Genomic DNA, 66,299 nt, shown 5'->3' with positions numbered 1-66,299 from the left:
GCGGTTAATAGTATCAAAAATCGAATTCATGCTTTATATGTGTTTTTTCAATCAACTGAAACGAAACTTTGACGTAGAAGTAGAATTGCTGTCACAAAATCACATACCAAATTTGATACATTTATGTTCGTGTTTTTGAGTTATCGCTTTTACATGTTTCTCAAAATAAAGATCATCCTCTCTTTAAATTTGGTTCAAACTTTATTAGGTGTCTACACCAAAGCTATTGAACCTATGTACGAATTTCATCTATCTAGCTCTCTTCGTTTTGTAATTATCGTGTTAATGCATATTCAAACAGCCAGATGGACACACTTCATATGAAAGGAGTTTGCTCAAAATTAGATAGAAATCTACAAAGTCGGTGTAAAGACCGTATACCAGATTTCAATCTTCAAGCTCAAGGCGATCTTTGTCACAGACAGACAGACATTTTCCAAAAATGTGCTTATTGAACTTGGGTGGGGGTGGGGGGAAAAATCTTGGAAATTCGTCAAAATCTCGAGTTCGAATTTACTACAGTACTCTATATAACGTATATGAGAAAATAAAAACATGGACATCTATCAAAATGCGTACAAATACATTATTTAAGTCAGCCACAAATTGGCCAAAAACTTCATTTCATCTTATTGGACTGGTGCATTTGGCAAGTTAGGCGTATATTTTTGGCTGCTTCCCTATTTCACAGAAAAATATCTCGAGATTTTTTTAAATTGTTTAAATCAATAAATTATTTATTTATTTCTAATTTTTAGGAGATTCTTGTTCCTCTCCATTGGAAGAGAAAAAAGGCCAATGTGTGTGCTTCTGCTGCCGAAATGCATCTGTTAGAAGTAAAAAACCGGCTAGGGTCATTTATTACGAAATACCAAGACCAAAGTTCGGTGGGGAATCAGTAACTGAGAGAGACTACAAAGTCCATCCTCTTCCGAAACGGTAAATGATTGTTTGAAATCAATATTTGGGTACAATTCGGTTTAAACGCTGACCAAAAAGGGCCAAGAAAAAATTTGGGCAAATTATAAAAATATGCTCAAGGGTATTGTTATTTATTATGAAAAATTTCAAACGTGTGAATCACATGCTATATAGTTTGACGATTGAGATTGCCAAATTGGCGAAATTTTTTCTTGGTGCTTTTTGGTCGCCGATATTTACCAATATTTGTCTTAAGTATAATGGGGACGATGCATCTAATAACTACCTTAATGAGAAATACGACATCCATTGTTCACAATGGAATTTTTGATATTTTTTCTTCAGCTCGAAAGTAAGCCAAATGCAAGACATGTATCATGTTGTTATTTGTGATGAAATGCGATATATTTCGCCAGTTTGGCATTTTGAGGTTAGTTAGTATTCTCGCGCATATTTTATTAATTGATGAATCAATATAAAATTGATACATCGTGTTAATATTTTTGTTTCGCAAAAATTCGCATTATCTAACGGAGGTATATTGAACATAAGTGGTTTAAATTATAAATATGGTAATCATTCTTTACTAAAATTAAGAAATACGAAAATGAAAAACTAATTTAAATATTATTAAAAATTCATTAAACGAAAAAAATAAATGCTCAAGAACACACAGAATTTATGAAAAAAATTAACTATGCAATTTTATCAAAATAAAACGCTAAAGGATTAGATTCAGAATTATAAAAGTTTACGAGTACTATCAATCGCATTACAGTTAGAAGCAGCTATCATTCATATTTATAAAATAATTAATCTGATAAATATAAAAATATTTTTAAGACATTTTCTTCAATGAATTAATTCTAAATCTTATATCCAAAATAATAAATAAATGAAATAAAAACTATTTCAACAGGACGTTTGAAGCTTTGCTATATTCAGGAATATGCTAGCTAAAAAAAACAATAAACAAATTCAAGGTTTCATTGGTAGAATTTTTAAATGGTTAATGATTTTCTTGAATACTAGCCTCCTTTGGCGATCAGCTTGTTCATCCAGATTATTAAATTGCTAAGAGACTAATATGGAATAGTTAAATCATAGCGATTACCCACCTGGCTAAGACTATTTTGGCACTTCATAAATTTTCTGTTTAGAGCTTATGTCTTGATTTCTTTTCTTCTTTTTTATCTTGTTTCCTCTAACTGAAAAGAATTCCAGTCTCTCTCCAAAACATTTCTAATAATATTTTGGAACTTCAATAATTTGCTAAACATTGAATTAAATGCATCTGTAAAAAGATTCAGTGAAGCAGTCTGTAACGTTCATACAGTGATTTATTTATTTTTGAATGTTGCCATTCAGTTATAAGTAGTAACAATGTTTCAGTGCCATGCATGTTAGCCTTTTATATATAGAGAGAGGATAATGGAACTCTGGAAACATCTAGGAATGTAGAATTCTTGGAATCGGGTAGTCAGCTTAAATTTGACCCTTTGACTTAAAGGAATTCAAGTATTACCAAACATTTTAAGAAAGATCAGATCGCGCTTTGATAATCCAATTCTTTTTCCTAATTTTGAAAAAAAGTATCAAAGGATCTGAATGAAACTACCTTTCATGAAAATACCTTGCTATCACTTTTACTAAACAATGATTTTTTTGGCAAGAGGTAACAAATTTTTTTTTTGGTCCTTTTCCATTAATGATTTCGGTTTCATCAATACAGAGACATAATGAAGTTATTTTGTTCAAGGAATCCAAAAACTGTTTTTAGAAAGTCTTAATTAGTCTGAAAATTCTTCGTTTTGAACAGTTTTCATTAGAGTACTGGAATATTTTTTGCACAATTAGTCTATGGGATCGTTAGAAATACTTTAATTTTATTTCACTGAGATCGAGTATAGAGAAGAAGCACGCACCAAACATTTGTTCTCAAGAATTTCACAAATGATGAAAACGTAGACAGTTTAACTCCTGCTACCCCTGGAGAGATGCAATTTCTGCTTTCGAGATAATTTTCTGTTTTAAATTTGCGAACAAATCTTTTCAATATTTTCTAATAACGCATCTTATTAGAATTAATTGTCTTAACATTTAGGAGCTGAATTAGGTCAGAATTGTAGTTTAAGAAATCCCGAAATACATAATATTTTCCTCAATTTGTACATTTAACAATAATATATTATCATAATTATTTTATTTCATTAGAAGATAAATAACTTTATTGCCAGTGATTAACAATATTTTTTTTTATTTGTATAAACAGTGAAATCCCATCCTGGCATCCTCGGAGATCACAGCCATGGAAGCGCCTGATGGTTCCTTGTGAAACTGAAACAACATATAAGATGGACTTCCAGCCACCCCCTCATAGAAGGCTTTTACCGCGGAGAGCTCAGATGGCCAGAGAATAAACATTTCCACAGAAAAATAAAGCCTTACACAAGTTCTGTAGAAACAGCAATAACATAAATAAAATATATTTCTCACATAGAAATTACATATCATTTCAATGAATTAAATGGACTATGATTGCTTTACAATTACCAAAAAAATTTTATGATTATTGCAATACAAGAAAAGTTACACAATACACGACTTTAATCCATGATCCACTATAGATGACAAGTATTATAGTTCTGAATATGATAATAGCTTTGATAAAGTTATCCTACTCATAATAATCAAATGAGATACATTTTTCATAATTAAAGAATAAATTTGATATTTTGAGAAATTTCTGGATAAAAATTCTTGGTTTTGGAAAAAAAAATGTTATAATCTGACTATTATTCAGGACAAAAATGTTGATGGATATACTAATATAAATTTCTCATCCTGGGAAATTTCTTAACAATTTATTTCTTGGCATTTACAAAATTTTCTGATTTAGCCGTTGTTCAAGACTAAAGCATTCGAAACATGAAATTCCATTTTATTACCTGGTACTCATTTAAGTATGTACAAATACAGTTAACATTATCTGGTAAAAGATTTCGAAACTGTTTATTCTGTATTTTCCCAAGAAATTGAAAGGATAATTAGTTTTACCAGAAAACGCAACTAATAAAAGAAAGTTAATAATCAATTACACTCTGATTTATTATTATGATTTCGGTTTTGCGAATAATGAAAAAGCGGTTGCTCAGAATATTTTTGTAGAACTATTAATTTAGCGATTTTAAGGTCACTATTTCGAAGTGAATCTCGGAGTGTATTTTGCTATAAAAAACTTGGTGAATTCCAAGTATCCGCAGAACATATTATTCACATGAATTAATTTTGGTAATGAAAATAAAATTTGACAATATTATATCACATAATTGCAATTTTTACTTTAGAATTTAGAAAAAAAAATAATCTTTTACCATTACCAAACAAATACTTCTGTACTATATTAGTGCGCAATTTTTTTACGATTGTCATTCCACCAAGTGAAAACATCCAATATATCTATATATGCGCTAATTGTCGTGTTAAATGATTGGTTAAAAATAAATTCCTAAAAAATTATAAAAATCATAGAAAAAACTATAGCAAGACGAGTAACAGAAAACTAATACTGTGCTCTAAATATTAAATTTAGGTCTTTTCTAAAAACATAATAGAAAATTTTAGAGCTTAATTTTTTTTAATTCCACATTGCATTATTAATAATAAGCTAAGGTTGCCTGTTATTGATAACGCAATACCTTCCACCTCGTTTTCAAGTTATTTCCGTCGAATCGGTGTCTCTGATGACAGTGCAATGAATATTGACAAAGTAAATTTTTCATTCAATACGAGCGTTACATTCTACCATTGAAAAAAGTAAATTTGTAATTAGTTTTTTCGCATATTTTGTAAAATACAAGGGAATAATATAAAAAATTATTTATTCCTTACGTTATCCTTCTTTGTGCTATTTATGTAATAATGATGATTCATATTCACTCTTTTATAATATTTATTTAAAATTGTACAGGTATTGTTGCTTGAAACATAACGCTCAGTTCGTACCAGTTATATTTAAAGTATTTCTTCTGCATCTAAACATGCATAATATTTTTATTAAAAAAAAGTACATTATTCTCTTCAATATGAAATTTCTTCTTCTCTCATTTTTAGGCAAATCTTCAAGACAAAATTACACCATAGCATTTCGATACAATATTGATATACGTACATTAAATAGAATATTCGCAGGAACAAACCAAGGGGAGCGGTGGCCCCAAAATTTTCTCTCACACACTCAAATAAAAGTGTTATCCCAAAGAAAGCCTGCATACCATTGCCATACAATAGCTACGAAATATTAACCTTTGGCATGAATTACTATTTTCACCGAATCTATCGTGTTCTCTTTGGTGAGTTATTTGGGTCATTAATCGCTGGATGCGGTTAACAGTATTCAAAAATCGATTTTGTACTTTAGATGCAATTTTCCAAATCGACTGAAACAAAAATTTGTTGCCGGTGTCTTGGCATAGGGGAAACACGTCTTCCGCGTGACCTGAGTTCGAGTCTCGGTTTTGGGCATAGTTGTTCTTCCGTTGTTTTTTTCTGTGAGATGTGTGAATGTGCCCTCCTGTAGAAAGGGATTGTGCAAGCGAATGAGTGATACGTGAGTGGCAAACTACTAAAAAATCAAGAGACGCTCCCCCACCGGCTTAAAATCGCTGTCTTCGTAACAGCGGGCTTGTCTATGGTAAGAGCCATAAGGAACAACCACAACGTACCGTACCATATTTGATGTAATTATATCTTTGAGATATCAAGTTTACATGTTTCTAATAGTACAGGGTAATAGATGATCAATCCTTTGTTGGATTTGCTCAGAATTTGATAGGTGTCTCGAACTGTCGATATTAATTTTGTGTATCTAATTTTATCTATCTAGCTCTCTTCGTATTGTAGTTGTCGTATTAAATTATATTCAGACAGACTTCCTCTCGGCGGATTTTGCTCAAAATTTGATAAAATCCAGATATTTAGTTTAAGGACCGTTACCAAATTTCATCTGCCTAGCTCAAAGCGTTTTTGAGTTATCTTCGTCACAGACAGACAGAGAGATGGACGGATACTTTTCAAAAATATGAACTCAGAGAGGTTTAAAACGTGGAGGTTCGCCAAAATATCAAGTTCGAATTTTCGTTGATTACTATATTTTCTTTATACTAATTATACGAAAAAGTAAAAACATGAAAAATCAGCTTACATAATATATATTATTAATATAGTATGCATTTAACAGGAAATATATTATTGAGAATGTTAATAAATTATTAAAATAAAAACTGAAATTTGTGGTCCTTTTAAAAAGTAGCGAGTAGATTATTCATTACCTAAAGGAACCTGATACTCTTTCCTCTAGCCTGTGCCTAGTATCAGGTAAAATTATTTTTGATGGCATCACAACTGACGTCTACCAACATTTACAACATGGAAGAGAAAAGCTTAAAAGAACAATTCGTGTTCGAAGAACAATTTTTGGATTCGTGTCATAATCATATAAAAAAACTACAATCATATATAAAAATCTAATAAAATAAATAAAATTAAAATAAAATAAATAAATAAAATAAAAAATTCTAATAAATAAAAATCTAAATCATATATAAAAACTGCAGCAATAATCATATAAAAAAACTACAGAAAACATTTTGAAAAACTACAAAATTGTTTTATTAATCGTAAAATAAAGTCAGTATTTTGGCTAACAATTATAAACAATTTAAATGTTTTTAATATAAAAATTTATTAAATAATTTATCATTGTTATGAATAATGGATGTAAAACCTATGTATATTTTTAAATTTTATATTTAAAAAATTAATTTCTACTTTATGCTATTAATTTAATGCACATCATTTTATTAAGATATTACTATATTTCCAATAATATCAATTGATAGAAATTAATCAAGTAAATATATCATATTCCATCTAAAAGTGCCCATAGTTGCCTTTATATATTATCAGAGTTCGTAATTCACAACCACACAGACCTGTTTTGAAGGGCAGGGCTAAACTTTCCCGATCCTGAAACTAAAGGCGGGCCTCTCCAACTCCCTCACAGTTTGAACTCTTTTCATTGGTCGAAAGCTACCAGTCCCGCCCTACAAACTTTTTTTTATTAGATTTCGAGTCATATCAACAAGCAAAATCATGAGCTGCGCATTTTATCGGAAGTAAATCGAGGATAGCACTTATGCTTTTCTATGGAACATTTTGAGATGACTTCGTGGTAAGTTTCTTTTTTTTTAATTTACTTATGTAATTATTTAATATAATTTTTACCTTATATAATCCAGAAAATGTGTCGTATTTTTTTAGCAAAGATCATTGAAGAATTCACCGATTAATAAGCTTTTAATCGCATGCTTTTCTTTCTTGACAGAAAATGTTTTTTAATGAATGCGGAAGATTCAAACATTAATGGTTTTGGCTCCCTCTCCCCCTATCCTCTTTCTTAAAGTTTACCGAGGAACATATTTAAACTTCTTTTATTTATTGTAAAATGTCTGAAAATATATTAAATGATTCGGGTAAGACTTTTTTATTCGAAATGCCATATTTTAATGTACAATGATGCAAAAGTTCCATAAAAATAAACATTCTTACTTTTTATCGGTATTTAGCATCAAAACACAGTATTTAACTTTTAAAGATATGCAGTTTAAAGTAAAAAAATAAAATGTAAAATTGTGTCAACGATCAAATTAAAGAAATGGGGTTTTCAATCCAAATGGACCACTCATTTCTTTTAACATAATTGAAGCAAAAGTATTTTCTTTATCTTACCAAACTGCAACAATGAATTGTTTTCACTCCACTGGTCACTTTTTGATTTGAACATCAGTGCATTATTCACACAATACAGCCATTTGAATAGGATTTTTCTTAAAACTGCATAAACAGAAAAAATGACCACAATGAATTAACTATCGAATTATTCAAATTAAATTATATGTATAATTCTGATTTTTTTTTTTTATTTGGCTTTCAAAATTGCATGCAATTCTATGTTCAAATAATAAAATCTATGGAATGTCATTGTTAAACAATTTGTGTTTATCTTTAGGTTACAAGTGCTTTCGAGAAAGTTCTTTCCTCCAAATATTAATCTCAAAATCAGGGCCAAAAGACAGATACCGATTTCCTTATTTCTAAATTATAATCAACCATACAATAAACCTGATCTTTAAGTAAGAAAAGTTTCGTAAATTTTTCTAATTGTTGTTTAAAAAATAATAGCTCCCTCGATTTAATCAGTTCTAATCGGCAATTATTTATGATGTTTGAACTGCTTTTGGAAAAAAGCAACAAAGTGTTCGCTTAACCTTATCTTTAAATAATTTAATCAAACTATTTTTTGTAAAGTAGCCCATTCTCAGGATATTATAACATACTTAGTCTTTTAGTCTTATAGATATAGTCTTAAGTCATATAGTCTTTTTTTTAACATATTGATTTTATGTTGAAATATTTCAATGACAATATCTAAATATAAACCTTCTTTCACTAACTAGAAACAAATAACTTTTTTTCTAAAAAAAATTACTTTACATCTCAATAGAATATAACTTACGAAAAGCCAAATTTAGTCTAAATGTGGCAACTCTCAGATCGTATCCGCAATTCAGTATTTTTAATGAAAAAATTTAATATATCTTTCAAATAAGTAATTAAAAACAAAGAATAGAAAATAATTTTTGATTAAATGCTCTTCAAAAGCCTACATTTCGACATATAGCACATTTTTATATTGTTACTGCGTATAATGGCATAGTCAAATATATTTCTTAAACATTAAACGTTGTTAGCCAAAATTATTTTTAAACGATTGTTATTCTGAGATAAAAACGCATTTCATGTAAATATACTTTGTAATTAGAGAATTAAGATTATACTTTGTAATTAAGAATTAGTTAATTTTAGAATAAATTGTCTTACTTAGTCATCTTGAATTTTCCCCTTGATTCGGGTGATTTGCTTTTCAAAACTCCGCATATTAACTTTAAAAAAATATATATTGATTTTTGCGATCATACATAAACATTTGCCAAGCTTTTTAGTACTGTTCATACCTTACATCATTGTTGCATTTCTTCATGACTGTGATATTTTTAGACACTTGAATTTCGTAGACATATCATGCTTCAATTTTATTATAAATTGACATAAATATTTTAATATTATGAGTGCGACGCAACTTAGACAAAGACAAACAAACTCAAACTTATTTATATTGCTAGATGGCATTAAATGCTTTTTTTTCTTTTTGTCAATAAAGATAAGTGACATTCTGCTTACAGTTTTAATAATTTTTCTATAGAATCTTGTTCTTTTAATGAAATTCATGACAGAGGTTTATTTTTGGAAGAACTGGTGGTAGGGAAGGTAAAAAAGTTTTCGAACATTATAAGACATTAAAAAAACTTAATAATTTCAAACTTCAATAATTTAACTAAAATTGTCTGAATCGCTGTTTTAAATTTAATTTCTTAAAAAAAATAATAATTAATTTTAATTCATTTGTCCTGTTCAATGCAGCAATGGTGCTTTCGCCAGAAACTAAAATCAAGAAAGACATAAAGTTTAAGAAGCCCTGCATTACAGATATAGAATTTTTATTAAATATGAACATACGTTAAAATCAACTTAAAAATTAATAAATATTTAGACAAAAGAATAAATCATAACTAATTTTTTAAAATCTTATTTTGTGTTAATCAAAGCAAAATCTTATTTTACATAGCATCTTTAACTCCAACCAATTTTTTTTTCACTTTCATCTCTTTATAAACGAAAGAAATTATGTTAGCAATTTGAAATATAAAAAAATATATATGTGTAATAATTTACCTATCACTCCAAATGAATTTTATTCAAAAATTCAATGCTAATCAGAACTACGACAAGAAAAAACCTTTTTCGCAGCATCAATTTTTTTTTTTTAAATCATTCACTTATTTTTTTATGTAACTTTATAATAAAGTACATAAAAAAACAAGTAATTGAAAAACTACTTTTTTTCTTGTTGAAAATTTTTTCAAGTACTTTTCATTATAAGTAGTTGAAAAAACTTTTCAGTGTTGATATTTTAATCATTTTCTTTATTTTTTAAAATAAAACATTTGTAATTATTAAAAACATTCATAACAAATATGTTATGTAATTAATAACTTTTTTTTTGTATATCGAGTTAAGTGTTTCAATTTGTTAAAAGAGAATAGTTTATTATTATTATTATTGAAATGGATAAATTTTTAGCAGAAAAGGCAGTCATCCTCTAATGCCAAAGAATCACAGTTAATAAATGTCGAAAAGCTTTAGTGGACGAGAAAAAAACTTGCAGATGATGCTCATGAAAAACAGATTTTTTAATAAAATCTTTAAGAAGAAAAATAGTTTAATATTCAAAAGTATACTGATTTCTCAAGTTCAGCAATAGATTATTTTGATGCTGTAATTTACTTTTGTACATTGTCGGATTTGAATTTTTTTCTGTTTTGTATCTGGGAAATTATTGCGTCTTAAAACGGCTGAACGAGAATTATTAATTTCATAATTGTATCTAAGTAAAATTAGTGAAAAATATTTTTTGCACATTTATTTTAAGCAACATTATCCACTTCTATGCTTAGTGCGTCTTTCACCAATTAGGCCTTTCACTAATTTCCTGTAATAAAGTTATCGACTAATCGAATATATATTTCATTAATTTCATGAAATATTTTTTGCTGATGTTTGTGGAAATAAAGAAAGTAAAACTTCCACTGCATTTAATTTTTCGTCATTAATTGATAAAATTATTGAAACCTCAAAAATCCCCCAGAGTTAAATACTAAAAGTAAATAAATAATTGAAGTCAGTGTGCGCAAATTGCAGACAATTCTGTATACCTAAACCAGTTTTGGAAGAAAATTGATAAGTCACCGCCATCCATCCCTACCTCGATCATCCCACACCCATTTAATAATTTCAAAAATAAAATGCATTAATTAATATAAAATCATAAATATAACATCTTTTATTAAGCGATAACCATTCAAACCAGCAAACTGAAATTGCTCTCATAAACAATATTTTGTTTGAGTAATATTAAATCATCATCTGCTATTGTCCAATATAAATAACTCAAAAGAACAATTGATAAATAATTAAGGCAATTAATTGAAATAGATTCTTATGATGTTTTAATTTTAATGTCATAATATCTAGTTTAATTAACATTTATAAATAAATTTTAATCGAATTAAATTTTAATTAAAATAAATATTATTTATAAAATAGTTATAATCATATTAGAGATTAATTACTTCACAGGAGCTGTCAGAAAAATAATTTGTAATTATTAATTCTAATTCTGTAAAAAGTAAACTTCGAGAGAAAAAAAATTTACAATCTTTTTAGCCAATTTTTATTCATTTTCGAATGCAAATTATTTACAAGAGTCTTTCTTTTTATTAATTTTTACAAAATGATTAAATTACTATTAAATGTTTGCTTTTATCAGTACTTAAAAATTTGAAATGAAATATTTGTTTTTTATGAACAGGAACAAAATAATAAAATGTTTGCTTTTATCAGTATTAAGAAATTTATAGTTAAATATTTCACCATTGGTACGTCAAAGATTGAAAACATTTAAGCGGTCCTCATCTTGAAATGAAATTAAAAAATAAAAATTATTATAAACAAGTTATTTTTTGTAAAGTCAAGGGATACTTGTGTCAAAATTGAAGAAAATCTAACATAGATTGGCTCTGATTGAATAACAAACGAAATGGCAAGCGATCAAGCAGAAACAGGACTTGCTTCGATAGTTCAGCTATTCGATAAAGCTGAAGTTATAATGTAATAGAACATTAAAACACGCTAAGCAGTTTCGGAAAGATAGCAATTTTCTTCTTCTCTCATAATATTTTCCAAAAACAGAAGGCAATCCGTTTCCATCACGAATTAAAGAGTGTGTTCCTTAAATGTCCATTTGGCAGTCAATACATTATTCTTCAGCCTGTCTGTAAATGAAGCAGATCTGCGTTTGAAACAAACTGATTTATAAGCTATGAATAATTACGGAAGAATGTATGTAAACATTCCTCAGTAAACTAAATTATTTCTGAGGAATGTTCAGAGGGATTTATTTCTGATGTATTAATCAAATTATTAAATTATTTCTGATGAATATCAGAAAGATCAGTACAATTTCTTTGCATAAAATATTACTTTTTAAAATATAACGTATATAGAGCAAAAGTATTGCAATTACCAAAAAATTCTCTCATAATTTTGATGAATATCCATATTTAAATCATATGCTTTAAAGCACAACGCGTCTGATAAGAAGTTTTTGTATTGATACCAATTGTCAAAAAATTAAGCATCTAGACATCTAAAAATTTATACGATAATGATACTCTCAAAGTAAAGATCTGCATGTAATTTGCACGAAATTTGTCAAAGGAATGTGCATCAAAGATGTACCCAGCCTTTTGTCCTTGTGTTCATTAACTCAAAGATTCAAAAGTGCAGCAAACTAAATAAAAAAAAATCAGCATATGAGTTTTTATTAAAATTGCCGATCTGCTGCAAATTCTGGTTTTATTCATCGAAGGACTTATCCGAAATTGTTGATTTGAAAATCAGCAAATTCACATGTAAGAGAATTCTATAAGTCAAAAGCGTAACAAATTAAATAAAAATTTCTGTGCATGGTCTTTACAATAAAATTGCAAACACATATCAAATTTTGATTATATGAATGAAAGAGTTGACTGCCTGTCTATCTATTTATCTTGTTATGTGTGCAAGATGAATTAAAATTGCAATATTAGGTAAGAAATTAAAGTTTTGACTTCAAAATTACAGGTTCATATCAAACTTTTGTGTCACTGAAAGATGTTCAAAATACAAACCTTACACTATTCATGCTTCATAAAAAATTCATTCGTATGATGTGAAAAAAGGAAATAGTCGAGTTAAAAACACCCCGCTAATTAATTTGAAATTTAATTTTTACTTCGGCGCATAAGTTTTAAAGAATAAGATACGTAAAAATAAAATTATTGATACGAAATTTCTAAAAAAATAAATATATCGCATGCAGTTTTAACAGATGTTTTATTTTGAAAAGATAAAATTAAAGGTACTAAACCATTATGCTTGCTGATTGTGCTTAAGATGGCGCGACTAAACACTTACATCTGCTGATTTTGCATACTTTAAAAAAAATTTCAGTAATTTAATATTAATTATCAATCTTCTTAAATGTTCTAGGGGAATCGGTCACACGTTATTTTATTGGAAATGAAATCACATTTTAGTAAAAAATTTATTAGAATAGTTCGGATATCTAAAATATAAAACCTAAAGTATTATAGACTATAATTCTACATTATCTAAACAAATTACAGCAAATACAAATATCTCAGCATATTTTACAAGTAAACGATGTTAATACAAGTTTTTTACATCGTTACTTTTAAATGAATGAGGTTATGTAGAAAATATAAAAATTTTACTTGAAGAATTATACATAGAAAGGAAAGTATTTAGAAAAATAATGAAAAATTTCTGTTAAATAAGTACCCTAATACAACATGCATTTTAAAAGTAAATTCTATTAATTTTACATGTCGATCAAATTTTACATGTGTTGGATTCGTTCTGTGGAACAATGAATCTCCGAATGTATTTTGGTAGAATCGAGAAAAAATGAAATTTTGTTTCTCTTAATATCAACATAATTTAGTAATACAGGATGGAAACATTTCTCATTATGGCTAATAGTTAAATAAAGTTTTCGCATTCATCAACATTAAGGATTTCAATTTCAATTTTTTTCATTCAATCAGAGCTCCATTAGACAATGTTGTACACTGCTGCAAGGATTTGCATTTGGATACAGTATATATTTGCTTTGGGTTAAAACATCAAGCAATTTGAAAAATGTATAACAGTTTAAAGCTCCGTACAGCATTGATACTATATAACATTGAATAGGAATCCAAAAATCAAAATAATCAAGAAGCATGCAAAAAAATTCAGGATCAATCGATGATTAAGACAATTGATTAAGAAAAAGATATTCAGATAAAAGATTGATTAGGAAAAGACAAGATTCATAAAGGAAAAGATTAAAAAAAATATCTGAATGTTTATTGCTGAAAAAAGGATTGTCAGATCTCAATAAACATAAAATTAGATAATAAACATAAAATTAGAATTCAATATCCAAATAGATCAAAAAATTTAAATGAGATAATCAATGCAGAAAATTTAATCTTCATTTTAGTCATGTCAAAAGTGTTATGGCAAATAACTCGTATCTAAGATAAATTTATGAATATAAAATATGAAATAAGAAAGAGAAATATCAGGTTTTTCTCATTATTTCAAATAGTTCTTCCAGTTGTTGTATCCAACAAAATTTAAATATTTTAAATATAACTAGAATTTTATTAACATTGTATTGTACCAACTAACTCAAAAATTTCATTTCTGTTATCTCTCCGTATGATAAAGAATGGACATATATAGTACTTTCCGCTTATTTATATTATCTTCCAATGTTTTATAGAAACTTTCAATTTTGAGGGGGTCAAAAATTTCCAAACCAAATTTTATTAGATTATTTCTTTGCGATTTAGAATTTTCGTGCTTACAGACCGATAGTTTTGTCGGATTTAGAAAGATATAAAAATACGGAGAATTCAAATCAAGTTCAAAGACTCAAATTCAAAATCACATTTTTTGACGATCACACTATTGCAATACTTTTATTTTTTATGCATCGCATAGGAGAAAATAGAAAGGAATTTAAAAAAATACTTTAGTTCGCCACCTAATAATTTATGAAACTGTCTGATATTGCATCTAATTTTTAAAATAAAATTACCCTTATCCCGTGTTACCCATATTCCGATATCGTGAATATGATTCGTTCTCTGACATATCGAAGAAACTTTAAACTTTTATGCGCTTTTAAAGAACTCAGGAATACTTGGAAATCATGCTAACAAAATAAAATAAACAAAGCTGCAATCGCCATAAATCAGTAGATATACATTTTTGTTATTCTGAAAGGAGAATAAATCAAACTGGTTTAACAGTTTCCTTCTGTAAATTCATTTTTTAGATGAAAAAAAAAAAAGAATGAATATCAATAATTCTCGCTAAAACTCGCTAAAAAAAGAATGAAAAGGAAGAAAGAGAAAAATAAAAGGGGTGAATGATAAAGTTATCCTTGAATTTTAACCAACGAACTCAAACATCTCATGAAGAACTGCAAAAATGAGTACAAATTATATCTTTGATTATGCTGTTTATAAAGCTGAATTCTTATACGTTAGACAAGGAAGAAGAAGAAAGAAACAAATATTGAGCAACTAATGAATGGCAAAAATAGGATTTTGAAATAATTCTTTTTGGATATTTTTTTAAAAAAATAGGGGTTTTGTTTAAAAACTTTTTAAAAAATACAACTTTCTTTAAAAAATAAGGAATATGGAGGTGATTAAAACTCTTCATCTAAAAAATTCCGTGCAATAATCCCGAAAAACTTTGCATGCTTGAACAGCTCCTTTCAAAAGCATTGTAAGCTCTTTCTCTGTTTTTATTAGATGTATTTGAAAATAGTTAGCGTCTTCATCTACTTGAAAATAATAATTCCAAATTGATATCGATTTAAAATCATTGCCTTTTTTTCTAATTTAAAAAAAATATTATTATAGATAATAGCATTTGTTGCATATCTATCTTACTTACCTTTATTGGTTTCTGAAAAGAGAGGGTGGATAAAGAGTTTGATTCCGACTTCGAATTTAAGCAAAGCCGAATTAAATCCTGGTGAGGCATTTTGATAATAAAAGTTCCGGAATAGCCTTCTTCTTACCTTCCGAAACCAGGAAAATATTAATTTTACTCTAATCTCAGTAAAAACAATAAGCAACAAACATTAAGCGTTCCAAACCCCCATGAGTACGAAAAGTTCATTTTTTTGGAATTATGTCTTTCTGTCTGTGAAAACCATAACTTAAAAACACTTTGATCAAGGAAGAGGAAATTTTATGTATGAACCTTATACCAAATTTGTAGAATTTTGGATGAAATCTTTTCATATGAAGTTTGTTTCTCCAGCTGTCCGAATATGATGGAGACAATAATTGCAAACATAAAAGCCTAAATAGATTTAGCATCTGAAAATGCAAATTTTGGGCCACATTTTTGAAAAGTTTGACAGTCTGTCGGTCGGAACTTTCACATGTATGCCAATGCGATAACTCAGAAACACGATGATTTAAATAAAGGATATTGATATATGATTTTGTGTTTATAATTGTTAATCTACGCCAAATTTTGGTTTCAGTGGATCAGAATAAAGAAGTCTAAAATATGCATCCGGTGATTAATATCCAGCAAAAAAATCGCCGTTCTAATTGGCTCATTCGTAACTGTTGTTCACCAATGCCGATTAATAATATACAAATTCTTTTATTAGAGATTACACAAAACTGTTTCGGGGGACCACTATTCGCGGTTTTATTTTCACTAATAGAAGAAAATTGTTGATGTTCTTATAAAGAAATACATGGAGTTAATAGTATCAGCAATAACTGTAACTCGCATATCGAAGCTGATTTATTATGCTGATTTTTCACTGAAATGTGACCAACGTTTCAATCGTCCAATATAAGAAGATGATTGTCAAATGATTTCCCTAACATATTTTAATTCATATGATTAGAGAAAGACTTCAAATTTTTTCTTCCAACCATCATCGTACATTTTTAAAAGCATAAATTAAAAAAAAAAAAAAAAAAAAAAACCCTTCGAGATTTGAGTTCCACTTTAATTGAAATAATTTCAATATACATCAAGTCAGATCCACAGTTTAAACCCTAAATATATTTACAAGTAATCCATTTTAAGAATTAATGATAAATGGCAAATGAAAAACAGATGGTTTATCATGACATCAATTAAAAAAAAATCTGGAGAAATCATGATGAACCAGAATAAAACAAATCAAGAAATGAAGCTCTTCAAAGCGAAAATTATGCTGTTAGCTTAGAATTACAAAGATATTGTACATTTTTAGTTGCTTTCAATTTTGCTCACTTTCTAAAAATTTGTGAAAGGAAATAAACTAATTAATGAAAAATATCTTTAATTGGCAAATCATTTAGGAATCATGTTTCTTCATAATAAAGAAAGATCATGCTCATCTTTAGCGACATTAATCAATAAGATGTAGCATGTATCTAACATCAAATGCAAACTTTCCTTCATCAACAAGTTATTATATATTTTCCAAAAATTCTTTGAATAGTAAAAGTCACAATGAAAACAATTCAATAAAATTGCTCTTAATTCAATTTTTTTTTTTTTTTTTTTTTTTGATGAAAGACAAAAATTCTATGATAGCTGGATAATAAAGTTTCAAAAAAATAATAGCAACTGTGATCAAACAAAACAGAAAGCCTATCATTGGTGAAAGTAAAAGTTTTGATGTGCAAGGTGAAAAAACATCATTACTTTTGCAACAACCCAATAAATAAAAATTACATTTATAAATTACAAATTAGAATGATGTAAGCAATGATGTTCGATGCATATTAAAATTTCTTGTGACGGTAATTGGAAAGTCTAAATTTCTAATCGTTTCTCTATTTCAATTATTTCCTTTATTAGGTGGACTTCATTACTATCATTGTTCTAAAACATACAAGATACATGAACATTTATTCAAATAATTTTAATGAAAACAGAACTTAAAAAGTTAAAATATCGGTTTTCATTAATTCAAAAAATAGGAATTGTCATTTCAGAAGTGAATAAAGCTGAGAAGTCATCAATAAATTAGATTCTTGTTTAGAATATGAACTTTATATCTTCAAAGAGCCTTATTTTTGTATAACGTTAATCGGTATCTGAAAAAACAATAATCAATTTATTAAAATACTCTTGTACGTATAAAAATAATTTAATTATAGATTAAAAAAATAGTTGAAATACAATGCACAGAAAAATCTGAATAACACCAAAAAGCGAACTGAGTTTTAAATTTTGAGAGACGGGGTATAAAATGAAATGTATTAAAGAACGAAACTAATACTTTTTCCACTTAATTGTAACTACTAAATTTGTATTTGCTTTTATATTGCCTTAAAATGCCTTTCCATTATTATTAAATCTGAATAGATTTCATGAATAACATTTTTTTTAGCTTATTGTAATGATTCCATAAAGTTTGGAAACAATATTCTTCGCTATCAAATATTTCTGCGTATCTACTTTCAATTAGTTATCAAAACTAAATTGACTAAAATTTCTATTATATTTATGATATAAAAACTTCAACTGTTGTTCAAAATAACTGATAATTATTATTTTAATTAAATCCATTCAACAAAATGATTTCAAATTGAATAAATCAAATAAATCGTTACTTCTGACAAAAATAAAAGCTTAAGATATATAAAAAAGATTTTCCCCAAGATATGTAAAAAAGTGAAATGATGATAAACTAATCAAAAGGCTTTTGTAACGAAAATTAAGCCAATTTCTAAAAATTCAGCAAATATTTGAATAAAAGTCATTAGAAAGATGTTGTTTGGTATTTTGATATAAAATTCAGTCTCGTGTGATTATTCTTCCGGGATTTAATTACAAAAATTGCAAAAAAACATAAAATTTTCATTTAATTTTTAATTAGGTGAAAATTAAATCTTGCAGTTCAACAAGTTGAAAGCATTTTTTTCCCTTGGTTGTAGAGCACATGTGCTAAAATTCAACAAAATCGAACAAAAGTTACTAAGAATGTAAATAAGGAACGCATACACACACAAAGACAATTAGATTTAAAGATATAAATTCAGGCTGACTTTTGGAAAAAAATAAAACTTCTTCTTTACTATGTGCTATGTTTAATAAAACTGATCACAATATATATTTTTTGCGTCACAGAAAAGTAAGAATTGAAAATTGATTATCAGTTTCAATCATTCACTTAATTAAAATGTGGAACTACTACTAAACTGCTTACACAAATTTACTTATTTTACTTAATTCTTTATGCAAAAAATAAACTAATGGATGTTTAATTCATAACACATTTTAAATATAAAGGCATGAATCAAATTTTTAATGATTTTATATGAAGAAATTTTAATCGAAAAATGTTATTGATTTTACATTTGCACAAAAATGTAAACTTTCGTTTAATTATTTTAAACATATAAAAATTGATTCTTACAAGTTAACAGAAAAGTTATATACTATATCAATTTCTTTCTTTCTCGCAGGCAACCAGAATTCAAAGTGAAATTTTCACAGCAACCTCCAGCATGTCATAGAAAAAGTACCTTCTTCAGTTTCAAATTGGAGATCAAATGCAAAGGTCTCAACTATATGTCTGCCGAAGCTAAATTTCTTGGATTTGTAAAAGATTTTGGGGTAAGTTCTATGCTCCATTCTCCTCAAAAGCTCACCTTCTTTAGACTGAATAAGGGTGTGCCAAACCCGGATTTTTACCCCTTTTAATTAACCCTCTCCTTTATTAGCTTCACAGAATTTAGCCTATTTTAAAATAGAAACAAAGAAAAAAAATCAAAGTAAAAAAATCAAATTAAATCTATTAGCGATATAAGAGCTAATTAATTCTTGAATAAATCTCTAAATATCTTAAGTAAAATAGCCTCACAAGTTCTTCTATTAGACTGGTTTTTCTCTTTACAAATGCAGTAAAAGAACCCAAAAGAATTGATGAATTCGCCACATTCAGTGGTTAATCATCTATCAAGATTGTAGCGATGTTATATCCTCCTGAAATTATTTTTTAAGGTTGCATTTTTGCTTTAATCTATTCACATATTACAGTACTTTGTGTTTTCTTTATCTCTATGAAAGTCTAATAATCAAAGATCGAAAAAACGAAAGCCAATAAAAATGTAAAGAAAAAATAAGAAATAAATAAAAAAAATGAGCGGATCTTCTTTTTAAAAGATTTCTTAATAAAAGATTTAAAGACTAAAACCAATGTTGCCACGCTTTGATTTTAAATATACATATAAGAGTTGCAATTCTGCTATGGAAGAGTGTGCAACTGATCTCTTCCTCTACCATCCCCCCTCCACTTCCATCCAAGGCTCGCTTTCGTTCTCTCAGTGTTCCCTCCCCCCTTCTGCTTTCTTACACTCGTTAGCTGTTTACGAATTTCGGTTTGTCTTCCTGCTGCCCTGATGGAGACATATTTGATTTATTGAATATTCAGTTTCTTTTATTAAAATTGACTCTTCGAAAAAATCAAATTTATTAAATATTGCATGCAAGAAAACGATAAAAGTTGCAAGTCTAAAAAAATGCATTTTCACAATTTATACTGAGCAAAAAACTGAATATAAAAAAGTAAGACTCTCTTTATGCCAGTTTTGGGCATTTCAGTGTTCAAAAGTATCCAATCAGGAAAGGCCAATAGCAGCCAAAATTCGCATTATTAAATTTAGAATTTTCAAAACATGTCAATGAAAGGAAATCATATATTTTCAGTATTCCATGAACAAAACTTAATGTACATTTCTGTGAAGAAGGCTTGTTGTAAATTATCAATTAATATTACTATATAATCATTATTATTAACACTATTATTAAATTAATATCAAATTAGATCAGTGGAAAGTAAATAGGCTTCAGTAATATTAAATCCCTTCTTAACCACAAAAAAGTGGAGAGCGAGTATCAAATATTACGTTAAAAAAATATTTATTGTATTTAATTCATATGGAAAACATAGGCATGTTGGCATTGCTCCAGACTTGAAACATGAATTAAATTTTCTTTTGTAACGAAAAAACTTTTAAATTTGGAAAATTCTCTTTTGCATATTTAAAGTTGTAAGACTATCTCATGCATTATTTGCTTATTTCTTAAAAAGATTCTCAAAAGATCAATTGAAACTAAATCGACATTTTATATACGCATTTATTTTTTTACTTTAAATATATAAAAAAAATCATTAACAGTAAATATATCTATAATCTGATATATATTGATTCCGAAATAGTCTTTTATATAATATAATAACACAAGTCTCTCGAATAATCAAAGAAATAATTTTCTAGCTTGAAGAATTTCAAATAGTGTAGCAAAATATTTTAATAGAATTAATTGATTTCATTCTCCATATTTTAAACTTAATTTTTTAATTTCTCCTTTTCTTCTAGGAACTAGAAAATCAAAACGGGCTTCAATATTCATTCGTATATGCTTGGGGTAAGTAAAATGATTTTTCATAGGTTTATTTTCAGATTAAATTCGATAAAAATTTCAAAACAATTCCACATATTTTAAAACTTATTCCTATTTATGTATTTATATTATTCAGATTACATAATATTCAATAAAACATAATTTTTTTTCATTCTACAAATATCATTACAGTAGCATTTATTTTAGAAAATATATCATCACTTATTAAATTATTTGCACAATATATTATATGCGATATAAAATAAACAACTATAATTAGCATTACAGATGTAATGGCGAAATGGAAAATTTTCAGATCCTGACTATTATCTCTAACGAACCGCTCTAATACTTTTTCCCTCTAAACACACCATGAAATTGTTAATTCTTTTTCATTTTATGCCTGTTTTCATGTCATTATTATTATATTATTAACTATGATGGCGTTTTCAGGTTACCCCAATCCTCTGCTGTGCCTTACATTTCTATTTTCTTAAATTTAGCTGCATCGCGATCTATAAACACTTCTCCTTTAGCACGTCATTATTAATTAAAAAGCCTCGTTGTCAAGACAGTATAAAAACTTCAACAACATTCGCAAGCAAGTGGGAAATTGAGCCGCTTCCCGGCTTAGAGGTGCGGAAAGATTTAATGCCTCTAAATCTGTCAGCGAGGTTGCAAATCGTTCGGAACATCTTCATCCTCAACGACACTCCAAAAGGACCACCGCAAGTGTACGATTGGGGTGTAGGGATTGGAGAACAGTCCCTTTCCGAGCAGACCTTCTTCGAAGCATTTTTTCGGCGAATGAGTGATGCTGCCTTGCTGATTTATTGCTCTGTAAAGCTTGTAGAAAATGTCCCGAGAACTAATTTCCTATCACAATAAAAGGAAAATAAACAGTTAGAATAGAGTTATGGGGCAATTTTTTTCGGTATTTGTTGAGTTGAGCATAGTATTTGAAGTAGAGTGATGTAAGAAGAGGAGATATTCATTTTGTGGGGAAATACTAAAGATGACTATCTGTACTAAATTTCATTGGAGAAAATTATTATTAAAACTTGTGTAATTATTTGTTTAATCAAATCAGGGAAATTAATTAACAGTCAGGTGTGTATAACAGCTTTAGGAAGAAAAAATATGTATATAATGATTTTTAATACCATTTGATTATGTTTTATGCAAAGTTCAGTTGAAAAAGGGAAAAAAAATGTATCCACTATTTCTTTTCTTTTTTTTTAATTAACATTATAAATTTTGAAACAAATTAAAGTAGCATGAAGTAGGCTATTTAATATTTAAAATCTATAGTCAGCCATCAGTATAGTAATCTATAGTCAATTTTAAATCTTCATGTTTCTGTAAGAATTAAACACAGTATTGCTTCTTAATGTTACGTATCTTAGCAATGCAAGATATATGATGACTTCAGCTCATTTTGCTCGTAAATCCATGAATGAACGTTACCTAAAAAAATTCTTATTGTTTGAAAATAGACAATTAAACCGAACAAAATTCAGTCGAAGCTTAAAGCAAATCAATTTATTAGTTGTATACTTACAATTTAAAAACAGCACTTTTCAAAACAAAACACAAATTTGTTTATCGAAATTTATATATTCTTTTAGAACGTTATTGTTCGATATATTGGAGCAAGAGCCATTTTTGGCCAAATTGCACCGGTCTATGAATCTCGTATCTGACTATGAAATATTCGTTAACTAAAATATAAAAATATACGAATAAAAATATTTGAAGAAGTAACAATGGATACATAAAAATTCAAATATTTAAAAAGGACAAAAAGGATTTCAGAATGAAGATAAAGAACCGGAGAGAAGGAGGCAAGATTTTTTTTTTTTTTTCATAAGATATTATGCAAAAGTAAAATGTATTAGATACATGTAAAAAAGTGAAGGATCTTCAAAAAATTTTTAAAAATATATTTGAGTGGTTTGTCTTACTCAGAAAATATGATAAGACGATGAATGAGGGGGGGGGAACGAACTTAATGCAGTATTCTGCAAAATGTGGAAATCGTTCTATGCACTGTGCAATAATCTCGAATTGAATAGCTAGATTATGTCTTTTGACATTACACATCAAGTAAATTTTTTCAACGTTTTCCTAAATTATCTATGCATAAACTCAATTTTTTTACACAGATGGTGGATATTCTTATGTTGTAAAGAAATACCTGTATGTTTGGCTCGTGGATGCAGAAACTAATGAAGTAAGTTGTGAAAAAGAACACATTTTCTTTATCATAAATCTTTATTAATATTATTTTATAATTTTTATAAAATATTTGTGAATGAACTTTAAACTTTGCTTTAGGAACTGAAAAGAATTATATAATTATAATGCAGGCAAAAAAAAGAGAGAATAAAAGATTTTAAGAGTAAAAAATTAGCATACATTGATCATTAAATTGATATTTACCAGATGAGACATTTAATAATTATTTTCAGCAATTTAAAATTATTTTTATACTTATTTTTAAATAGGTGAGAAATATTATTATTTAATTCATGAATATTACCTTCTAAGCTTCGAGATATTTTTAACCTTTTGGAAGGAAAGATACTTGTGAGGAAGTTTATGAAAGGCTTAACGTTTGAAATAATTTGGTGAAATTATATTATTCGATATCAGTTATTCATATATTTAAATTACTGTAATTAAAATAAATAACTAATTAAAGCTGAACCTAGCATTTCAATTACTTACTTTCCTATCAGTCTAAGAAAGAAAAATTACTTCAAAAACTCAAAAGTACTTCTTGAAAACGAATAGCATTTCAAAAGCTTTTTTAAAAAGTATTAATTCCATCTGTTTTAAATTGTAACCAAATTATTTATTTTTTTAGCAAGTGTATCGGTTTTATTTGTTAGAAGAACCGAAATGTCACATATCATTTCTCCTATGCAATTCCGCCTTGTGGGTTTATTGCCAATATCTGAACATTTTTCAGTTTTGCTTCTTCCAGTTTGAATAAAACTTTTTTTAGAAATTGTAATTACTTTTTAATTTTATTTCAGTTGATAAAATATGAAGGAAAAAAGAATTTTGATGCACTGAATAGAGTATTACTGATTCATTCTCATTATTGTGAGTAAGTATCGATTTCGTTAGAAATTACTTCAAAATTGATTGTAAACGAAATTGAATAATAATATCTAAAAGGGAATGCTCTTCTATATTTTGCTTGAAAAGTATTTTGAACATTCCTTAATAAATGAAAAGTCTTTAAAACTAAAGTCTTTTTTTTTCCTGATAATGTAATGTTTTATAAACAGTTAATTTCAAATATCTAATACTGAATCCTTTTATTTTAATATTCTTCAATCTTAATTAGGCTACTTTTCAGTTTCATAAATATTTAATATTTCAAATACAAATATTGCAAATTAATTTTTGCTAATTCCATTTCATTGTTAATATAATTTTTCTCATCTTTTTCCCAGTAATGTGGACAATTTAACAATTTTCAAGCTTCCTCCTTTCTTCATTCACAATGAAAAATATGAAATGTAAAATTCGTAGTATCACATTCATTTCAATTTTTTTTCATTCTAAGATATATTTTTCTCATCTAGACGTTGTGTTAGTAATGCTCAGTCTTGTGGAAATAACACAGAAAAGCCAAAAGATCCTACACCGAATCCTAAAAAGTAAGATTTTATTTTGAAATTTATTCTGCTGTATGAAGCGACAAAGCACTTAATTAGCATTTTATCATCTGTTGAGGTGTTCTAAATAGTAATTTCAATGCATGGTGTGTTTTAAATCTTTATATTAATAAAATCTAAATAGTTTAGTAAGAAACCATTAATGTGCTTTTCTTTGTGGCTAAATTCATGCAAAATTTCGGGTTTTTTTTTTTTTTTTTTTTTTTTTTTTTGAGATAGCAAACAAAAAAACACTACCTATGATATTTTTTTAAGAACTTCCTAAAGTTGAGAAGCTGGCTTAATAAGTCCCGAAATCAAAAAGCTGTGAGTTCGAAACAGAATTCCTCCTAATACCCTCTCCTCCCTGCTAATGTTTATGTGTCTAGTGCATGTTAAATCTTCCATAATATGTCGAAAACTTTTATGTAGTTTTGTTAAAGAAGTTTCGAAACTGGATATCGCCTCTTTTTTTGGCCAAGACACAAAATATTAAAGTCATTCCCTAAACACTTTCCAAACGTGATATGAATCAAGTCAAACTATGCCTTTCTAAAACAAATAATTTATCTCTTTAAAATATGTTTAATGAAGACTGAAAGGTAAACAATAAATTAATCCCATACTTCATACTAATTTTGATTTGAAATAGCTTTCAGATGCAGTTACGAGATGTGATATATCCTGAAAATAGATAGAAGCAGCATATTTCGATCTGTTTAATTCGACAGTGCGTTTTTGATAAATTAATTAAAAACATATCACGTTCTTCAGAATTAACAAATAAATGTTAGCTTTCGTACATTTTTTTTTTTTAATCTTTCATGTTATGATGCGAATGATAAGATTAACCGCTAGTACATTAAACGGCGTCCATAGTATCATCATTTCTAAATTCTTTACAATTTCTTAACCGTTATCTTTTCATCAAGAATGCTTTTAAGTTGCCTTTTACTCAAACAAACCACTCTTCACTCCTCTTGACTTCTTTCTCTCAATCCAGAGTCAATTGAGTCGTCAGTGAATTTGCGTGGGGGTTGTTCTAAAGCGTTCTCTACAACAGGTGGGCGATTCGCACTCCACACAAAAGACCAACTCATGAGTTGAGCAACCATATCAATTGATTTACCCCACTTCATTCTTCTACCTTTATCCACGATTTTCCTTCCAAATCTTAGCAATAAAAATGAGCACAGATGGACAACCCCCCCCCCATGTCAATCCCCTCTCTCCTCCCCATTGCTGTTCGTTTTCAGACGACACGCGACATGAAAGTGAAGAGGGATAGGAGGGAGGAAAATATCCCGCTTTGCTTTTTTACAACTGCGTCAGTGAAGTGTCATCTGGCATTTCTGAGTAATCAGGACTTAATGCCACATCTCTCTCGTTCTCTTTTTTTTTAAACATTTAATACGATTTCTCTAATAAGTGTAAAATTTTAAATTTATATTAATTTTTAAATTCTCATAAATTAATGAAATTCTATTGCTTTAATTCTTTTGTGAGAAATCAATTATAACAAAGAATTTTAATTTAAATATTCGTAATGCCATTTTCAATTTTACTTTTAATATGACTTTTTAATACGTAAAAAATAAATAAATGAAGGATTTCCCTGAACCATATAAATGTAAAAAAGCTGTTAGATTTTATTTTCCAAATTGACACTTTCATCTGTTAAAAAATGATTTATCAATTCATTCTTTCTTTAATGAGTCTATAAAACTATCTGATTCTTTTTCTGCAGCTGAAAATCACAATCAGTCATCACGTCACAATCAGTGTGAATATCTAAGGGTTTACTAATGCTACTAAGCCGCGTTGGGCTGGTAGTAAGGTCTCGGTTTCGGAACTAGGGGGTGCCAAGTTCCAGGCCACTTCTACCGAAGATCCGTTATGTAAGTGGTTTTAGTGCACGTTAAATACGTCGGGGTCAAACATCCTCCCGATGCTGTGGTGCGAAAGTTAGGAGAGGGGGTTCCAGCTCAAGTGCTGTCCTCGTCGTACGACCGTGATTCAGAATTATGAGGTCCGTTCTAAAATAGTCTTAGTGTTGCGTTAAAACGGGACGTTAATATAACTGAACCTACTTCTGCTAATAAGTCGTTTAACGATGCAACGAAGGATTCTAATCCTGTTTCTTCTTTCCTCATATTTATAAAAAAACAAGCAAAGGTGCTAATATAGCACTTCCTGCCCCAAATCTTTATGGAGGTTTACTGGATATTCCAGATATGAATTTAGCATTAATAATTAATATCATCCGTTAATGTATTCAAACTTGAATCTTTAGTCACATAGTAGTGTGAAATGCTTGTTAAATGCACCTATACTTTTTCATCCATTTCTGTCATGTACTCAAGGGATAAACGCGCCGATATTATACTTTTTGTGGAAATAATTTCAAAGCTTTTGAAAATTCGACGTCTAAATAAAAAGAAATCACCCATAGCGTGATTGATCACCTCGAAACTTTTTCGCATACTCTCTAATAAATGTATTTATGTGTTATTAACCTTATGCATTGGAGAAAAATAATTACGATAGAGCCTATTCGAGTGCAGTTTTCTTTAATGATTAATTGATAAGATGCGGCTAATGTACAAGTATCAGAAAATTCAATGTGTGAAAGTTTTTTTTCCGACCCATTAAAAAAAAACACAAAATTACAATTGTAAGAAAAATTCATACTAAATTTCGTATATTTAAGTCGTTGCATTTTTTGAACTTTTGCGTTTACATACTTGTAAAAGTATAAACCGATAGACAGTTCATCTTTTGTTTGCTTTGGCTCACAATTTGACAAGTGTATCTAATATAGATGTTAAACGCGTGTACGAAATTTTTTCCATCTAGAGTTCCTCGATTTGTAGTTATCGAGCTAATTTGTATTCGGACAGCCGGACAGACAGACTTCATCTGAACGTATTTCGTGCAAAATTTGATTTAAAAATAAACACAAAACTGAAGTATTGACCATATACAATTTCATATACAAAAGTATTAGAATCAAGTTAATAGGAAAAACAAAAAAACAAATAAAAATTAAACCAAAAAAATTATAAAAAATAAAAAATTCTTTCTTTTTCTTTATATTTTTTATAATTTTTTTGGTTTAATTTTTATTTGTTTTTTGTTTTTCCTATTAACTTGATTCTAATACTTTTGTATCAATTCATCTGTGTTTTAGAAGTAACTGCAATTGCGCTCTCTAAATACTATGAAGTTCTTTTTTGGTTTTAGTTTAAATAGGTTCTAAATTTTAGTTGCGATTTCGAAACTGTTTTGTTTCGTTTTCATTTTAGTTTCGTTTTCAAACTTTTTCTTACTTAAGATTGGTTACTATATATATATATATATATATATATATATATATATATATATATATATATATATATATATATATATATATATATATATATATATATATATATATATATATATATATATATATATATATATATATATATTACATATGAAATGATCTAATGCAATAATATTAGATCATTTCTACACTTCTTTTCACTGAACCCCACTAAAACATATATGGATTTGTGTTTGACAGTTATTTCTAACTTTTTCTGTAACAGTCACTTGATATAATTTTAAGGGTAAACACTGTCTGATATAGAGAGAATAAATTCAAAGGTAATTGTTTTTGAATTTTCGTTTATTAGTTTTCGTTTAAACGAGAAAATGTAAGACTTATGAGAATGTCGTTTATCATTTCTCTTATAATGCAAAAGTCTAATGTATATTTGTAACTATTTTTTTCTTGTGATTAAATTTAATTATTTAACAAAATTTGAAGCTTTAAGTTTATAGTATTTGCAGCATTTTTTAAACATTATCTCTTCAAAATGTATTGATACTGTGGAGTTAAAACTTCTTTTAAAGAAAGCAAAAATCATTTTATTCCCATGAAAAATTAATCAAAAAGAACGTTATGCTACTAAAATGAGAAATAGCGAAAAGTTCCACATCTCGCTGACAACACACCTGTCTGTGCACTCCTTCAAGAAGAAAGATGCCCCGCAGTTGAAATATTTAGAGGCAGATTTCAAAGCGAGATCTTCTTGACAGATTTGTGGCTTTGCCGCTATGTTCCTTTTAGTTTAACCTTCTTTGCCCTCCCCTTCTGTTAACTCCCCCAGATTCAAAACTGTGTGACTTCTTTGTAGAGTTGGTGATGTCGCAAGACCGATGATCCGTTAACTACCCCCCCCCCCTCTTCCTCTCTACCCATTTCAATGATATGAATTTCTGTGGCAACTCTAAACTAATAAATTATATTACTACGCTATTTTAAGCACTAATTTACAGGCTTGATGAAACAAGAATGCTGAATGTATAGTTCAAAAATTAAATTTTCCTATCGCTTCATTCGGTTTTATTCTCCGTTGACTATTTTATGAAATGCTTGACAATTTTTCATCTATTAGTTGTTGTTACTTATGGCCCTTGTACAAGCCCGCTGACGAAGTCATCGATTTAAACCGAGTTTGTGCAGTAGCTTCTGAGGGTAAAGGCCCCTGAACACCCGAGGACAGAAGTCTGACTTTTAGCTTATATGATGATGACACTCACTTGCACAACCCTTTTTTACAGGGGGGGGGGGTTCTTTCACACACCTCATAGGCAGAACACAGGGTAAAGCACAATCATGTCTGAACCAGGACGCCCAGATCACGGTAAAGACGCGCAAACCCTAGACCAGGACACCGGCATTTCTCAGTTGTGTGTAAATGAAGTGTTTATGAGTAATTTTCATTTCTAAATTTTGTTCGTACTTTTTAAAATATCACTTTCAAATAATACAGTTTCTATCTAATGATGCACGAAATTTTTAAGGTCCTTTTGTAATTTGACGTATCACACTTTTGATGTTTTTAACAGTTTACTAACTAGGCAGTATTCAAATGGAACGAATTATTCTGCTTTTTTTTATCAAGCTGCAAGTTATATTTCTTTCAATGCAGTTTCGATACAAGCCCCTATAACACGATACTCGAACAGCATTTTTTTTTTTCTAAAAATACGAATTAACTAACATGGATGAAGCACGTATTTTTCTATTGCATTCTATTAAGAGAGTAAAAAGTTTTAATTTTACATAGTATACTTTCATATAACATAGAACGAACTAACAGTGTATAAAAGAAGATCCTCAGCTAACTGTCAGAGCTGCACCCTTAGTGTTAATGTGAGTACCATCAGGAAAAGCGGTCATCTAAACGTCCGAATAGAGAGATATTTTTTAAGTGGAATTAAATAATGATTAAAAATCACTTGTATAAAAGCCGTTTTCTTGACAAGCAGTTTTCCTCAGAAGCCTCAATGACGATAGTTACAAGTATACATTAGACGAATTTTATATGACGAAGTTTAAACTGATTTTTATATTCGAAACAATTTGATTTTACGACAAAAATTAAGCAATTAGGTTTGATTTTTTTAAATTATTCCAACAAGTAAATGATTAATAACAAGTATTTTATGCTTTTATTTTTTTTAAAAAAATGCATTGATATTTTTCCTGTATTCTTTCAGAACCGAATGGAAATTTAGCATGCGGTTCAATCAAAATTGCCAAACAACTTCTGGGAATCCAACAGACAAAAAGAAAAGGCAATTTAGGGTAAATATAAATTATAAAAAAAGATTCAAATTAATTATTTAGTAATTTTTTACCACTTTTTTTTAATCAAGGGAGCTATTTTCTTTCTGTTAGATGTATAAAAAAGTTAAAAATTAATTATTTAATAATTTGTTGCCATTCTTTTTAATTAAAAGAGTTATTTTCTTTCACTTAGATGCATCTCTATTAATTCGTGAATTTTTTTTATTTTTCTATTAGCAACAAATATATTTTGAAAACTCAGCATTTAATGTGTTTAAAGAATATATTTTTACAATTTTTCAGCTGCTTGTTACAATGTCCGATTCAGACAAAGATAAAGGCGTTGAAATGGCTCGTTCAAACAGAATAATTGTGCACAACAATTCCAAGAAAGCAAAAGGTAAATATTGTGCTCTATTAAAATGAAGTAAAAGGCTGAATTACATTTTTAAAAACTCTTTGAAAGCATAGCATTTGAAATTAACTTCTATCTTAAAAACTTTAATACAACATACTAAAAATAAATATGTTGTGAGTGATTATTTCATGTTCCTTTTCCTTTAAAAAATAATAACCTAGTAAAATATTCTCATCTATTATTTTTAAACTTGTAAAAATTTAACTTAATAATAACGCTAGGAATAGAGCTCTAAAGTATCAACGTTCCTTTAATCTAATTAGTTTTACCATATAAATTAATTTGAAACTTGACATAATTTGAATTTTTTTAAAGTTCTTCTTCTGTCTTCTTTCTCTAATGCTAATCAATATTTTAGCTTTTTAATTATTTTAAAACAATATTTAACAATATAAATATGTTAAAACATATTTTGTGATTAACTATCGATTTTGGCTTGATTTTATTTTGTAAAACTATGGCAAATATTTTAAAAGTAGTTATTCTGAGATGCTTTGAGTAGTTATTTTGAGATTTCAGCATTTTTATTTCTTAAAGCAAAGGGGAAAAATAACAAATAGCTACAAAAACAGTTATTTTATTAATACAAAGCTTTGGCATTTAAATTCCTATCAAAAATATACTACAATTGGCGCAGATGGGAAAAAAAACATTAAATCTAATAATGTAGATCTCTATTTCAAACGGCATTCTTAAAATTATGATCTTCTTTAACTATTTGCTCATGAAGATTATTACATTATTTCCTCCCTTCTAATTTTTCAGCATTTTTGTATAATATAATTAAGAAAGCCTTCTTAATATTTCATTAAAAAATGCCACATAGTAGAATCAATAAATATTGTTCTTATTCATGAATAAAAAATATTTTTGTTTTATTTATTGTGAGGTGGAATCGGAAATGGCAAAATCACTGTGCTGTTTTAAAGCATATATTTTGCCGAATATATGCCAACAAATTTTAATGGAAAGTAAGCTCTCTTTCGAAACAACCCTCTTCATAATACATTATATGATGGTAAAAATATTATGTTCTCAAAACACAAAACGGCTTGCTCTACAATTTCTTACACCACTTTAATTAGTCACTACATATGAATGAAATAACAATTTTATGTTAATTGTTTTATTAAGAAATATTGCTGTTATTTTCTGAGATAATACTCTTTGTAGATTTTTTATTAACATAATAATGCTATTTAACAAAGAATTAAATGTGAATTAATTATAAATGTTTAACAGATATGTGTAAAATATATGGCATTCCTTATTAAAAGTAATCCAATAAAAAAAGATTAGCATTTCTAAATTAAATTTACCATTTTTCAGTAACTGGATAGCCATTATACTTCTCCTTAGAATATTGATAATATTCCTTATAATAATAGAATATAATATAGAATATAATAATAGGATATAATATAATAATATTCCTTAAACTCATCAATATTTATTGTCAATGACATAACTTTTGCTTTTCAGATATGTTAGCCCTTGATAATTTGTTACCACAGTACGGTTATCCTGGAAGTAGTTTAGTTATCTGCGGAAAGTATTTTGACAAGGACACTACATTGTTTATTGGAGGAAAACCTGTACCCACAACAGTAAGTAGAGATAAACATTTTAGTTATTTTTCTGGCTCCTTCCTTATTAAAGTAAATAATACTTTGAAAGTTTTTGTTAAATTAAAATAACTTTGTGTTAAAAATAAACTTATGATAATCTTAAAGACTAATTAGTCTGTGGTGGAAGTTTATAAAGCACATAGCTCACTATGTGCTAAAACTTCTAACTTTCAATTAAACTAAAAATTTTAATTAAAATAACTTTTTTAACCTTACTAGACAGTCGTTACGAATGTAAGAGAAATTAAAAAAGAAAAATGTTTAAATTCATTTCTACCGTTTCTAAATACTTTTACCTAACCGCTATATTAAACCTTATTTTTTACCGCTATATTAACCGCTATATTAAACCTTATTAAATCATATTTTTTGTTGTTAAAAATTGGTATTTGTGTGGCAAAAATACAATACAATTTTAATGGAAATGGATTTCCAATCAAAAATTGGCATAAGCCTTCTAAAGTAATAATATAAGATTTGATCAAAAATGTGAAATTTTTTTAACTATAAGCTGATTTCAAGTAGTTTTTTTTTCAATTATTAAATTATGCTTTATTTAAAAAATGCGAACTCTGGAAGTTATAATTTTAAAAACAGTGTTCAATAACTTTATTTTCCATATTGCCTTTGAATTAAAAAAAAACTATTTGGGCTACTATTTGCAATGACGTAATAGTTATTTCAGATTTCAGTTCAGAAATGTGGAATAATTAAAACTCATTCTGCATTTATATATTAAAAAAATAAAATCATGTGCATCAAATAACAAAGCTATCTTATGTTAGATGTAAGTAAGTAAGCATTTCGTTCTCTTCCATGTGTATACATATGATTTCTAAAATTCGTCACAAATTGCAAGTTGTGCTTCCATTTTATGTTTATTTCATAAAATTAATTTTCTTTTGTGAATTTTAAATTTGCATGTGTTTGCTGGTACATAAAGTATTAATAAAATTCATCTATTTGATTTTTAAATTACCTATATAAATAAATGTTATATTTGTTTCTAACATGCAGAATTTTCATTCTTCAGCAACATAAACAATTATTTTATTTTGCAGAGACCAGCGAACAACACTACAATTTTACAAGCCATGCTACCCGACTTCGGAGAAACTTGCCCGATGTCCGTCGTTCTCAAAAAGAAAGACAGATTTGTTGAATTCCCAACACCTTTGCTATATTGTAAGCATTTAGTTTTCATCTTCTTTATTTTTTTCTGTTTACAAAAAGAATTTGCTGAAGTTACGGCTCATAATTATGCGTAACATAGTTTTATATTAAATATACGTATCCTAAAGCTTTCTCAATAAAGATCGCTTCATTTGTAAATTAGTATATTAGAAGAATTTACCTATAACTCTTCGTTAACAATATAATATATGTGATGCTTCAATGAGCGTGCGAGAAAAAATAATAAATTTAAATAATTAAATTAAACTAATATTTACATAACAGATAACTTAAAAAAGATTATAAATAAAAATAAAAGATAACACGTGATATAAAAATGTATCAAATAAAAAGCTGCAATTAATATATTCAAAAACATATTAATTACATAAATTTATAATTTCCGAGAGTAGTTTGATTATTTTTTGATAAAAAAAAATATTCATTAAAAATTTGTTTGACGATACACTATTTGAGTTATAAAGTGAATAAAATTAGATTTTTTTTCTTACATTTTGAAAACAAAATAATTTTTGTTAGAAATTTGCATTATTTTCTTGATAATTAGTTTATGTTTTTCCTTTTTAGATAACAGCTCAAACCATTCTTGTTATCCTGCACTTGATTGCGAATTCTGTAAAAGTATTAAACTAATGGTAAGGCTTCTTCAAAATGAATATTCAAAAATTATTACATTTTCAGAATTTTGCTTTATGAGAAAAAAAATTTTAATAATCATTACTTTTTTGTTAATAATTAGAATCTCATTAATAAATAGTTATATTTTTTATAGTTACATATCACTTATTGATCTCTATATTTGAGTAAATATTGGACATAAGTTATTGAACATTTATATAAGACAATATCGGACATTTTAGCTAAGCATAATCAAAAATATGATTAAACATGACTGCTGATTTATAAATTTCAAATAAACTTAATTTTCGATTATGCTTAGCTAATCGAAAATTAAGAATTAGGAAACTGTTAGCTAATCGAAAATTTTTCGAAATTAGGAAACTGTGACTCTATCACTGTGACATGCTTTCTTCCGGAATTGCTAAGAAATGATCCGATTTTCAAAACTGAAAATCCTGTTGATTTTTAATGCGGAAATATTTAACTTATATTTTTTTTTTTTTTTTTGGCATGAACCAAAAAAAATTTGTTATAATAATGAATTATAGACAACAATTCATTAAAAATGTAAAGCTATTCCTATTCAAAGTATTGGATAAATTAATGAATGAAGATGAACAAACCTTTCCCAGAATAATATTTTTCACCGTGTTTAAGCGACTAGTTGACGAACAAAGTAAACTTGAGTGACGTCATGGTCATTTGACAATCATTATCATGCATGTTCATCTAGCTTGCGGTCTCATTATTCTGTGCTATGATAGTTTAATATTTTTCACTCATAAAACATTCATTGCATTAGTAAACTGAGTAGTTTGTCACTTAAAATGTGTACTACACCAGCATAAATTTACTTCTTTAAATTTTCTCATACAAAACATTATTACAGAATTTTTAATCGTTAACGCATTTCGGATGAAGTCACAAGAATGCAAAATTTTTAGATTTTTTTTATCACTGCATATATACATAATATACATAAAATTAATAATGCATGGTTAAATTTGCTCCAAAAATATAATCATTATTATAATAGATTATATTTCTTCCGATGATGTAAGAAATATTTATTTTCAGGCGCCTATGTTTTTGGATGGCAACAGCCCAAAACTTCGCATGTGGCAATCAGATTCGAAAATTCTCCATCAACGACAGCAATTGATGGATTGGCATGCCAATCAGCCATCAGTGAATCTATCAGGTGGTTCCTCCATCTGGGCGGATTCTGTCACTAATGATGGTTACTCATGGCCACAAGGATCAAATTCTAGAAATCCAACTGGGAGTAGTCCGCAGCTGAATTTCTCTGGATTTCCTGAATCGAGTGGCATTTCAGAAATATCACCTCTTTCAACCAATCAAAACAATTACATAGAGATGGCAAACGCCCCAAGTCAAGTAAATGGCCAGAGAATGCAAAATTCGTCCATTCTGCAGTATTACCAACCTCCATGTAAGTGTCTGGAAAATGATACTTTGAGTTTGAGGAGACAGTGGACTTTGAAATAAGCAAAAATGGACGAAAATGTTAGATTTTTAGTTTTATCGTTTCATCATCAAAATATATGTTTATATTCAACTAAAATAGTGTTATAAAATGTATTGTTCTATAAAATAAGTATTTGAAGGGTTAAGAAGGAACAAAAGTACATCTTAATGACTTTTCTCAAAATGATATTGTAATTAGATTTAAATATCTTTGAAATGTTTCAGGTGTCTTAATTTTTGAAAAAATTAAATGAAATTGATAATAAAGGTTTCGGTCAAACGTTAAAAGAAAATGGGGGTATGCATTTTATGTTTCGAGTTTTTTAACTCGTTAAAAATTAATTTTAGTTCAGAAAAACATTAAATTCCTATTAAATTTCAGTAAGTGTGCCTAAAAATATTTCTAAAAAAATCAGCATTTAATTGGAATTACAAAATCATACGTAGTTTTGTTCCAAATAAATTTCCATTGCATAGTAAAAAAAATAAAAAAATAAAATCGCCTGGAATGTTTTGAAATTTTTAAAAATTATGTATTTTAATTTTTTTTATAAATAATATATTTTGTTTAAAAATATTTTTAAAGAAATTTGGTGCATTTATATTTTAATACATATGCATAAAATATTTCTTAAGCGTGACTGAATAATTCCCAAAAGTGTCTTATAGAGTCCACTGTCCCCTTAAAAAGAAAAAAGTTCGTAATAAAAAATAATGTTTACCTAAGATGTTTTAAAATGTCATTAAAAATTAATAGTTAAATTAATATTATTTTATGAAAAGAAGCTAAAAATTTATTTTTCTCTTGCGTTTTTCAGATCAATATCCCGGACCGTTGCTCCCTTACAGTCCACCAGAAAGTGTACCTGGTAGTCCCAACTCCTCGTGAGCTGATGGGAAAATATGGAAAAACTACAAACAAAGAGAGAAGCTAATCATATGTTATATTTTTTTTTGGAAATACTGCAAAGTGAACATTATGTGCTCATGAATTTCATCGGGCTATTAGAATGCGCAGTTCTCACAAAACATCTCCAATAACAAGTGCACATTTTAAGTTTTTCATTCTAATTCTTAATATCAATATATTTTTACTAAAATTGCATTTTATACTTTTTGATTTTACAAAACTATAAGAGATTTGAAGATTTTTCTGATGAATATTTAGTTATGGGTGAAGAATATGTGTCACTTTATTTCCAGCTCCAAAACAAGACAAAGTTGTATTCCCGATAACGTAAAGAAAAAAAGGAATACTCCCATGATGGAAAAAAATTACGTGAAAATATCGATCCATTAGAATGCAAGAATTGTAATTCATTACACAATAAGTTTTAAATATCAAATTTCAAAGTGCCTTAAGAAGAAATTAATAAACATTACTGCCAATCTTTTTTTAATAACACTTTCAGCAAAGAAGCCCATTTTAAAGGCATCCAAACTTATTTTATTATTCTAACAAACATTAAAAAAACAGCACCCGTTTTTAACCTTTTAAATATGAAAGAAGCATATTTATTTCAAAATTACGTTTTATAGACAATAAGATCAGCACATACTATTTTCTTTTCTATAAAAAAGTAGTATTGGCTTGGAAACTTAAAATTATTGAAGAAACCTAGCAGAAACTCCAATGTTTTTTTTTAAGCTTTATTTGTTTCACAATGTTTTATTTCGAATTTCATTTCATTATAAAATGGTCAACATTTAGTTAGGAGTAAAGGTTATGAATTTTTTATACATTTTTTATATCGTCTGATACAATCATAAAAAAATTTTGAATCATGTTTACATATTTTTAAATATTTCAAAAGTTATTAAATTTAATCTTAATTGCAAAAAAGGTCAATTCATCAATTTAATAGGATAACAATATTAAACCAACAAAGTTCCAGTGCACATACTGGTAATACTTTTTACTGCTTTATTTAGATTATGCAGAAAAAAATTCCATAAGTGCACTTATAAATAAGAATTACTTATAAATACAGAATTTATTTCTTCTCAGAATTTTTAAATATAATTTTCAAAATGTTTGAAATAAATCAGAAGGTAGTATTTCGTTTGATAATCTAGTCTTGACTTTACTCCAACTATTTTGCTAATATGAAGTATTTGCAAATATCTTTATATGCATTTAAAATGTTTTAGCAACACGAGAAATTATGTAAAACGTTTATGCCTTGGAGAATCTTTTAATTGTAATGAGAGCCATTTTCTGGTTCCCCCTTAAATAAAATATTTTGAAACAAAGAATTCTAAGTTTCTTGTATATATGTGCGTGTGCGAATGTATTTACTTGAATTGATTTTCATTGTTAATTTTTTTTAATTTCGCAATTAATTTTTAATTTAATTAATTTAATTCAGCAATTTTTAATTTTTTTAATTTGGCGCAAGCATTGCCAAATGTCATTGAATTCTGACATTATTTTTCCCTTCTAAAAAAAAGTCCTTTATTTTTCTGAAAAATAATTTATCCTTTTATAACAAATATTTTGTCCTATTTTTCTTTTATTTTTCTATAAAAGTCTTTATTTTTTTATCCTGGCCATTATTTTTCCCTTCCAAAGTCTCACTTTAAAGTTAAAGGTAAAACTTCACTTAAAACTCTATAAAACAGGTAATAAAAAGATTTTGAGAGATTTTTCTTGATAATTTAAATGAATCATTTAGATTTTAAATTCTAATAAATGTTCCACCGGAAAGCAGTAAATCATCTACGATTTCTACAACTTTCCTGAATAAAAACTGAATTTTTTTCAGTTAGAAATAAAGATTTATATACAAAATTAGTATATTTCTTGAAAATATAAATAAAGAAGTATTAATATCGACATGATGTAGTGACTTAAATTAGCGACTCAGAACAATAAAAGAGCTTCGAGCTTTACTTTTTGTAGTTATTGCAAACATATAAACATTATTTATATGCATATTTTGAGAAAAAAAAATGGTCAGTTTTTCTTTAACATGGTAATATATTTTTAATTGTTTTAACAAGTATTTTTTTAATGTAATGCGAGAGCTGCAACAAATTTATCTGTTTCTTTCATTAATGAATGTTTGCTTTGGTGTATTTTACAAAACAAATAAGCTTTAAGTATTTTAAAATTATAAATACGTTAAATAGATTAAATAAATAAATAAAATACGTTAGATAGTGTTTTGCAATCTGATGAAAAGCATATCTATCTAATCTTTAAAGCATATCTATCATCTTATATATATCTGAAATATGAATAACCTGATAATTAGATTATTCTGAAATATTTATGTTTATAAGTTTTATTTTTAATGAATTTAGTCAAGAATGTTTATAGTCTCAAAGCAAATATCCATATTTCGAAATTATTATTATTATATTGAAACTGCTGTTCTTTTCTTTATAGAATAAGTTTTCTGACAATATATAAAACAAATCTATATTTGCAAACACCAATAGATTCCAAAAACAACATTGTTGCATTTTAACTGTAGAGGTAATGTTTAACAACGCATGCATCAACGATCAATGCGGGGTTAACCTACCCCTCTCAAGAACATACTTTTTCATGGCGTGATATGTAACACTATGGTTCAACGCGTTCGAACAATTCACCCTGATTAGGTTTCCTCTTCCCTTCTGTGCACTTTCAGGCCCGCTCCCCTGCAGACACCTGCTGGAGACCAACAAGTGAAAGCACTGGGGTGAGGGTGCCTTTCGGAGCACCCATCGTAGGGTATTATTTATGCAAAATGCCTTGTTAAGCACAATTTGATACTTTGGTGTTGAGTCAAGAGGCATCTGTTTCATCTGTAGTCTGTGTATTAAGGTTTCCAGATGGCTTGCTTTATCAAATAATTAATAATTCTTTCATTAAAAATAATTTAATTTTAACAAATTTTTTATTCATTTGAATGAAATAGAAGTACAGACAATAACAATTTCAAACTAAAAATAACGGTATCAATTTATTTTGATATTTTAAAGCTCTACGGAGTAATGCATAATTAATAAATAACTAATAGATGATTTCAATAAACAAACCTATAATAAGTGTAAATAGAAAATATATATAAAAATATAATAAATACAAAATATACAACCTTTTGAAGATAACAATTGTGCAATAAAACTTCATAATGAAAAGTCACTAAATCGCCACCGCTTAACATAAAGCAGATGCGATGGACGCAAATACGGATGTATTTTACTACTGCAAAAGATTAAAAAAAATTAAAGATTTTATTTCACTTCTTGGTTCTGACTTTGACTTTGAATAAGTCAAAATAAATTCAAAATATAAATGATATTTTACGTTATTAATAAATTCAGGCGATAAAGAAAAATGTTGTATTATTTAAGAGTATAAAGTAACTGTAGTGACAATGAACTTCAATAAACAATCATATTGAAATACCATTTCAAAGCTGTACAAGCGCGAGTAAAATTAAATTTCAAAGTATCAGTATCTAAATTCGATTTTTCTGTCGTCTTGCACAGACTGATTAAAATTAGGTATGATGAAAAAGGTGCGAAAATGTATATGCAAAAGTTCTAATCTACAACATTTGCATGTATATTTGGTATTAAAACTATTAGTAGTAGTATAGTTCAATTGCTTTTTCAAGCTTCAATAATTTACAATAAATTATATAAAAATAAGCTACGGAAAAAAAGCATTCTTTAAAGAAATACAATTATTTCGTCAACACACAATTTAAGAAATTTTATCAATAGGAATGTGGCGATTGAATTTCAGACAGTGAAGCATACCAAAAAAAATTTAATATAAATCAAACGTTGTAAAATAATTTCTAACAAAGAGATTATTATCATATTTTTAATTTTATGAATAAAACCATACAGAATTCAATGGTGAAATATTAAAGCAAAGAAGTTAAATATTATTAATTAATATAAAATCAGCTATTGGTGATGCAAAAATTTAAATTGGTAACTGATTTCGAATTCTTTTAACTTAAAAACTATTATAAAGATATTAGTTGGAATATTCTATCACTACAACTTTTAAAATAAACTGCTATAAAAAAATATATTTAATGGTTATTACCATTTCATTGATTTAATTATTTTAGTGAATTTCTGGCAAAAATTTAATGTTTCAAACATTACAAATAAGAGATTTGAACGTTGATTAAAATCCTTCCTTTTTATTCTAACTAAAAATAACAACCATAATGAATGTAATCGAAATCAGATTGCTACTTTTCATTCAATAAACAATTAATGTTATCCTAGACCTTCGTATATAAAAATCTTCAGCATCTTTATGAAATTCATACAATCTAGCATTATCATACATCATATGAAATACAATTTTTTATGAAATTCATACAATCTTTACGAAATTCGCGCAGCCTTTTTTTTTTTTTTTCTTTTATAATTTATAAGCTTATGTGATTTTGAGAAAACTGAGTGCTGAAACATTTACATTGAAATAGTATGCACCAAGAAACTGTATAGTAAACAGAACTTGTCCTAATAGATATAAAAGATTTATTTCTATAACAAATTGATCAAGCACCTATTAAAATAATTTCGTTTTCACACTGCAGCAATTTGGACATCGATCAGATTTGAACTGCTTCAACTACTCATTGCTGGTCTTCATTCGCTTCTATGTATTTCTTGATTCTAATAATTTCAGATTTCCCGAATACTATATAATTATTTTTTCAAATAGTAACTCAATTTGTTACAAGCTTCAAACAATGTTTTAAAAAATGATATTTTAAGCAGCCGCAAAGTCAATCTTTAATTAAAATTTAACTCAATTAATTTTCATTATTGGTCAAACATCTATAACTCTTTCCGTTTTACGAAAACGAGAATCTCTTTAAATACTGAAAGCAAAAATAATACATTAGAAATCTTTAGAAAAGAATCTTCGGCAACATTCACGGATTAAACTTGCTCGCATTAAAAAAAAAAGAATACTATTAAATCGCTTAAAATTTAATTCGAGCTTTCTATGTGAAAAATAAGAAGTGCACAAGTTACAGACTTCACTCATATCAAGATTCTTTTTAGATTTAGGCACTGTGGAAAACTTCTTCCATTGCTGCATTTTTCTTCGTTACAAAAATGTTTAAGGAGCCTAAATACACATTTGTTTTTAGTATCGTAAACGATTACTTTTTTCCGTACTCCAATTAAAATGTCGGAGATTATCTTAAGTACATCAGAACTCAGAAACCTTCCCATTATACACTTCTAATTGTAGAATGAGTAAATTATAAGTAATCAGTACTCCTGCTGACGTAAATAAAAGACTCTTAGTAAAATTAAAGATTCCACAAGCCGTAAGGATCAGACATCGCCTCGAATTGATGAATTTATTCAGTAATTTGCCAAATTCTCTACATTCATCAATTACATCGTATTTAAAAGCGACGATCTTAACTTTTTCTCTCAATTCTTCATCTGCGTTGGCAACTTTAGAGGCAAAATATATTATTAGAAAGAATGAAATGCTCTGAAGCAAAGTAGATGCAGAATTTTCGAAGATATAAACAACTGTGCGATAACCATAATATCCCAGAATTTTCGAAAGCATCGCAAATATCACTATGAAATGAGATGCCATCAACCAAAATACCTGCGGAGATAATGTTGATTCGGCCAAGAAAGTGAATTCATGCACTACACTGTATTTCTTAATGAAACATTTTACGTAATGCTGTTTGTCCCAAGATTGGATATCTGAGAGTTGTTGAGCGCATTGTTGAATGAGCCATCGCAGTACTAAACACCACTGGATGTAGAACAAAGTCAGAAGCAGTGGTAGAACACTTCTAAAAGTCCTCGTACATATGAAAAAAATAAGACTAAAACTCAATTTAAAAACAAAATTAGGCCTTATATTGGCGTGAAAAGTAATCCTTCCGAACCAATTTTCCATTTCTTTAGGATCAAAAAGAAACATAAAAAAAGTAACTCCTAAGATTAGAAAGTAAAAGATGAAAAGCATTTTCATAATATAATAAATTCGAAATTTATAATGTTTCATTTTGAATTCACTGCATTTTTCAAGTTCTTCAAATGTATCGAGGAGGATTCTAATCTTAAATCGATTAAAATATATAGAATACCAGTTAGCAAGATTTATTAAATCTAAAATAATTAAGGATATCATCCATTTAGAACACTGGAAATGAGAACATCGGCACAACTCATAAGAATCCAAGATTATATTGTAAAAAGTAAACAAATGCATAACTGCAATCGACATAGCATGAAAGATGCAATCTATTTTTCTTTCAGAATGTTTAGACATTCCAGGAACTCCCAGTGCATGCAAAGATTTGAGAAATGCGTGCAATTTTGCCATTTTTTTTAATGCCAATTTCAACACACATCAATTTTAATATATAAGTATTAAGAGGAATCTCATCGTGTCTCTGAAAGACCTCGATTTTTCTTTTCTCTTTTTTAAAATTCGAAACATAAATTCAATAAATTAAGTTTTACCACTTGTCAAAATAATGGAAGATGCTTGGTTATCTGGATTTTAGAAATATGGTGCAAAAATATTTGCTTTATCTCAAATTTTCGTAAGCATATCCAGAAAATCATTCAAAGAGAGTTTTTTTACATAATGAAAAAATATTTTTTTATTTTCATCCTAATTAGTCTTCCTAAAATAATGGAATACTTTCATTATAATAGCCAATTTCTTTGTTATTTCATTTATGTAACCGAATATTCTGAAGTACTAAGCAAAAAAATGAATTTTGAATCGAACAGGGAAAGCCCTCTTATATCGGTTGAAAAATAAAGTATATCTGCCCATATATCTTGTATTAAATTTTCTGTACATGAAAATAAACACTTTGAATAATTCACTATCGATTTTTTGAGTTAGATTTTTTTATTTGGAACTTATCGCATTGTTAAATGGATTAGAATAATGCTCTCGAATTTTCTTCTTTCATCTATGACACATCTAGCACTCGGAGAAGATGCATTTTATTCAGTGGATAAAAAAAATTGTTAAGAAGATTAAGAGCATTAATCAATTATACTCCTATAGAGCCGTAATATTTTGAACCTTTTATAAAAGAATAATTTACTGTTGAAAGATTTTATTTTAAAAAAAAAAACATCCTGTAACAACAATAGTTTTCGAAAATATGTAATGAATCTTTATCAATAAATTAAATATTCAGGATTGTTTCCTTGACAACTGATCCTAAACAAATACTTTTTTTTTTTTTACTTTATGCGAAGTATGCAAAAAGAATGTATTGTAATCGTCAAAAAATTCAAACGCGACCTTTTGACGAAACTCCACACTTCAGACCTCCATGTGCTCAAAAAATATATTCTTGAAATTATGTATATATCTCTGCTTGTGGACTCAAAACCGCTTCGAGGTAGACAAATGAAATTTGGAATTAAACTGAAATTGAATTTATATTGAAATTGATTATTTTTTGCTCATTACAAGAAAGATATTAAAACAGTACATTGATGAAAATACAAATTTGAAATATTTGGATTTTATTTAAGATAAACATTCTTGCTTCCAAGAGAACTCCAGAATTTTACTATCAATATATTGTCAATTATAATATGATTTCTTTTCAGAGTAAGATTGATCCATGAAAATTTTGAAAGTCTTGCCCAATTCTATAAAGTTTGCTGTTAGGCTTTATTTAAAATTAATTTAATTGTCTATCACCAAGGTAGAATTTGATATTTTTGAAGCATATATGTAACTGGTCACAAATTTTAAAACTGTATCATACCTCAAATAACAAAACTAATAACTTTGGAGTGCATGGGTTATAAAGTTATTAAATCATCAATTGCTGTACATAAACAAATCAGGACAAATCAGGAAATTGTTAGGCAGAAACAAAACATGAACTACAGATGAGCATGAACAACAAAACATGAACTAGATGTATTTACAATTTTATCAGTACGTTACAAAATTATTTAAAGAAAAATTTTAGATATAAAAAATTGCGTTAATGATAAATGAAGAGCCATTAATCATTCTTCACACTTCCAATGTCTATATTTACTTTTTAAATTGAAAATCTTTTGTTTGATTTGAGTACTCATTCAATAATTTAAATTAACTTCGATCTACAATTAATTAAACAAAACAGTATGACCAACTGCTGTCACTTCCTACATTTCTACTTTAAATGTTGATAACTAACATGGAGTCTGCTTTTCATGATACTATAAAAAGATTTTAAAAAAATAAAAAAATATTGTTTTATAACATTTTTTGGGGGGGTGGAGGGTACGATTAGCTAGTAAGACAGCAAAATAAATAAATAAAAAAGAGCATTTTTGATTTGAGTCAATATTTTAATTGCTTCATGGAAAAATCTGATTAAAGCAAATAATATTCTCATGTTAAACTAAAAATCATTATTTATGCATTTAAACACCATCTATCAATGGCGACAAGTTGTTTTATTAGAATATTAGTTGTTTTCAATTAAATCTCTTCAGCTTGATTTTCATTTTGCTCCTAATTCCAACAAAAAAATATTTTTAGATGACATTTTAATACATTTACATTAGTTCTGTTTACTAAAATATAACATATGGAGTCAACTCCTGTGGAATTTTAATGTCTTTAAAGTGGTGACAAAAGAGACCTATTATTAGACTTTATTTGTTCTGTTATTTGTGTAAATGCACCTTCTAAACAGAATCAAGCTCTAAAACAGAATAAAAATATTTGGAAGAAAATTTTACTTGTCGTCTTTCGCTAATTTGTAATTTCACTGTCTTATTTCTCGTCAGATCTTATACAATTCCGGAAATAATAATAAGAATTTCTCTTTGGCTTTCAATAATAGATAAAAAAATTCAATTAAATATTAGACATAAAAATGAAGACGGTTTGAATCTAGTTGTAACAAAGAAACACATGGTTAAAAATAATATTAAAAAAAATTATTTTTAAAAATTTGTCAAAATTCAGAAAAATTACACAACAAATATATTGGTACAATAAAAAAGACAATTTTTGAAACGTATAAATTTATTTTTTGTAACAATTTTTTTGAAATTGCAACAGAGAAATATCAAAATCTTCAATAATTTTTTAATTATTGATTTTTTTTTTTTTTAATATTCTCGTTTTCAACGAATATTTGCACTTAATTTGTTATTTTTTAATATATCTAAGTTAAACTGCCAAGCCTAAGAGCACCAACAAAACACACACTAAAGTACTTTTTTATACTTTATCTATCCATTATTATTTAATTTTTTTCATTATTATGTTACAAAAAATATGTAAAAATTACTTTTTATTCGCTTTGTGATTGGAAAATAGCGAGTCACCTGACCCATGACATTTGAGGTTGTTTTTGCCAGTATTGTTTGAGATATTTAATGAAAATTATTAATACATTATAATAAGTTTTTATATTGCACCTAGAGGTAAAATAGCGTCAAAAAGCTTGAAAGAAAAGCTGTAATTAGTACCCAATTAAGAGCAAATGCATTTAAAACAATATTACTTGTTAATTCTACTTTTAAATACACCATTTATGGCAACACTTATTAATAGCTTTCGGTTTGTTTAAGTAATGGAAATTTTTCGTTTCTGCAAGCAATCTGAATACCTAAACATCGTTTTTTTTTTAATTTTTTATTTTAAATAATAGTAATGGGGCGTATATTTATATAAAATGAAGAAAAAAATGCTAAGAAAAACCGAGCGAGAATCTGGCAATTTGAAAAGAAAAGTTGATCATGAAATTGCTAAACTGGTGGTAACATGTAAAAAAATGATTCAGTATTTATAGATATTGAAGATATAAGCAAATAATGTTAGCATTGTGGAGCTTTGAGATATGAATAGGAAGTAAACCGATCGGGAAACGTAAGTTCTCATCATGGGAAGATTGAGCTTCCAACATTGAACGAACGACCAGTGGAGTTTTAAAACCTTGCTAACTGGAACTGACGGACATCGCATACAATATCGGATAAAATCGGGATTGGCGAGCAGGAGGCAAAATCCACTAATTAATTAATAGAGAGTAGTTATTATTAGTAAATGTGTTTTCAAACTTTTATTGTTGCTACTAATTAAAATTAAGAATATGCTATTAAAAACAACCATTTAACATAAAAGTAAGGCCATTAGATATAATAAAGCTAAAAAATGAAAGAAAGACTTTTACATAAAAAAATTTCTAATTTTTTGAATAATTTTCTAAATAAAAATTTTTTGGAACTGTAGTGGTAATTCTATGAATGAACAAAATTAAAATGTCAATAGTTACTGGATATTCTAACTGAACAAATGGCTTTTTAATTATATATTAGATAGTCTCGATAGTGCATTCAGCAGCGGTTCTGCCTCATAAAAGTGTTATATCTGGCTTTGATGTTGAACTTTCTAAACATCATTGTTAAATGCGCTAGAAGTAGAGTTCAAGATAGACACTTTGTTTGTGTGATTTGTAAAATTATCATAATTTGTGGTTTCTTACACAAAATCAATTTTTCAGATAACCCTTTGCACTACAATGGATTAAATTTTTCTTTCTATTTTTCAAAAGTCATAAAAAGTTTTAATTTGTAGAAATCTTTTTAGTTTATCTAAATCTAGTATTTTATGTATTTTTACATCTTTTAAAATACTTATAGGTATTTGCGTAAAAGATACTTTTTTTTTTTTGTCTAAATAACTAATAGATAGTTATAATATATAATTCACAATTTCCTATTAGCTACTGAAGTTTTTGCATCAGCCCATAATGAACTAAGGAAACTATTTTGGAAGAATTTGCTTTCTAAATGTTATGAATTTGATGAGAAATGCTAATATCCTTACTATGCCATATGAAGAGAAAAAAGTAATAAAACAGCATAAGAAAAATTACCAAAACATTTTAAATATAAGAATCATCTTTCATTTTTGTATGAGACTCTCTAGATTAGTAGTTGTTAATATTAACTTATATCTCTAATTTAGCATTTTTTTAAAGATATCATGAAGATAAGAAAAGTCAATGAATTTTTTTTTTTCTTGTTGGGCATAAATATTAATGAATACTATACTTTCAGCAGTAGACTAAAATTTTTAATTCTATATGTAGAGAAGAGAAGTCATTTAAAATTAAATTTATTATATATTTATCTCTTAAGTTTTAAAGAACTAACTATTAAATATTGAGTATCCTTGTTTGAAAATAACCTCACAGTTTTGTTGGTTTTTCTAATCACGGTAGATCTTCAAAATGTATTTTTATATATAGTAAATAGCTCCTAGCATTAACTTTTAAGGGGAAGAGGGAATTTTCCACTAGTGTTTGAATTCTGTTCAAACAAACAGGGGTGTTTGTGCTCCGGGGAAACCCCGGAATTCCGGGGATTTTGAGCTTCGATCCCCGGAATTTCCGGGGATCGTCGTTCAAAAAGAAGTAGGAATAATAATGAATTATTTATTTTGATCTGGGTAATTTTGTTTGCTTTTAAAGCAGAAAACGCAAGGTCAGTGTGTGTGGTGAAAACTTTTCCTTTCTTTCTCCAAAGGCAGTGATAATGCGTGAAAAGGGGGGAAAAACTTGTTTTTTGTTCTTTCCTTATTGCGAGTTATGACTCATTCCCCCGGTTCTCGGACATTCTCTTCTGGATTCTTTTCGGCAAGTAGGCGCGGCAGAAAAAAAGGGAGAAACTTCGTTCGACCAGATGTGTCATCACGTGACTCTGGGTTCAAAGGTCTTATCTCTACTGGCGTGGCGCCAATAAGTAGAGAAGGGGGATTTTTCGCCGTATTAGCTATTTGTCATTGATAGCTTCGCAACTTTTTTTTCTCCGCTGTGTAAAATTTTCGTTTCATTTATTGATGCACGTGTAAATTTTTCGTTTCGCTTATTGAAATATTTTTTTATTTATGTACGCAAGAGAATTTCATTTAGAAATTTCAGCATATGAAACAGAAATTACCCCTTAAAAATTCATATCTAATTAGTTTTACAGCATTAGATCCAGAGCTAAGAGGTAAAACCAGTACAATATTAACTTTTGAAAAATTATCATCTTTTATGTCCCATATTTTTAGTGATAATGAAAAGTCAAAAGTAGAAGCTGAAATAAGGTTATACCAGAGTGATATTGATATCACCAAAGAAATGCTCTACACATCTGATGAAAGTGGAAATCAAGTCAAGTGTACAATTGATAAATATTGGTCTAAAGTTTTTAATTTAAAAGATGATTTCACAAATGATTATAAGTATCCTACATTGGCTAAATTGGTCAAAGCCTGCCTTAGCTGCTTCCATAGCCCATTAGTGGAAAGTGCATTCAACTTAATGGATACACTTGTCACTGACTATAGAACCTCTCTTAAGATTGATTCCCTAGATGCAGTGCAGACTATTAAATATGATTTAATGGCTTCTAAAGAAACCTTATGTGAAAAATATGGCTCAAAAAATCCAATGACTGATCCAATTCACAAAGATCTCTTACTGAATATGAACAGAAGTTGGAAAACATTTCAAGAGGACTTAAAAACATGTATTTGAGATGAGTCACCTATAAAAGTCTCTGAAAAACCTTCTACATTAGCAGAAAAGCAAACTGCTTCTACCTCTGCATGTGCAGTTCTCGAGGAAATTTCTTCAACTGTAAATGAGGAAAATAAAAGTCAACCTTCCTGCAATTATGAAGTTCACCACAAAAGAAAGACAAGCCCACAAACATCAGAAAATAAAAAAAAAGCAGCAGAAATTAGATAATTTTTTTTTAAAGAATTAATTCAGGTAATTTAAAATATTTGCATAAAATGTAGTAGTTTATATGTTTAAAAATTTATGGTTATTAATTTTGCAAAAAAAGTCATTCATTGAACTTTTATAATTAGGTCATTCAATACTTCATAATTGTAATTTTTCATTTCTCCCCCCCCCCTTCTCGAAACTCCAAAATGCCGGTAGTAAGTCCGTAAAAGTTTCAGGGGATTTTTTGGGGTCCCACAAACACCCCTAACCAATTAGTTATTGTTAAATACATTGCATATATCTAAAACTATTTATCTAATATCATACTTATTACATTTTGCATATTCTTAATCTGTGCTGTCATTGACAATAATTAAATGATATAAATAACACACACACACATATATATATATAACTCGGCAATTAATAGAGCAAGCATGATACACTTTATATTTGATTGTCATGTAATTAAATTGAGTGTCCATTGTCTTTTTGAAAGCAAAAATCTTGTGAAATAATTTTAGCTTTTAATTCAGTCATTTATATCTTTTGTTATAGATTTGCAAGACATGTATTCCTCATTTATTGTATTCCAACTTCATTTCTACATGGATTATTACAATAATTTATCTTCCTGACAATGTATGCTGATGAAGATTGTTGACATCATCACCATGCAACTTATCAAAATACAACATAAGCTTGAAAAGTAAAAGTTTTATTTTTGTTACTTAATTATATACTTAAATTTTCTTGATTTATAAATAATCTTGATCTAATATATATGCATTTGTATAATGTAACATTTTCTTACAGCCTCTAGCAACCTTTGCATCATTTAAAAATAATAATTCAGATATAGAGAATTTTTTTGATATAGCTATTTAGGTATGACTTATATATTAGGTATCACTGATTTTTTTTTTTTTTTTTTTTTTTTGTATTCTTATTAGTCACATTTTTCAAGATGAGATCTTTATGAATCATATTAAATTTAAATGATAACTAAGCATTAGCTTTTCAACAATCAAAATATACTTCAAGTACTTTATATTGCTCAGCATGTAATTTATGATAAACTTAATGGCATGAGATTCTAATACTTGTATATATTTAATGACTGCCACTCTCACAGAAAAGTAATGTTTTAAACAAAATTTTTTCCAAAGCTTTATCTAATCATTAATTAATTAAAAGGTATATTTTAAGTTACTAAATGTGGAAATTGCATATTCATTTATAATAAAAAAATAATTTAATTGTTTCTTGGACATAATTGAATTTTGAGGTCTATTTCACACTGCTAACTATTAACTTGGATGTTAAAATTGTACTTTACTGTGTTATTTTGAATAATAATACAGAACAATATTTACAGAAAAAAAGTTTGAGATTTCCAAAATTTTTATAAAATTTATATGATTTTGTTCAAGATTAATATTTTTCATACGTTTAGAGAAATTATTTCTGGAGTAATTTTTTTCCCTTCTTTCTTTCTGCCTGCAGGAAATCATTTCTAATGTTTTCATTTATTTTCTATTCTTTGAATTTGATGTGATGTCTATTATATATATATACACACACATAAGCCAGGACTGAAATAGAATGTATGTATATTTCTTTTCTTTTCATTCTGTGCGAACAAAATAAAAATCACATTTGTCAAAAATTGAAGCATTAATGTTTTAATCTTATGATTTCTGTAGTTTTTTAATCAATCTTTGTTAAACAGGCTAAATTAAATTAGAGCAATAGGAAGTCCTAAAAAGTAATGATCTTAAGAAATCTTCAAAAATAGTAGATGAATTTTTATTATCTGAATAGAAGACTGTTAATTATTCATTTTTCTACTCGTGATTTGTTTTCATTTTTACATATAAAATGTCATGTTGTTAATAACCATTATCCTATTAATGTTCTTCTATGGAAATTTATAAGGATTTTATTGTTGAAATTTGTCATATTCTGTTTTTAAAAGACGTATCTTACCTTTTTTTATAGTGAAAAGATAATAAACTATCAAATTTTATTCATTGAGTTTGAGTTGGTTATTATTATTGAGTTGGTTAACTGCATTCAAACCAAATGATGTGAGTCCAGACAAGAAAATAGGAAATTCTATACATTTGATAAAAGATGCATATTCTCAGCAAAATAACAGTGGTAAGACTTTATTCTTCAGTGTAATAATTGAACCACTAAACTTAACATTATCATCTGAGCACATTTATTTTACAGAGTTTCTTCTTGCATTAACATTTTATTCTTGCTATCCTGCTGCTTATAGTTTTATATGTAGTTCAAAAATTTTAATTTTGTGTGTACTTAAATTTTAATTTAACCTTTTTAATTTATCTCATCCTGTATGCATTAGAAAATTGTCCAATGCTTTAAAAAGTGTATTCAATAATAATCATATTATCTACCTTCAGAAAAAGAATGAAATACTATATCCCCATGAAAAATTTATCTGCTTCTTATGGATGAAATATATGTAAATCCAAGTTAAAATTATAAAAGAGGAGAACTAATAGGAAAAGCAGAAAATACCAATCAATAACTCAACATTATTGAAGTGCTCATAATAACTCTTTAATTTCAAATTTAAAAAAATAATTGCCTTAGTTCTTATGAAGAATCAAACAGCAATATATTAGCTTATAATTATCTTTAAATACAACTTCATTAATGTTGTGTAGATTTGGCTACAAATATTGATAACATTTAAATTGTTCATAATTCGTTGTAGAAACATATAAGTAAAATGAAAAGAAACATCCTTGTAATAAATAGGAAAAAAAGTAGAAGTGTATATTGAATGTAATCTTTTATACATGAAAGTTGATATTCTGCTTTTAGAAGTCAATGGATGTTTCTAGAAGGTTCTGACCTTTTCTTCAGCAAAAGAAGTTAATTTATCTTGAATGTGCCTCAATTATTCCTACCATGGAAATTCTGTCGGAAGACTCTATCATGTAAGATTATATCTTTAGAAATTTATTGTATTTTTTCTCTAATAATAAAAATAATTTAAAATTCAAAATGAATGTGGATGACAAGGGAAGTGGGCAAAAAGTGCCATTCTTGGAACATAATTAACAGCATTTTGATGAGTGTCAGAAATTAAAATTGATATCTGTTGAAATAAAAAATAATAGGTAATTGTTATTATAGTGTAAAAATTTCTTAATTATATTTTCTATTATCATTATTTAATATTTTGTTCAAATAAGAAGGCAAGGCTTTTAGAAATGTTACATTGAATTTAAATGTTTTAAGACAAAATGATACTGCTTTTATATATTTACTACTTCTTTTTTTATTTTTATCTAGGGATTTTCAGTTGATGCCATATAAAAAAGCTAAGGGTATTACTGAAAATAGAGCAAATACAAGTGCTGCAAGCCATGTTGCAGTTATCACAAATAACATGAGTAAGTGAAAATGAATAATAAGAAACATTTTACTTCATTATTGATTTCAATATCAATCACTTATTTATTTACATGATCTATTTTTGATTAAGCTGTGAATGAACAAATTTTTAATTTAAAACCTAAATATGAATTTTAGTTTTTGAGCATTTATTGGTAACTGATTCAAAATTATTCGCATAAGATATTATTTCTGTGTTATCATTTATTGCAAAATGTTCTTGATTTACTTTTTGATTAAAAATATAATAAAATTTAACTGTCAATTGATTTGTTGTTTGATTGGTTGCCTTTTTTTCTGGTTTCAAAATCATAAAATGTTCTGATTAGAAAGTAGTTTTAAAATATGTTATGTTCTTCTTCACATTCTTTTATTCATTTTTTAAACTTTTTTTTTTCTCAAAGCATAATATTAAGGATATGATAATTATTTTATTTAAACTTTCCTATTACAAATAATTGAAGGAAATATATGCATTTTCTTCTAATTATATACTTTGCAATAAATAGAAATAATATTGCTCTGACAAATCTTTTAAGTTCACATTGTAAACTATGTTAAAAACTGTATTTGATTTTGGATTTGAATGTTGTTAGATTATTATGTTCTTTTTAATATTATGTGATACTGCTGAATGGCTGTTTTATGTTTACACCTTGTTTAAAAATATGTAATGGGTTTTTCTAATTCATTCTTTATGACTATGAAAAAATAATAAAACACCTTTTAGAAATTGGGGTTAAGAAAGACATTTGGTTTTATACATAAATTCAATATCCATTATTTATTCAAAAAAAAAAGATATATTAGCTATATTTCTAGAAAATTGGAAGAGTCAAGGGTCTCTTTACTTTGACATTTAGTAAAACGTAAATTATCTTTCCTTATTTATGCAATATTTATTACATTTTTACCCATATTAAAATTTAATTGTTTAATTTTTGAGTATTGAAAAGTTTATTTGCTTTTCTTTTTTTGTAATTAAAATGAACGAAAGTTTGCTTTTTAAAGATACATCATAAGTAGTATGATTTAGATAAAGGTATTTCTAAGAGGCTCATTTGAAGTTTATAGGTACAAATGTGTATGCAGAAATCAATAAGATGGAAGGAGGAAAATATAGGTTGCATATACTCTTTATCAATTCAGAAATAATTTTATTTGCTTATTGCACCATGTTTTGTCAGATTTCCTGTTTTATATAGTTCATTGCAATTGACCAAGATTGAATAAAAACTTATATAGATATATATAATTTTGGTCAATATTTCTTTGACCTTCAGGAACTAAGAACAGAAAAGCTCCCACCTCTGGAAAAGTTTTCTCTCTTACTCAAACGTCCTAAAAATTAAAAAATGTCAAATTGTAAAACATTATATCTTGCTTATTCAAGAAATTATAATTATGATTTTTCTTAAATACAGGTAATTATTCAATATTTTATTATATTGGATTAAAATTTATATCTGGCAGAGTTTTAATACAGAGTGTATTAAAACTCTGTATTTTTATATACAGAGTGTATGTTGTATATAAAAATACCAATAAAATATAAAATTTTTTCTATGATATTTTTTTATTTAATTGTGTGGAATAAAGATTTATTTGAACTGTGTTACTTGAAATAAAAATATATACATATACTATTTTGGTAAATATTTGAAATTATATACTGTTTCATGCTTTATTTAATCTGATAACCTTAAAGGCTTATGTGACATAGTTTTATTATTTTTTTTAATATATCCATTTCATTTTCGAAAAGAAAACATGCAAGTTAAAAACAGAGGTTTTTAAATACTAAACAAAGCAGAATGTTTTAGTAAATGTAAATTAATCTTTGTAAATGTAACTTAAATCTTTTAATTTAAGAATTCATAACTAACTATCTGAAGTATGAAAAAATGTTGAAATTGCATTTCAGTATAATTTGTTTTAGTTAAAAATATTGTAATCATTATTTTTTTTAAAATCTAGATAATGTAAAATAATGTAATTATTCTAACGTTATTGTACAAAATCCTTATCAATTTTTTTTGACAACACATAGTTATTCAGTAGTGGAAATTAAATGTTTTTAAATACCATCATTCAAGTAGGAGTTTTTCGACTGTCAGGTCTACTACCTTATATTTTGGTTGAGCTTTTAATCAGCTTTTTAATGAAGAATTATGGAATTTCTGAGTTAAGGAAAATTGCATTATCTGAAGTATCAATCCTTCACATACTTTTAGAATATACTTATGAAAGAACTATCTAAAAACACTTTACAACCCTATTTCAATTTTAATAATAGTCAAAACTCCTACTACTCTCCTCTCCAAATTTTGATATCAGTCCACTTACTGATTGTATGAGGTACAAGTCACTATAAAGAGGGGAAAACAGTGTTTCAGCAAAATAAATTCAGTCAACAAGGAAAAACATCTCAATCATGGCTACAGACTTTGGATCAATAAATGGATAATTATACCATATTCAAGCAAGCCTTAGAGAAATGTATCAAATGTTTCGTTCAACATTTGAAGCATTTGGACATTTTCTTTATGCCAAGTCTTGTCAATTATTTTTCCAAGATGTAGGCATACTTAAAAAGAACCAATGAGTTATTCAAATGCTTTACAACTTGTATGCAATTTGTTGTTTAAACATGAACAAGTAGGATTGGTCCTTAGATAATGATGCAATGCTAATGAAAAAACCTAAAAAGTAATGGCATTTTAAAAGGGACAGTTTCTATGGTGGTTTTTTTAATGAGTTTTGTGATTCTTACCCATCATGTTTGTGAGGAGATAAAAAAAATCAATTACATGCTCTTAATTAATAACAATAAACATATTGAATTAAGAACTTGCAACTTAGTTAAATAAACAGCAAGAAATTCAAAGTAATATTGTGACAATGCTTACTTTTGTTAATATATAACATCCATCCTCACTGCTGTCTAGTTTAGTTATATAAGATAATATCAACTACTACAAAGCTGTATCTGTAAATTCCTTGAAAAGAATAATCATTGATACTATAAAATTAGGTCTTTTCAAGGCAAAAAGAGGTGATAGGCCTAAAACAATGTGCATTAATATGTAGTACAATGCGACTTTTTTATGTCCTAATTATGCTCTGTTTATTCACCTCATAATTTACAGGAGTTTGTCAGCTAGGAATTGGCAGAGCTTGCAACATTATCCTTGGTTTTATTCAAGAATAACAGCTTTATGAGAAAGACAAAGAAAAAAGCATTATATGATGCTTTGAGTAGTGCTCCAGAATTATTGGTTGGTAACATTGTCAGCCTATATTTTGCTTTTCATAGAAGTGTGCTCATTTATTCAATAATATACCCAAAGCAAGGGATTACTGGTACTTGTATACATCTTACAAGTATTACTGGTTACAAATCATATTGGATTTGTACCAACTTGTATAGATCTTGCATCAAGAATTTTTATGAAGCAACAGTTCTCGAAAACAACCAGTGGAGAAACAGTTGTTTCTGACAAATGACTTGTGCTGCATGTAAGTTGTGAAACTGGAAGGGAGCCTGATGAAACATACTTAAAGAGAACATTTAAAAAATATTTTTCTGTATAATATTGATTCACAGAAAACTTTCAAATAATCCTGCCAATACAGAGCATTTCATTTTGTAACCTGCTTGCTATTTGGCTATCACATGCATACTGTAACAGAAAATGCTTTTGTACTTACTATTGGTGTTACAATATAAAGATAGGAGACTGGTTGTCACTGGCAAAGATATTGTTCTTGTTTTACTTACTACTGTTACTCCAGACAATGTAGTTTCTCATGCACAAAAAAGATACAATTTCTGTCAGTGTTACTTTTACGATTCTGAAGGTGGGCAGAATTCTAATGTACTGAGCAACTGTCAAAATTTCATTGTTGTTCATTCATGTAATTAGTTTTTGTGATAAAATGTAAAGGTTCTACTGGAAGGGAAAATTGTATGCAGAACATTTGTTCAGCCAGAATACTTCCTAGATATTATTGAGATCTTCTAAAGCCATAATTCTACTTATAATGACATTGAATGAAATAAAGAAGTTCATCATTATGTTGCATAATATTACAAAGACAGAAAACTTAAATGCAATCAAATTTGACTGTTTTAAGTAACTAGCAGGTCAGGAAAATGCTGTTATTGCCTCCTTCCATGCACATCAACATTTCTGTTGTATAATCCATCAAGTGCAAACATGCTAGGGACATAGTTTTGAATCCTTCAGTCAGAAAATGGAAATTAGTATACGAATTATTGACTTTGTATATTCTATTAAAGGACCAGAAGCATCCAAAATGATATTTGTAATTTCTCATAAGTACAATAAAATTTGTGGAATAAGTACATGCATCTGAATGATAATCTGCTTTGTATTAGCATTTGAGAGAATTACCGAGATCAAAGTTGTCTTAATATCAAAGTGATCTGCTTTGTCAGAAAATGTGATAGTATATAATCAGTTCAATAGCAATAAAATTATTCTAAATTATCTAGATTTAAAAAATTAAGGAATACAGACAGCATTTAGAAATAAAAAAAATTATTTTTATATAAAATGTAAATGTCTTTTACTCTTTTTAAATTAAAAGATTATGCTCCAAATTTCACTTTTACTGAAGATTCTGCATATTTGGTGTTTAGAAAGATTCAATTTTAAACTCTCTTGCTTTCAAGCTCTCTTCCAAAATGAAGAGCATAAATTTTTAATAAAAAAGTTAATTCATTCATCTTTTTCAGAATGTCACTGGCAAAACAGAGCATAAAGCAGTGCAATAATTCAAATATTTGACTTTTTATTTTATTTGTTTTGTAACATTTGCTATTAGTATTTCAAGTCTGACAATTCAATTAAAACTTTATCTTACACATGTTAATACATATATATATATCATGGAAAAAAGTTCACTTTTTCACTGGTATTTTAGTTTAAATATATTATTACAAGAAAACTGCTACAACTATGTGAAACTACTTCTAATATAAGTTTTGATCTCTTGCCTATATTTACAGAAAATTATTATTGCTAAAAATTATTATAAAAAAACTTGTTTTATTAGCAAGATATAGCAGCTTTACAATTTCGATTATTTGAATTTTCAGGCAGGGGAGTAAGGGCAGAAACTCTCTCCACCCCTTTCTTATGTGGGAATTTATATGTTCTCATCTTCTGAAAATTAAAGGAATATTTGACCAAAATTAAAAAATTTGTAAAATTTCAAACCAAATATCTTGAACTAATTGGATATTTTATGTTTGTTGATATAAGTAATTTAAAATAAGAATATCAAAAGTATAATATTTCCTTTTATTTTATTCTCATAAAATTTGTCTTTTATATCTTGTGACATCTTCAGAACTTGAGTTAACATAACAAATCAATATAATTTTTACAGTGTATTATAACATTAAATAAACATCTAGTGCATTTTACTTTTGAAAAGAGAGTTTGCATCATAGTATAAATTGTTGTGGAGCAGAATGGCCAGCAAACTTTTTATATAATGTCATAATAATATCACTTGTTTGTTATCATGTGATGACTTTTAAAATAACCTTAAAAAAAGAAACTCAAGAAAAAAAATGAGATTTTTTTAAAAAAATTTAGTTTTACAAATTGAAATTATTTCTCTAATAAAATCATTTAGTTCCTTACTTAAGTAAATTTACAAAAATACTACTTCAAAAGTATATTGAAATTTTATCATACTTTATATTTATTGGAAATGTGATTCAACTTTTTTTCAAGAAAAAGATATAGCTTTTTTTTGGTTGAATACCGTTTGGGTCTGATTCTGAAATAACTATATATATATATATATATATATATATGAACCATTATTGAGCTCTCATTGGGTGAGTTTAAAAACTAATTTTGTCTAGATCTTTTTTATTATTATTATTAATTTCCTCTGGGAATTCTAAAATTCTGCTTGTATCCTTTATGATTTTTGGCATATTCATCAAATATGGGGAAAAAAAACTTTTTACAATTCTACTGTGAGTATTTATTTTCAAATGACATATTTCTTCAAAATGTAATTGAATATTTGTGAAATGGAAAAATTTTGTTAATTTTATCTTACAAAAGTGTCAAATAAATATGAATTATCTGGTTTGAAAGAAAATATAAAAAATGCTGGTTTATCTACTTGGAGTGTAAAATTAGGATGCAAAATCCATTTAGGATCAATCACTTTATAGCATTGTTTAGAAATATTATTATTTGTAGTTATTTCATCAAACAGCCTTTCTCCATTGATAAGCAACAGTGTTTGAGAAGTTTAGATGTGGAGATTCTGGATTTTGAAGTTCTAAATCACCTATTTATAAGTTTAGGCTAAAAATGTCTCCTAATGCTCATGTACAGTTTTTTTGAATTTATTGTCCACCATTGATGATTTCTCAAATCTATCTTCAGAGTACTTTTTTTTTAAATTTGGACTCTTGTTGCAGCATTGACATTCTTTAGCTGTGCAGTATCAGTTGTTTTTACTGAGATTTTCATAATTCATACTTTCTGCATTTTATAATTAATTATATTCTTTACATTAAATATAAACTTTCTTTTTTGTTGTTGTTCTTTTTATAATTGCCATTGCTGAAGTTCTGCATATATGTTTATAACAGTTACTCCAATATTTTTTGCTCTATTTTAGTGACATATATTTAATTTATGAAATGTTAAAAATAAATTATATTTTCTCTTGTGCCTGTGTTTGCATTATATCATGACATTATCAGAAATCATATCAGACTGTCAGAAATCATTTTCACTCACCTTTTTATTTTTCAAGTAACCTTGTATTTAAACAGGTAAGGGCTGACTTTTGCATGGTCTCTATATAAAAAGATAAACTGAAATGTGTTATGTTTTGAGAAAACACTTGTGATCATAATAATATTAAAACTTCATTCCTTACTACTATACATGATTTAAAGTTGGTATAAACATTAAATAATTTATAGTTATTTATTATTTGATTGGTTTATAATATCATGTAATTTATCATTTCAGGTTCAGAGTCAAGAGTATTTGAGTTTTGTGAGCCATCCTATTACTTCTCTGTTAAGGAAGTATCACAACTTGAATTTAACCATCAAAGTACTCATTAACTAGTTTATTTGAGTTTTGTGAGTCATCCTATTACTTCTCTGTTAAGGAAGTATCACAACTTGAATTTAACCATCAAAGTACTCATTAACTAGTTGACTATCCACATTAACTTCTATGGCTGTACTTATTATGCTTTTATTGATTTTTTTTATCTGTGTGTTATGATGTTTGTATTCTTCAAACTATTCTTTCACCTAAGTAATTATTTAACTACTTCTAAGATAAAATCTTTTCAAAAGTTTATTCAATTAAGAAAGTTCAAGTCAATCATAGATCCAAAGCAATTTTGAATTTTTCATTGTTATTTGGAAATGAATTTCTAGCTTATACCTGAATAAATAGACAATATTAAAAGAATAATTAAGGAATACCCGCCCCCACTTCTTGTTATTTAAACAGAAACAGAATGCAGTAAAAAAAAATGTAAAAAATTGTATTTATTATTCAAATTGAATTGGTATTAATAAATTTATTACATGATGAAGTGGGGAGGGGGCTCACATGTTAGGGATTGAAGGCGACCTAATTGTTTCTTAGCAAAGCATTATTTTTTAATATTTCTTCTAAAGAAATTCTGCTGATGAAAAGGAATAAGAGATGGAATTAAAGTTGACAGTGTATAGCTGTTTCCATTTTAGATTATTTCCTTTTGATTTTATTAAGAAAGATTTTTTTTTCTTTTACCTGGTGACTGAATTTCATATGAATGGTGTTGGTTCTATTTTAATTTTATGTCCATATAGACCAATATGCCTTTGCAGTTGTTTCAGCTTTGTGGTACATGCTTTTGTGCACTTTTCTTAGTTTGAATTATGTTATTAGAGAGTGGTATAGAATAGTCTGCATCATTCATTCAATTGTGATACCCATCGAAATCAGAATTGCAAATGTATGCCTTCACCATTGTAATAATCTTCTGTCATTATGTGTTTTGCCTTCTCCAACTATCATCATTAGGTTTTTTTTCATTATTGTCTGATAAATTCTTTGACAATTGTAATCTTAACTGGAAAAAGATATTTCCTAAGTAGTAAGAGAGCTCCCATGTTTGTGTTATGACTATAACTAATACAATATGATGACATTACATATCTATTATTCTATTATAGTTGAAGTTCATTTAGAAAGTTTGAATTTAAAAATCCTATATTTAAAGAAATAGTTAAATTTGATGACTCTTTATGCTTCATGGAAAGATGGCCTTTGGTGCAAGTCTGCTATTTATTTATCTGTGTATTTTAACATATTAAAAAAAAATATGCTGTTTATAAATTGAAATTCTTTTCCAATAAAACAAAGAATGAAATACTTTTATATATATACTTTTATCCTAAGAGAACTTACTTGAATTGTTAAAAACAAATATAGTTATTGAATTCATAAAAAAAATTATCTCATAGAAAAATATAAACCCATTTTTAATAGCAATCTTTTTAATAAATTAAAAGAAGCATTATTTTTTTATTATTATGATTTGCAAAATTTATTTAACTTCATATAATCTTTTGCCAAGATGCAATGACTCTGTATAGAAGTATAGTGTGTTTACCAAAGGACGGGGCCAAATTATGTGATAGCTATGTTCTGTTTTAAGGCATATTAATATTTTTGTACTTTTAAGAAAAATAAAATAAACATTGCATTGTATGTTGTATTTTGATTTGATTAATAGACATATTTGAGATTGTGTTGCCAGTAAAAGACAAAGTAAACAAACAAATTAGCATGGATGACACCCGTTTAAAAACAGCCTGCATCATCTGGGGGGGGGGGCAAAATTCTTCTTTAAATAATTGCTCAGATTGATTTCATAAATGTTAAATATATCAAGCTAGTATCCTATATTACATTAGTGCTGCAATATATGAACCAAAATATGATCAGTGGCCTAAAAGAGCAGCTATGTTGCATGTTTTGGAAAAAAGCAAAAAAGAAATAGAAACCCAACAACACAGAAGTAAAAACTAAAAAAAAATTCTTTATAAAAAAACTTAATTATCGCTCTTATATAACATAAGAGAAAACAATAAAAAGCTGTAAAATCACAATTCAGATCATAAAAAATAAAATCCCAAACATTCATTATATAAGAGCTTTATTATAAATGTTATTAATACTAATTTACATACTTTTCTATCCTCTCCGATTTTTTTCTAATTTTTGATAAAATTTTCCTATATAATGCATTTTTAATTTTTTTAAAAAGGATTTTTATCATTACTTATTGGTATTTGAGATTTATCTTTCTATTATAGAAAATTATTAGACCTCCTTCTAGGAGGCTAAGAAACATCTGTATACTCAAAATATCATTCAAATTTCTTAAGGCATATAGAATTGCATGAGGTTCAAACAAATACACAAGATATTTAGCCTTGTAAATTTAGATCATATGATCATAATAGCACACACAGGGAATAGTTTTTAGCATCCATAAGCTGCAAAATATATACAAATTTTAAATTCTTTATGGAAATTCTAATGGTTAATTCAATGATTGCTTTTATCAAATAATTAAAAATTATTTATTTAATCTAGTTATATCATAAAAATAAATATCATAAATTAATAGTTATGGAAGATTTAAAATAAAAAGGAATTACCATTTACTTATGAAATTCACAGTTGAAAATACCTTCACTTTAGAAATTTTGTAATCCCTTAATTTTAATCTTACACTGAAAATAAAATTATGTTTATGATCATAGAAAGATAAAATTTAAAATTAGTATTCTATAAAATCGCTTACTACATTTCTATTATTTAAGAATAAAGAAAAATTCTTGAGCCGAGGTATAAAAATCTTTTTTTAATAAAAGGGGAAAAAACTATCTATAAGTTTGATAAAAAAAATGAAATGAATTATTTAAATTTCAACAATGAAAATCACTATTGTGATTCACATCTAGCATTTTTTTAATTGTTAATATAATATAATATATATATATATATAATTGAAAAGATGATTTTTTAATACAAAAATTAAGATGGGACAAATTTTAAGAATGGAACAATTTGAATTTTAAGATAGTGCAAGTATTTTTATACAATAAGTATTTTTATGTAATAATATTTTCAGATCTTATAATTAAGTTATCATGAATTTTGCTTAATTTTTCATTAATTAAAATTAATTCACGTTCCCACCATTCAAAGCTTATTTGATAAAATTATCAAACTGACACAAATATATTGGCTTAATTTTGTTGGATCCATAATTTGGTCTATAATATTAAACACATCACAAACATGTATATCCTTTTTTTAGTATTAATAGTAACAATTGCAAAATGCATATAAAAGCTGGGCAGTTTTTTTCCATCCATAAGACATAATAATGATAAATCATTACAATTTTCAAAACAAAAAAAAATGTTTTTAATAAAATTTTGGATTTATTTGGATGAAAATATTTCATTGAGCTGATATTCTTGGAGCCTTTTCTGAAAGAAGAAAATATAATTCACATTTTGATTTATCAACCATTATGTTTTAAAACTTAATTTCAAATAATTTTGTGCATTTTAATTATATTTTTTAATTTTATAATTTCCATACAATGTAACTCTTTTACACATTTTAATTAATCTGTTGAATAATAATTTAGATATATTGATCGATTGCTACACTATGTTATACAAAAATGATTTATATCTATAGTTATTTAGTTTTAATTTTAAATAATTCCATTTCATCATATCGTTTTGGAGTGCGGCAAAGGAAGTCGAATATGAGAAAAGCATTGTTAAAAAAAAAAACGGTGAAGGGGAAGCTGGTTTTATTTAAGTGTGCCTCTGGGTTTTAAAATAGAAATGCGTTTATTTTTTCACAAATTCGATAATCATTCATTTTTTTTTTTTTTTTCAATATAAAAAATCGCCAATCGGACAAAATATTCATTTATTCTACCAGTCATAATATGGTAATTTTATGACTTAATTTTTAATAGTAGTAAAAAGGTGATAAATATTTAAAATGTCGGAGTTAAAAGAAAATTCAACAGAACTTAATTGCAGTGGGATTTGTAGTTCATATATTAATGCTCTCATTTAAAAGTTTGATTTCTTTTTGAAAATGCTTCATATATTATCAGGTACATTTAGACGGTTAAAATACTAGAGAAAGCGGACTTCTTTTAAAAAGAAGCATATTTTTATTAAGAAGTCTTCGATGCAAATTATTCTCTTTCTTCGTTATCATATCGAAATGTGTTACATATTTCTCTATATCAGTGGAAAAATCAATCCAGAAATTGAAAAGCTTTCTCTCCATTTGCAGTTATTAATATTTTTCTTATTATTTGCGTAATTTATATTAAAGTTGTAGTCAATATGAATGACAGAATACCATACAATGAATTAGATGCGTATAATTATATTTCAATGGAGTTTTTATTGCTCTTGTAGCGTAAAAAAAGTTTGTTATTGAAATATTTTTAATCGAGATGCAAAATTTTCGAATGCATTTTCAGAATTCTTCCTGTTTCGGACAAATAAAATTATTAAAAGCCCCCCCCCTTTTTTTTTTGCCCTTTTGTTTCTTCTATACTATCTTTCAAAATATGGGGGAAATACTTTTAGCTACAATTAGGTCAACTCATAAGCATGCGATATGCGTCAAATGCAGCCGCCAATGTAATTTTGGAATCCGTTGCGGATTTTATCTGAGGGGGAAAAAAAAGCAGAACCTGATAGCATAGCATGTAATTAAATATTATAAATACGCGCAATATTGTTTTATCATCCTACCTCGTTTTAATGAAACATGAATTGATTCCATTTATGTTTGGCATTTAAATCTTGTCATCCGGTGTATTTAATTGGAATATATTATTAACTTTTGTTTTATCCATACACGTATCTTATTCAAAAGAAAAAAAGCACCCCAATACAATTAGTTTCAAATTGATTAAAAATTTAAAATTTCATTTATACTATCTACACTGAATTCATGATGCAGATAAAACTAATTAATTTTTGTTATGAGATAGAATTTTATATTTATAAATTAATGATTGATTCCTTACATACATTATTTTTCGAATTTTTATTTAAACTATTCTTAAATGAGCAATAACTGTTTAAAATTTCTTGAGTTTTTAGATTAAATGTTTTTGTTCTATATAATTTCTTTTCCTAAAACTCAAAAATCGTCATCTTGGAATTGTATGATCATTTGAATTTTAATAAAACATTTTCTGTGAAAGAAATTTATTTAATATCATCCGAAAAATGATTGTCCTTTTTCGAGAGGTGTAATACGACTCTTTACAATTTTGATATTCACATTATGAATAATTAATTTTTTTTTTATTAGCATGGATTTTCTTTGGTGAATTAAAATTGAATCACCGTCATTTACTTGCTTTGTACGTTTTAGTTTTTTTTAATGATGAGTTCTTATTGTCTGAAATAATTACGGTCATATTATTTATGAAGTTTTTCTTAAATGAAATTAATTTTTATTCATTATTAAAACTATATTAGAAAAAAATTATTATAGTCAAATTACTCTATGCCAATTTTATATTACATGAATTTAAAGTAAATTTTAATAAGAAAAAAACAAATAGTTTTAAATATAAGAAGAAAAAACTGACCTCCATATTGACAAGAAAAATTTTTGAAAGCTAAGAATCGATGCTGTAATTATAAGAATATTCATCTACATTGAAGTTGATTAGAAACAATATTGATTAGAAACAATAATTCTAAATCAGTACGTCTAATTCTTTTGTGTTGCATACATAATAGCAAATTTTATTAAAGTTGCTCCTTTTAACTGCACAAAACAGTTTATTTTATGCTTGGATTATTAAGATTTTTTTTTATAACTTCATGTTCATAATTCCGCCAAATTGACATTAAAACTGTGTTATTTTAATTGTTTCATTTAAGTTCTATTTATTGTGTACATGAACTTTTCTAAAGGAGACAATCCCATAAAACCATAGCGTTATTAAAAACGTAAATATCCAGTTCATCTATCTTCCAAATTTGAGATTGTGCTTCATTTTTTTTTATTTGCCTTGTAAACTACACAGATATTAAATAGAATTTTTCTTTAATCTTTTACATTGGAAGAAAATCGCATGATCAAATATTTGATGGAAAAAATGAAAACGATTTAAATTTCTGGACAATGATGCAATCTATTTTTGGAAATTAGGCAAACAAATATTTTTTAAAAAAATGGTCAAAAT

At 27.1% G+C, this 66,299-nt stretch overlaps 1 protein-coding gene and 1 long non-coding RNA gene across 4 annotated transcripts; both read left to right on the top strand.

Annotated features, from left to right (window-relative positions):
* The first annotated feature begins 7,101 nt into the window (after nucleotides 1-7,101).
* On the top strand, nucleotides 7,102-37,343 carry LOC129978830 (transcription factor collier-like). Its single transcript, XM_056090666.1, has 13 exons — nucleotides 7,102-7,153; nucleotides 19,221-19,371; nucleotides 21,138-21,186; nucleotides 23,328-23,395; nucleotides 24,204-24,277; nucleotides 24,762-24,836; nucleotides 30,384-30,471; nucleotides 30,757-30,853; nucleotides 32,354-32,478; nucleotides 33,561-33,684; nucleotides 34,261-34,328; nucleotides 35,392-35,767; nucleotides 36,621-37,343. Exons 1-13 carry the CDS (start codon nucleotides 7,128-7,130, stop codon nucleotides 36,689-36,691), a joined length of 1,392 nt encoding a protein of 463 aa, XP_055946641.1. The 5' UTR covers nucleotides 7,102-7,127; the 3' UTR covers nucleotides 36,692-37,343.
* Nucleotides 37,344-46,366: 9,023 nt separating this feature from the next.
* On the top strand, nucleotides 46,367-61,709 carry LOC129971831 (uncharacterized). 3 transcript variants are annotated; one of them, XR_008784824.1, is made up of 7 exons: nucleotides 46,367-46,669; nucleotides 50,082-50,232; nucleotides 51,030-51,130; nucleotides 51,525-51,686; nucleotides 52,383-52,498; nucleotides 52,857-52,957; nucleotides 59,999-61,709. It is a non-coding gene; the product is annotated as an uncharacterized LOC129971831 (long non-coding RNA). The 3 variants fall into 3 exon arrangements; XR_008784823.1 differs by lacking the exon at nucleotides 51,030-51,130; XR_008784825.1 differs by lacking the exons at nucleotides 51,030-51,130; nucleotides 51,525-51,686.
* Nucleotides 61,710-66,299: the final 4,590 nt, after the last annotated feature.

Source organism: Argiope bruennichi, chromosome 1 (genome assembly GCF_947563725.1).
Source record: "Argiope bruennichi chromosome 1, qqArgBrue1.1, whole genome shotgun sequence".
Lineage (NCBI taxonomy): Eukaryota > Metazoa > Arthropoda > Arachnida > Araneae > Araneidae > Argiope > Argiope bruennichi.
Note: the sequence above shows the minus strand (reverse complement) of the source record. Positions and strands in the feature narration are given on the sequence as shown.

Bases quoted from the DNA above. Each gene is read 5' to 3' on its own strand.
- LOC129978830 (XM_056090666.1), top strand. From the start codon at position 7,128: ATGGAACATTTTGAGATGACTTCGTG. The intron at 30,472-30,756 runs GTAAATATAAAT...ACAATTTTTCAG, and splicing joins AAAAGAAAAGGCAATTTAGG to CTGCTTGTTACAATGTCCGA. The intron at 35,768-36,620 runs GTAAGTGTCTGG...TGCGTTTTTCAG, and splicing joins GCAGTATTACCAACCTCCAT to ATCAATATCCCGGACCGTTG.